Source organism: Haemaphysalis longicornis, unplaced genomic scaffold (assembly GCF_048455015.1).
Source record: "Haemaphysalis longicornis isolate Haplotype H1 unplaced genomic scaffold, Haemaphysalis longicornis Haplotype H1 scaffold_1, whole genome shotgun sequence".
Taxonomy (NCBI): domain Eukaryota; kingdom Metazoa; phylum Arthropoda; class Arachnida; order Ixodida; family Ixodidae; genus Haemaphysalis; species Haemaphysalis longicornis.
In genome coordinates, this window is record NW_027526203.1 from 100,072,403 (window position 1) to 100,144,491 (window position 72,089).

Below are 72,089 nucleotides of genomic sequence, written 5' to 3' on the forward strand. Positions count from 1 at the left end.
TATCTCTATCCGTATCTCTCTCTATCCCTCTCAATCTCTATCTGTCTCTCTCTCTTTAGCTCATTCTATCTCGATATATCTCTCTATATCCCTCTAAATCTCCCACTATGAATCCCTCTCTCTTTCTGTCTCTGTCTTTCTACCTCGCTCTATCTCTATCTTTCTCTATATGTGTGTCTCTCTATCGCTCTCGACCTCTCTTTCGGTCTCTCTATCTCTTTTTATCTATCTCCCGCTATCTGTCCTTCCCTATCTCACTATCCCTGTCGATCTCTCTCTTGCTCTCGCTACTTCTTCTATTTCTCCCTATCTCTCGATGTCTCGGTCCATCTCTATCTCTGTCTAGCTCTCTCTGTCGATCTCTCTAGCGCTCTCTCTATCTCTATCTGCCTATTTATATATCTCTATCTATCACTATGTTTCTTTAATTCTCTCTATCTATCTCGACCTGCATTCACTCTCTCTCTATATCGCTCCATCTCTCTTTCTCTCTTTCCCTATCTATGCACCTCAGTCTACGTCTCTCTCTGTCTCTATCTTTTTATCTCACTCTATCTCTTTCTATCCAACTTTCTCTCCGTTTCTACTTCGCTCAATCTCTCTCTATCTCCATATCTGTCTCCATATAACTACCTCTCTATCTCTCTATCCCTGTATCTCTGTTTCTCTGTCTCTAACTCTGTATCTTTTCCCTATCTTTATCTCTGACCATCTCTCTCGCTATCTATGTCTCTTTATGTCTCTCCCTATCTCTCTATTTCTCTCTCCCTCTCTATTCTCTCTATCTTTTTATCAGCATTCACACTTTCTTACGTACAGCAAACTAAACGAACAAAAGGAGCCAAAGTTCCTGACTCTGGGAGTCAGGAACTTTGGGAGTCAGGGAGTCAGGAACTGGGGGTCAGGAGTCTGGGTTCCTGACTCCATGCATTCTGCATTACGGGGAAACAAAAACAAGCTCAACTACAATAAAAACACAGAAAATGTAGACATGTTACTATAATCCTTGGTACCCTAGTACACAGGTACTAGGGATTATAAAAAAACAAAAAGAAACGGATATAATATTCAATAACGCTGTTACATTGCAAACCAAAAACATAAGCAGACAGCATCACACAGAAAATACAAACGAAGTCAATGATTTCTTGAAACAAATAAGAGATAGGCACTGATCAATTATGTCCATTGAGTCCTTGCTTTTATTCAAGAGGCTAGGAATAAGGTGCTGTAAACATTGAAAGCCGTAATTGGTTCGGATATTCGGCGTTTTGTACTTACTAGTTGTAAATTCGAAAAACTGATTTCTGGTTAGATATGCATGTTCAAAGTCCTCCCGACTTTCCTTTATGTGTGAATACGTGTACATCGCAAGCTTGCGCTTGCGAAGCTGGAACACATCCATCATACCATGTTTGGCGCAAACATCTGCAACACTATCCGTATATCCCAATTTTTTAATGCTCTAATAGATCTTTTTTGTAGTTGAAACAGTGCGCGCAAATTGGTATCTGCTGTAGTGCCCCAGATTAGTAGGCAATACTCCAAATGAGGCTGAATCATGGAAGAATATATGCTGGTTCTGAACCTTGCAGGAATTTAATTCCTTCCCTTCCACAATGCGCCTATTAGGCGTGACAATTTTAGCTTCATATCATCGATATGTTCATTCCAGCAAAAATATTCGTTAAAAAACACGCTTAGAATTATAGTGTTAGTTGATTGTATTATGTTATTGTAGAAGCAAAGTTGAAAATTTTCTGTACGACATGTATTTCGGGCTCTGAACATAACGTACTTTGTTTTGTTTATATTTAACTGCAATTCATTAGCGTACAGAGATATAGAAATAGAGAGAGATAGAGAGACAGAGATAGAGAGATAGAGAGGGATAGCTAGAGAGCTTTTTATCATTATGATAGATAGCGTTTTATCATTCTCTATCTCTCTAATAGGGAATTATAAAAAGAGATAAAGATAAAAAGAGGTAGGGAGAGATAGATAGGCACAGATAAATAGATATAGCTAGACAGATAAAGGGAGATAGGGAGATAGAGAGGGTTAGAGTGATGGAGAGAGATTGAAAGAGAGAGAGAAAGAGAGAGATAGCGACGGAGAAAGATAGAGAGAAAGAGGGATAGAGATCGAGAGATAAAGAAAGAGAGCGGTAGAGAGAAAGACACAGAAAGAGATAAAGAGAGAGATAGAGGTAGAGATATATATATATATATATATATATATATATATAGAGAGAGAGAGAATAATTAAGAGGTATAAATGGAGAGACATGGAGAGGAAAATAGTAACGTTAGAGAAATAGAGAGGGAGAAAGAGATACAGAAAAGATATAGAGTGAGATCGCTAGAGAGATAGAGATAGAGAGAGGAAGATAGAAATAGATTTAGAGATATAGGGATTGCGAGGTAGGGAAAGATAGATTGACAAAATGATAGTGAGTTAGGGAGATAGAAGATGAATAAAGAGAGATGGTGAGAGAGAATGAAGTAGGGAGACAAACGTAGAGATAGAGAGAGAGCAATGGAGAAAGAAAGAGAAATATAGAGAGATTGAGAGATATATATGTAATAGAAAGACCGCATCCTCAACCGACAGGTGAGCAGAAGGAGGAGCTTTAAGAGGAGGGAGCGGAAGTGAAAGGACAATAAACCTACTGTTCTTTGTCTTCTCGTGAACACGCAATCCCGGTCCCGAGCTCGAAAAGATTTCCAAACAACTGACGGAAATCGCTGCAGATATTAAGGATATCAAAGAAAAGCGACTCTCAGATATTGATGACAAGCTTGACGTAATTACAAATCTTGAGGCTGAAGTCGCAGCGTGCCATAAAGAAATGGCTTGTATGAAGGGGGTAATCAGGGGCCTTGAAGCAAGAATAGACGACTTGGAAAACCGTAGCAGGAGGTCAAACCTAATCGTTTGTGGCATACCAGAACCCGAAGGAGAAACAAGTGAAACCCCAGAAGAGGCAGTTAATGATGGAATAATTACAAAAATCCTTGAACTTGAACCTGTGGCCATTGAGCGCATTCATCGTTTAGGAAGAGTTGTACCAAACAAGACAAGGCCAGTCATACTTAAATTACTTGATGCAAGAGAAAAAACTGCGGTACTGAAAAATGGCTTCAAACTGAAGGGCGCAGATTTCTCGGTAGGAGCGGATTTTTGTCGAAAACTCAGACAAACCAGAAAAAAAAACTCTGGGATAGTGCTAAGCAAAACCGCGAAAATAAAGACAAAGTTTCGGTAGCGTATAATAAGCTGTTCATTAACAGCCGTGTGTTCATCTGGGATGATGAAAAGAACGGAAGGGTAGAAATAGAGAAGTGCGACAAAGGGGAACAAAGAAAAAACGAAGGAAACCAGCCCGCAACGCGCCAAAGTCAGCACAAGAAAAAATAACGTTATTGAACATAAACGCCCGCAGTATCTTGAATAAGGTACAGCCATTTGAAATCCTACTACTCGATCGAGAACCCGATATAGTGGCAGTTACCAAAACGCGGTTATCAGCACCCATCTCGAGTCATGAAGTTGCTCCCCCAAATTATGTACTTGTTAGGAAAGACCGCCAGTCACGTGGTGGAGGCGTGGCTTTAGTAATAAAGAAATCCATCTCACTAATCATGCTTCCAGAAGTAGAAGATGGTGAGGCAATTTTTTGTAAAATAATACCAGAAGCACAAGTCTCGTTGTTGGCTGCATCTATGGAAGCCCCGTATGTGGGCACGAATGCATAACTGCCATACAAAAATATTTGCAGCAACATGCTCGAAAGTGCCGGGTTATTCTTACGGGTGATTTCAACCTTGCCGACTTTAACAGGGCTACCATCCAGTACACGACAATGGCTTCACAAGCACTTGTCGATATTATGCGCCGAATTGTGGAATGCCCCACAAGGGTGCAAGGCGAGTGTCGCTGTGTACTCGACTTAATCTTGCTGAGAAATTACTTTCTTATAGAAAAAACGCAGGTTGAAATATTAGAAGGAAAATCAGATCCCAGAATGCCGATGTGTGTATTACCACTAGATTGCTCCATACCGATGCAAACGGTAGCGCAAACCATAATCAATTTCGACAATGCGAATGACGCTTCCATACAAACCTACTTGGCTCATGAATTCCCAGTGGTTTCGGAATTGGCCTCAGATCCCTTGTCTGATGTAAACGATGTCTGGTTGCGTTTCAAAGCCATAGTGTCGCACTGTGTAACAAATTTTATTCCTGTGCGGTAAAAAAAAAACCGTTGAAAAACAACCCATGGATTACACGTGAATTAATACCTAGATGCAAAAACGCAAAACTCAAAAGGACTGGGAAGGCAAATAAGGCAGCAGGCACCAGCCCATCTAACGCTTCTAGGCTAGCGCTTGCAGCAAAAAATTTTAAACAGAAATCCAGAGAAGCGAAAAGCCATTATTTCAACACTGTTCTCCCCAGCTTCTTAAAAAACAACCCACATAGATTTTCCAACCACCTCCGCCAAAAAAAAAAAAAAAAAAAACGCCCTCACAACTAAGCTTTCGTCCAGTGAAAACGTCCAGTGAAAAAAAAAAAGATAAAGCCAACAGATACAACCAATTCTTCCGTTCTGTCTTCACTAAAGATAATGGTGTCATGCCGGACTTACATCCGCGGCCTGGTTCCATTATCCAGCCACTCGTTATCACAGACGCCGGTGTTCTTAATCTTCTGCTTGCCCTAGACAGCAAAAAAGCCTGTGGTCAGGACAATATACCAAATCATTTTTTTTAAAGATACGCACAGCGGTGTAGCAGGTACCTGGGCCTTATTTTTCGGAAATCCCTCTCGACATCCAAATTACCGGAAGATTGGAAAATAGCAAAAATTATTCCGATACACAAATCAGGAGATAAATCTTTTGAATCTACTTTTAGGTGAATATCGCTAACAAGCATGGCTTGTAAACTACTCGAACATATCACTCTAAAAAAGTTAACCGTGTTTCTTCAACAAGAAGGCATTCTGTCCAATAACCAGCACGGTTTTCGCCAGGGTTTATCCACCATAACACAGTTAACCCAAGTAATACATGACCTCGTGCTAGGCATTAACAATCACCGCCAAAACGACATAATCCTACTCGACCTATCCAAGGCATTAATTGCGTTTGTCATATAGAGCTAATAAATAAATAAGAAGCCTTATCGGAGACGGAGAAATTATTGCTGGGGTTCGAGGTTTCTTGTTTAATAGATCCCAGTTTGTTATTTTCGATCATTTTGCATTAGACACAGTACCAGTGACATCAGGTGTGCCCCAGGGCTCCGTGCTTGGACCCTTGTCATTTCTAGTTTATATAAATGACAAAACTAATAATATAGATTTTAAAATAAGGGTATTTGCAGATGACTGTATTATTTATCGAGAAATTACCAATGAACAAGATAACCTCTCCCTTAACAAGTCTCTTAACACCAGTGCAGAATGGTGCTCTCATTGGGAGATGACAATCAACGTAACAAAATCTGCGTGCATGACGATAACACGGAAAAAAGAACCCTCTATCTTTCGCTATAACATAAATAGCGCTGCTCTCACGAATGTACATAGACATAAATATCTAGGAGTAACAATAACATCAGATCTAAGGTGGGACGCTCACATTGATAATGTTACTTCTTCTGCCATGCAAAAATTATTTTTAATCGCAGATCGCTCCATCTGGGACCCACCTCAACAAAACTACTAGCCTAAAAAACATTCATTAGGGCAATCCTTCAATATGGAAATACTGTATGGTTCCCTCATACCTTGACTAACATAAAGAAAATAGAAAATGTACAAAGGAAGGCCATAAGATTTATACATAACAAATTTAAACTGACTGATTCACCCACTACTCTTCTAGCTGTTTCTGGGCTTTCGACGCTCGAAACAAGGGCGAAGCAGGCACGTTTAAAATTTTTGTATCAACCCTTACATAATTATTTCAAAATAGACGTTTCAAAGTACGTTGAATATTCGCAAACACGAGCTACCCGGCACAAGCATACAAATACTCTATTAGAATATGAATGTAACAATGACGCGTTTAAATACTCCTTTTTTCCAGTTGCCATCCACGAATGGAATTTGTTAACCCCTTTCACCACTAATGCCCAGTCATTGTGCAATTTTTTATCAAGAATTGAAAATAACGTCCCTTAGCGTCCTTGATATGTCTTTGCTTTTCTGTGACATAGAAACCAGCATGCACTTCTACTTGGTGTGGATAGTTGTGCATATTGTGCATAATGTTAAAATACCATTGTTATTTTTTTCCTGCAAATTTGCTTGTACTTGTAGCACTTTGTGTATGGTGCGCATACCTGCTGTTTGTAAGCTTCAAAGTTGCTGATTTTTATTTTTTACATATTATTTACCTCATTACAATCCTTAAAGTGTAAGTGCTCGTTGTAACTGTATATTGTAGTGCCCACCAGCTATGGTCTGTTTGGATACTGGCAGCATTGTAAATAAATAAATAAATAAATAAATAAATAAATAAATAAATAAATAAATAAATAAATAAATAAATAAATAAATAAATAAATAAATAAATAAATAAATAAATAAACAAACAAATAAATAAATAAAAATAAATAAATAAATGAACAAACAAACAAACAAACAAACAAGCGTGGCAAGGGCGAACGAGATATGCACTTGAATCATCAAATGAATAAAACGCCTCCCACAGTCGTGGTACAGCCTCGTCATCCGCATAGCTAAGTGTAGTCCTGTTAAATCCTCGTAGCATTGCAAACTAAATAGCTGATCTAGAGTGTGTGATATTATCTCGGGCTCCTCAAATGGTAATCATAACGGAAACAAGTCTCAGCAGCCCCGTATCAAACGGCAGCATTGTTCCAGTGGGCTACACCACGTCCAAGTGGGATCGATATAACCAACAGGGTGGCGCTGTCGTTGTCGTGAAATCTTCAATTCGCGCAGCAGTAGTTGATTGCACGTTACAGGAATTCGTGTGCTGTAATATCACTTTCGAAAACCTGGTATACTTAATTTGCGCTGTTCATATAACCTCCCGCTACACCACCTGTATTTTTAGATGAACTAAATACTTTTCTTTGCGATAATGTAAACGATAGCATATGGTTGATAATGGATGGTGATCTTAACCTTCGCCTATTAACTGAGAAACCTTGTCCCCTGGTAATATCGAAACTTCAACCACAGATCATTATTAAAGATATTCTTTTCTCAGAATCTTACGCAAATCGTGAAGGAAGCCACTAGAATAACTTCTGAAACGCAGAAAAACTCTACCTTGTGTTGTTATCAACCAGTTGGATGAGTACATGGTATCAGTGGAAGAGGGCATATCAGACCACCCGCTTGTTGTCATTATTAAAACAGAGAAAAGTGCTCATACGGTCTGTTTCCTAGGCAAAAGTTAAAAAGTTTGCGGAAGCTGATGACACTTCTATTTTAGATATCTTAGAGGCCGCCGTCAACGTATTTCATCCCGCCTCAGATTACGAGTCGGTTGAGATATTGTGGAATGAATTGAAGTCAATTGTGGACCCCTGTGTACATAGATCCATCAAGTCTCGTCTAAAAAGGTAGAACAACGCAGCCCATGGATAACCTGGAATATAATTCCCTTGAAAAGAAGTATTAAAAGACTAACGAAAAAAGGCAAGAACAGTGCCGCATTACCTCAGGAACGTAAAGCACCAAAAGACGCGTTGTCCAATCTGAGAAAAAGTTTTAAAGACATACCCTAGCGGAATTTAGTAAGAGTGCGCCTCAAAAGTTCTGGCTTTATATAAACGGCCGAAAATAAAAAAAAAAATTGAAGAGGTCATTGCCGGATAAGAACAGTGCCGCAAAAGGTTAAGAGAGTAGACGAGTTTAATAGGTTTTTCTCAATCGATGTTCACAATGCCTCCAGATGTGTGCGGCGACAGCAACTTGCATTATTTCAAGCGCATGTCCTATGGCAAATCTTTTATTTGATCAAGACGGTGTTTTTTCTCAGTTGCTAAATTTGTAGGAGAAGAAGGCTAGCCACCCGGACAAAATACTTATTGTAATTCTAAAAAGATACGCAAAATGTGTATTGTTCTTTGTTGTCATCATCTTTGAAAAATCTTTTAAAAAGTCACTGAATCCCACAAGTCTGGCTCTCTCCAATAGTCATACCTTTGTTTAAAGCAGGCAACCGAACGATTACTAGCAACTATGGGCCGGTGTCACTAACGTCTGGTTGATGCATGGAGCACATAAACATATCATTGTTCATCAGTCGCCGGGTGACAAACCTATGGATGCTCGTACTCTTGAAACTTTCCTTACCATATCATTGAGCTTAACGATTTCGACTTTCATGGTGTCAATTACGTGCAAGTCAGCGGAAGGTCAATGGGAACCAAAATCGGGTCCAACTACGTGGAAAATCTGTATGAGATGTCTAGACTTAACTTCTTCGCAACCCAAAATTTGGAGCCACTGTACTACAAAAGTTATATATAGATGATATATTCACGATATGGCCGCATGTTGAAATGGAACTTCTTACGTTTATTTATCTTACGCATCCTACTATTTCCCTCTCTCATTACTACTCTACGCACAGCATAAATTTTCTGGATGTTACAGTCACAGTTTCTCAGGACAGGCTTCAGACTAATCTCTCAGGGAGACCTACGGACAAGCGCCAGTATTTGCACTTCCACAGCAGCCATGTCAGGCACTGCAAGACCATAATATGTTATAGCCAATCTCAACGTTTTAGGCGAATCTGCACAAGCCGAGCAGATTTCGATTACAACTACAGAGAACTTAAAACCGCGCTCTTGAATAAAAAATACACCGAGCAGGTGATCAATGACGTGATTACACGAGCTAAGCAGTTGAACCGCACCAAAATTCTCCGTAAAAAAACTCGGAAACCCAATCTACAAACAAACCTCGGTTTTGACCCATTCGGCCTCTTCCCCAAAAGTTGCATCTGTACTGCGGAAAGATCGCAATATCCCAAGCCGCCACGCGTTCTTTATAGACGCAGCAAAAGTTTGGGCGACATTCTCATCAAATCCAGCATCAGCCGACCACAAACTACTGGTTGCATGCCCTGTAACAAACAACGGTGTAAGGTATGCCCACAAATGACCACCACACAGCGCGCCGCCTTCACAGCTTTAAACTATTATGTTACTGTGAAATGGAACTTTAACGGTGACTGTGAGGCCGCGTGTTAAGCAGGCGGGCATGTGGCCCGCAGAGGAGGATGAACGACAAGTGATGCAATGGGCTCAGCACAAATAAAAAAACTTATATTCTTTGGCGGACACACAAACACTCGGGAAAAAATAAAAACTACGGGCCTAAGGCAATAAAATGCAGCACGAGCGCAGCGCGGAGGAATGAGTAACACTCAAGTCCGAACCAAAGTTCGAGCGGAAGGGAAAACGAGGCGACACGCTCACGTTCCAGTCTACTCGACGCTAGGTGGGATGACGTCGATGGAACGTGTGCAACGTCGGTGGAACGTCGCCTGTTGAGACGCAGAGGCCCCAAGTCAGAACGCCGATGCCCGCGCTCGTGCTTGGCCACTCTAGGCCTCGCCCCTAACCTTGGCCCGGAACAAGCCTCCGGATCTCGCCAGCGGGAACAGGCACCCCGTGTTGCAGCAGAGGGACCCCGGAACAGATCCCGTGACGATTCTCGGAGCGCGGCGCAAGCACGCTCCTGGCTTCACCTCGAACCGCCTCCCGAGGAGTCCTTGTGCCCGTTCTTCCAGCGCTGTTTCCCGGTAGTCTTCCTCTTTCTCATCTTTGACCACCGGTTCGTTTCCGTCGTCTGCTTGCGCGTTGTCACGGCCAGGGGATGTCAGTCATCACAGTGACTTAGACAACGTCGTATATCTGCTGGAATGCACCCTCTGTGGCAAACAATACTTCGGACAGACTGAAACAGCCCTCCATTTCAGGTTTAAAAATCACCGCTATCGTGCAAAAACCTGCCCTTGATTGCATCTATAAAACCATGTTAACACTCCTGGTCATTCGTTTGAACAGCTGAAGGCCGCAATTCTCGAATCGAGTTTTAAAACGCACCATGATCGCGAGGTTCGTGAGTGCTACCTCATCTATAAGTTTAAGTCAACGTCGTTTAGGAGCCATAAAAGTTATTGGTAATTGACGTGTCTTTCCTCCGATTAAAATTTCGGTTTTCGCCTTCTCCTATCCCACTCTCCTTATTCATATGCTGGAATTCTGCATTCCTCAGCATATTGTTATGTCCGTTCACTTCTTTCCCTCGATAATATTCTCTCATCAGTAGGCGACCCCCAGTAGAGGCTTATAGGTTCGTGCTAGCACCGCGTTTTTTAGCACAGTGGCTTCACTAAACCAAATTTGACCAGCAAGTCTGGACGTTATGTTCTGTGTAGAAGGCTGCGATACCATTGTTAGCTTTGATACTCTCACCTTGTAATCGATTTGTGCACGCGAGCGTGTGTGACTGCTTTCCTCTCCCCTTCCTTTTTTGTGTTGCTGTTTTCAAATATTACTTAATGACCTCCTCGGCGTACCCTGAACTGGTACCATGTGCCGACCAGATGTGCGCTTCCTGGTGTCTGTTATCTTTCTTTAATGCCGTGTTTATTTTTCTTTCTTTTCCCTACTTTTTTTCTGCGCTTTGTACACTGTACACTCATTTCCTGTCAAGACGGCCTGTCTGACTGCTTTTGTGCGCGTTACCCTTACTCCCACCAACACAAGCCAGCTAATGTACTCTCAAGTTGCAATCACCTGATTCTGATTCCTAGAACGGATGCGTACGGCCAGATGTGCGCCATATGCGTCCATGGGCAGATTTTCTTCTCACCCCTCTCTTGCCCCAACTTGCCACCGGACGCGGAAAATTCCGATTACCTTGTTAATTACTTTTTCTTCGTACGTGTTTCTCATGTTCGTACTAGGTGACTGCAATTTTTTGTTATCTTTTTTTTATGCCCACGCCAATTGCATGCATGGGCATATCTTGTTTCGACCCCGTCTTTCACCCCGGTGGCCACGCGGGAAACGGGGAATTACCTTGTTAAATTTTTTTCGTTCTGTTTATTTTCTTCTTCTATTCTTTTTTCTCATGTTCGTACCGCGTGACTGATTTTATGTTATCTTTTTTTCCTCTTCCACTTATCTCATGTTTTTTTCGCTGCCCAACAACCATGATCCCATTGTACAAACTCTCCCTTCCCTTGCCCGGCCATCGCCCTTGCTACATTTTCTATGTATATAAACCCTGAAACCAACTTGCTCTGTACTCTGAACCTTGCTACATTTTCTATGTATATATAAACCCTGGCACCAACTGATTCTGTACTCTGAAGAACGGAAGTCCTCTTCCTAAAACGTCAGCAAACTTTTATTTTTTAACGTTTTTCTCGTGTGTCTCTGTCTCTACTAACCCTATTTTTTCGCGCTCTGTGTGAGTTTTTGATTCCAGACTATATATATATATATATAGGGAGCAGTTGAACTTTTGAAAATGGTAGAGAACACTAGAAAAGAAAACTTTGAACAAGGTAAAAGCACGATTGTTGCCAACGTTTCAGCAAAGAGACTTGCTTTTGTCAGGGCAATCTCTCGCCTGGCTGCCAGTTTATATAGGGGTAGGTCCCCAGGTGAGCGGGGAGAAGGAAAGAAGGAAGTGAAATTGAGAAAGCGGATTGGTTTGGGAGTATGTCGGGGGAGATATTGAGGGGCAAAGCAGGTTGTATGTCTAAGCCGCAAAGTAGGTCACACGGAAGTCAGCCGGTGGTTGGTGTTCGGGGAATTTTTGGAGAGGAAGGATGAGAGGGTGTTTGTTGACCCGCCGCGGGGCATACGGAAAGGTTCTCGGAACCGCCGGAAGCAGACCAGGCGGTGAGGGTGGGGTCCTTATCAGAAAGTATCTGCAAGCCTCAGGTCAAAAGAAAGCAGTGAGACGAGGGGAAATAACTAGGTCAAGGAAAAAAGAGGAAAAAAAAAACAGGGAGGGAAACCACACAAACCCACACACAAAAGAAAAAGTAATGACCAGGCACGGCAACATTCCTGGAACAGGCCTGTCCTGAAACTCAAAAACGAAAAGATAAAGTTAGAGTGACGTACGGGGCACGAGACCACGCGGAGTAAAAACAAGAGATAGAAAAAAATAATAAATAAAATGGAATTCCAAAACCAAAGGTTGGAGGGATGCGGGCGAGTATTAAGCTAGACGCTAAGGAATGAAAAAAAGAGGAATTGGGTGACCAGGTAAGGACCAGAGGGAGCGGTAATAGTATTTGGATAATGTATATGCAAGACATTGCCTATTTCTGTATTGCCGGTGAATATCGCAAGGATTCCAAGTTGCCCCTAGACGCATTAATTCCAGTAGGTTCCATGGAGTTGAATTTGTGAATTAAATAGGATTCTCGGCATTTCCTGTCCGTAGGAGACCTGAAGTTTGGCTGAAGTATATACAACTTAAGGTCATCAAAATTGTGGCCTGGTTGGTTGAAATGCTGCGCTACAGCTATGGAGGATTTGCTAAGAGTATCTGCCCGGTGACCATTAAGACGTAGGCTCATAGGTTGACGCCCGGTGACCATTAAGACGTAGGCTCATAGGTTGACTCGTTTCGCCTATATACTGTTTGTGGCACATTGAGCATTCCAACATATACACAATGTAGGATGAAGTGCACGTAAAACTTGAATTAATCTTGTGGTCATAATTACTGGCTGTGCTTTTTACAATGCAGTCGGTCTGCAGGTCTTGCATCTGGGGCGGGAGCAGCTGGCTATGACTGGTTGCTTTGAAGGCCCTGTTTTAGCATGCACTAAAATATCTTTTAGATTCCTGTTTCTCCGGTAGGTAACCCTTGGGGCTTGCGGGAAAGTCTTCCTAAGTCGGTCGTTACTGGCTAAAATGGGGTAGTACTTGCGCAGTATATTGTTTACGTTTGGGAGGGCGTTTGAAAATTTAGTTATTAGGGCAGGCGGCCTGGCGCTTTCGTTTTGTCGCTCTTTGTTGAGCACGTCATCCCTTTTGAGATTAGATGCACGTTGGTACGCCTGATCGAGCGAGCTTTTGGGGTGGTTCCTGTTAATAAGTGTAGAATTGAGTTCATCTAGGTGCTCTACGTAGTAACTGTCATCACTGCATACTCTTCTAAGCCTGGTGGCTTGTCCTAAAAAGATCCCTTGCTTGCAGTGTCTCGGGTGATGGCGTTTATAGTCTAGGTACTGCTGCCTGTCAGTTGGTTTTCTAAAAAGCGTGGTTTAAAGTTTACAGTTGTCTAAAATGACGGTAGTATTTAGGAAGTTCACTTCTTTTTCAGAATACTGGCAGGAGAATTTAATAGTCGGATACGAAGAATTGAGATGAGATATAAATGTTTCTAGATATAAACCTGCTTTGCCCCTCAATATCTCCACCGAAATACTCCCGAACCAATCCGCTTTCTCAATTTCACTTCCTTCTTTCCTTCTTCCCGCTCACCTGGGGACCTACCCCTATATAAACGTGCCAGCCAGGCGAGAGATTGCCCTTTGCTGAAACGTTGGCAACAATCGTGCTTTTACCTTGTTCAAAGTTTTCTTTTCATATATATATATATATATATATATTCATACATTCATTCTGAGTACCCCTAAAGGCCCTCTAGGCGAGGGTATTACATAGGGGGGAGGGGGGCAAGACAACATTATACGAAAATACTGACAAAAATACAAAACGCATTATAACCGGTAATTAGTTGCAACGAAGGGAAGAAACAATAAATACAACCTAAAGCCCTACCGCGTTGTACAATCGTTAAACAATCAGATAAATTGGGAACATAGCTCGCAAGATCACAAGAATTTGTTTGACACTTTTGCGCCCATAATATTGGCTAAAAAATATAACGCAAAAACAAACAGAGGACATAACAAGTGGCAGCGTATGCCGAAATAGCCTGCAGCAAGAGCAAGAGCAACCTTTGCAAGCTACTGCTACAATTTATACAAGAGGTAAAAACTACAGGAAAAAAAAAGTGTGCAAGAGCTGCAAGAATTTATTGGAATCTTTTTCGGTGGCAACATGTGCTGGCAAGTCATTCCACTCAACAATGGTGCGCGGTATGAATGATTGTGCGAAACGAAGTGAACGGCATTGTGGGAGTTTAACTTTATTGGGGTGATCCCGTCGTGGAAAGAGAGCAGAGGGGCTTTCAAAAAAACTTTCACGTAGTGACGGGTGGTTATAAAGCTTGTGAAAAAGTGATAAGCGCGCATGTTTCCGGCGCAGGGCCAAATCAACTAGTTCAGCACGGTTTTTCAAGTTAGTGAAGCTGGAAAAGGAAGAATAATCAGAGTAAATAAACCGAGCAGCACGGTTTTGCACGGATTCAATATTTGATACGATGTAGGCTTGATGAGGGTCCCAAATTGCGCTAGCATACTCTAATTTAGGGCGAATTAAAGTGGTGAAAGCAATCTTTTTTAACTGTGATGGAGCCTGTTTTAAATTACGTTTTAGCAACCTAAGCGAACGGTTAGTGCTTGCAAGAGTAAGTTCGACGTTTTGCTGCCATGTTAGATCCTGCTGAAAGTGAAGGCCAAGGTACTTGTAAGAAGATGTGAACTCAAGTGGCGCATTATTCAAGAAGTAATAAGTGGGAATACGGTTAGTAGCGTTAGTAAAGGACATAAACTTAGTTTTAGAAACGTTTAGTGACATAAGCCAGGTTGAACACCAGAGGTTATTTTGTCCAGATCAGATTGCAAGGTTGAACGGTCGGAATCAGAGGAAATGGTACGATATATTACGCAGTCATCTGCAAACAGTCTAACTTGAGAAGATACAGAGTTGGGCAGATCATTAACATAGACAAGGAAAAGGAGAGAACCAAGAACGCTACCCTGGGGGACGCCAAAAGTTACCGGAACAGAGGAAGAATTTACATTCATAGCAAAGGTGAATTGGGACCTGGAGGATAGGAAAGCTTCAATCCACATAAGAACGTCCGGGTGAAGGTTAAGTTGTGCTAGTTTCAGTATTAATCTCTGGTGAGGAACGCGATCGAAAGCTTTAGCGAAATCCAAAAAAACCGCGTCGACCTGGCATCCGGCATCCATGGATTTGTGAAGATCGTGAACAAAACCGGCAAGTTGAGTGTCGCATGAATAACCCTTACGAAAACCGTGCTGACAATTAGAAATGATGCTATGTTTTTCCAAATACTTTATGACTTGACTGTGTATGACATGCTCCATGAGTTTACATATGGTATTAGTTAGGGAAATGGGCCTGTAATTCAGCCGGGAAGAGCGGTCACCGGATTTGAAGAAAGGGACAACCTTAGCTGTTAGCCAGTCTTGAGGTACAGTTCCGGTAGATAACGATTGTGAAAACAGAGCGCTTAAAAAGGGACTGATGCTCAATGATATGGCTTTAAGGATTTTATTATTAAAGCCAATATTGTCGGCTGTTGTAGAGATTTTCAGTTTCTGCAGCAGGCACAAAATACCGGATTCACTGATAGTAATCTCCGGCATTGTTGTAGCGTATGAACTATTTAAAATGGGAGCGGATGCAACATCCTCTCTTGTAAAAACACTTGAAAAGGCCTGATTTAGCAGCTCTGCGCATTCAGAATCGGGAACTGAAACGCCGTTGTTATCGTTTAAGATAATGTCTGGATTACTTTTAGGGTTTACAAATCCCCAGAACCTGCGGGGGTTATTTGCAAGGATCCATGATAAATCATAGCTAAAGAAATGACGGCGGGTAGATTTTAGTAATAATTGATATTCTTTATCATTTATTTTGAATTTATTACAAGGGTGTAAATTATCATTTTTGACGGCCTGCTTATATAAACGGTTTTTTTATTGTTGAAACGTCGGAGCTGCTGCGTAAACCAAGGAACCGTGCTTCGAGTTCTCATGGTTAGTACGGGTATAAATTTGTCAATTAGACCAAGAAGTTTACTTTTTAACAGCAGCCAGTTTTCTTCAATAGTGCGGTGGAGATGCCCATCAATGAATTGCTCATAGAAGGAAGATAATACTAAGTTCATACCATCAAAGTTGCCTCGGTTATAGCACCTGATAATTTTGTTAGTTGACATTCTTTCTACCACTGAGCGAATCAAGTTTCCAGCAATAATGACATGGTCGGAAAGACCATCAAAAGATTTCATTTTTGAGCAAGCATCTGGATCGTTCGTTAAAATTAAATCAAGGATATTAGAAGATGTTGCCGAGCAGCGTGTAGGGAAGCTGATAAGTTGTGTTAGAGAAAAGTCTAGACAAGTCTGCAAAAATGTGTGCGCCTCAGTATCATTGTTTAAACGGTTAGATCACTACAGTTTATAGCAGGAAAGTTGAAATCACCAAAAAATAAGAAGTGTGACATTAGGAAAGTGGGTATAAATATCGCTTATAACACGGGAAAATTCGGTCGCAAACAAGGAGCCCATACCAGGAGGACGGTAAAAGACGGCAATAATAACATTATTACCAGGAGACTTGAAGGAACCAAACACGAATTCAAGAAAAGTGCATATTTCGATAGGGGTCACAACAAGATCGCTTTTGACGGCAATGAGTACGCCACCGCCCCTTCGGTGGCATCGATCACAGCGAAAGAAGTTAAATTATGATGCACCAACAAAAATATTTTTATCACTGACAGTGTCATTGAGCCAAGTTTCAGTTAATATTACAAATGCTGCTGATGAAGAATCGATAAGTGAAGAAAGGGGGACGGTTTTGGAAAGAGCACTTCGCGAATGTTTGTGAACAAGAATGGAATATGATTGGCAATGGAACGTTTTACACGTGGTGAAGAATACTTAGTAACTGCAGGGAGGGAACGACGTCATTCCGTTGTGTCCCCTACGGGGAAAACCATCACGGGTGCACTATCACTAGCATTTATTCTAACAGCACATTCATTAACAGTGTCCCACATGTAAATATCATTATTTATGAAGAGCGTAGTAAAAACAGGCGGCAGCGGTCTTCCTCTTTAGCGACAGATTTCTTGTATTGGGCCAGCTTGCGTCGTTTATCGCGAACGGGCAGGGAATAATCACGCGAGATGCTGAATGGCGTGTTTTTTTAGTTTGGGTCCTTTGTTTAGAAGCGTTTCGATTTCCTTATCATTAAAGAATTAAGCTATGATAGGTCTCTATTTGTCTTGTGCGAAACGACCAAGTCTGTGAGCTCGGGCCACTGAATCAACTGTTACGCCTAGCTTTGACGAGCAAAAGTCTTTAACAAGACGTTCGGTTGTATCCCATGCTTCAGATGGATCCTTATCGTCAAGCCAAAACAAAAGAACATTAGAACGCCTAGATCGATTTTCTAGGTCGTCTATTTTACCTTGTAAGGTGGAAAAATGTTCATGGTCTGTTGGGGTTGCGCTAGTAGCATCAGTTTGCATCTTAGTTTCAATAGCCTGCACCCGAGTTTTACCCGCCGAGGTGGCTCAGTGGCTAAGGCGTTGCGCTGCTGAGCCCGGGGTCGCGGGTTCGATTCCCGGCCGCGGCGGCCGCTTTTCTGATGGAGGCGAACAGCAAAAACGCCCGTGTGTACGAGATTTCGGCGCACGATAAAGATCCCCAGGTGGTCAAAATTAATCCGGAGCCCTCCACTACGGCGCGCCTCATCGCCTGCGTTGCGTCGGCGCGTTAAACCCTACAATCAATCAATACCCGAGTTTTAAGCTGTTCCACATCGTTTTGAATGGTAATATATTGGATTAGGATCTTATTCACGGATTCGAGGAGTGTAGCATTGCTGTTTTCTAGGCGTTTGACTGCGTCAAATACGAAGTTTAATTTTTCTTCTTGGGGTTTGGTCATTGGTCCAGGGTTTTCCTCGACGTCACCATCAAGTAATAAAAGGCTACTGAGGTACGACGCTGTGCTCCGAACAACATTCAAGAACTCCAGTAATAAACAAAACACCGCAGGGCACGGCAGGACAACAATACATCTGTAATCGCTACGGAAACAAGGCGTTGCATATCTTGCACGAACCTGTACGAATAAGAGTAGAGGGTTCATGGATCCGTCCGATGTGGTCCAGCCGTGCCCTCTGAGCCTTTCGTCGATGTAGCCGGCTTTATGCTCGAGCGACGGTAGCGCCGCTATCGCACTCCGGGCCGACTGTGTCACCATGCCACGTGGAAAAAAGGTTGATCATGACGTCATGCGCAGATCCCTTCAGGATTGTTGCGTTTGAAGCATTCCAGGGTGGTTCGCGATTAACGACAGTCAGCAGCGTGACCTGTACGAATAAGAGTAGAGGGTTCATGGATCCGTCCGATGTGGTCCAGCCGTGCCCTCTCATGTATGTATGTATGTATGTATGTATGTATGTATGTATGTATGTATGTATGTATGTATGTATGTATGTATGTATGTATGTATGTATGTTTGTATGTAGCGAATCAGAATGGGAAATAAGGGGCTCATTGAATTAAGACTCAAATAAGGGTTGGCAGTCAAGAAAGCCTTGGAAAGCAAAGGGCAGAATGCGTTAGGTCATAGAAAGATATGAAGAATTTTTTGAGTCGGAAAGTGGTGAAAAAATGGCCGCCGGGTGGGATCCGAACTCACCATCTCCAGAATACCGGTCTGGTGCGATAACCACTACGTTGCCGGCGGGGCTGTTTCTCCACCACTTTCTTGGGTATTTATGTTAAGGTATTTTTTTGTTTCGAAAACAATAAATACCTTAGAAAAATTCCAAAACCAAAAGTACCTTAACATAAATACCCTAGAAAATGGTGGGGAAACAGCCCCGCCGGTAGCGTAGTGGTTATCGCACCAGACCGGTATTCTGGAGGTCGTGGGATCGGATCCCACCCGGCCGGCATTTTTTCACCACTTTCTTTCTGACTCAAAAAATTCTTTTTATCTTTCTATGACCTAAGCATTCCCCCTTTGCTTTCCGTAGTTTTCTTGACTTGATTCCGTCTTAATTCACTGAGCCCCTCATTTCCTATTTCTGATTCGCTATACGCACAGCGAGGGCTTCTGTTCTGGTAGTCTTGTTGCCAAAGTTAGCTTAAGAGGGTTCAACGCTGCTCGACCACTCTCGACATGTCGTGGACAGTCGAGTTACGGCCCGGGGGTTAAAAAGAAGGTCCCCTTCACCCCGAGTAATCCGAGTGGCGCTGGCTACCACCCCCAAGTGCAGGAAACAAAAAATATCGTAACATAAATACCTGCGAAAGTGGTGGGGAAACAGCCCCACCGGTAGCGTAGTGGTTATCGCACCAGATCGGTATTCTGGAGGTCCTGGGTTCGGATCCCACCCGGCGGGCATTTTTTCACCACTTTCTTTCTGGCTCAAAAAATTCTTCATATCTTTCTGTGACCTAACGCATGCCCCCTTTGCTTTCCGAGGTTTTCTTGACTGCCAACCCTTATTCTGTCCACACACACAAACACATATATATATATATATAGGGTTTGGAAATGAGGGGCTCGTTAGGAAATACAGAAAGAAAATGAAATTGCCGGCAGTCTACAACGCCAAAGAAGGCATAGGGGCATGGTTAGAGTATTTTTTTTTATTCTTAGGGACGTTACATGATTTTTTTATTATTATTTACGTAGCAAGAATGAAAGAAAAACACGCGCCCAGAGTAGGGACCGAACCCACGCCTTTCGATTAGATCTCGAATGCCTTACCAATTCGGGTATCTGGGCGACTGTGGTCTCCTTGACTTTCTGGGGTATATATATAGACTACAACTGCATCTGACGTATTAGGGTGGTAGCCAGCGCCACTCAGACTATACAGGGGGAAGGGGACTCTCTTTTCGAACCCCGAGGCATGACTCGAACGTCTACACCCTGTCATGGGCGGGTAACTGGCGGGAAGCCCTCTTATGCTACCTTGGCATCAAGGCTGCCAGCCTTGATGCCAAGGTAGCATAAGAGGGCTTCCCGCCAGTTACCCGCTTATGACAGGCTGTAGAGGTTCGCGTCACGCCCCGGGGGTTGAAAAGAAGGTCCCCTTCTCCCCGTGTAGTCTGAGTGGCGCTGGCTACCACCCTCAAGCGTCAGATGCAGTTGTAGTGTTTATAAATACCCCAGAAAGTGAAGGAGAACACAGTCGTCCAGATAGCCGAATTGGTAAGGCATTCGAGATCTAATCGAAAGGCGTGGGTTCGGTCCCTACTCTGGGCGCGTGTTTTTCTTCCTTTCTTTCTCACGTAATTAATAATAAAAAAAATAATGTGACGTCCCTAAGAATAAAAGAAATACTCTAACCATGCCCCTATGCCTTCTTTGGCGTTGTAGACTGCCGGCATTTTCTTTCTGTATATATATATATATATATATATATATTTTTTTTTTTTTATATATACATATATTTATACATGTGTAAACCAGTCTCCCCAACCACTGAATACCTTATTGTATACTTTTCCCTTCCTTTTGAAACCGGGATTATCTAGTGTTCCGCACATGCAGCCCATGCAGGGTACGTTGACCCGTCCTGGAGCACCCTTGACCGTGGCATTTTAAATACGACCCCTTCCTCTCTCTCTCCCTCTCTCCTTTCTCTCTTTTTTTTGTTGTTGTTGTAATACAGGCTTAGCCCGACTGCATGTATCCTCTCCGTTTTCGAAACATCTTCCGATCCTTCTCACAATTTTCTGCAAATCTATATAACAAATGTGTTCCAAATGTCTGTAACAGCAAAATCATGTAACTGTACTCTGATGAAGGCAAGTACCGTTGCCGCTACGTAAGTAAACCTTGTTTGTTATTGTTCTTGCTGTGTATCTGACTCTTTACTTATACTATTTCTGCGCGCTTTGTGAGTTTTATCTTTCTCTACATTTGTTTCTACCATGAGCGCTGACAGGACGTCAGCAAAGAGCGTCATCTGAAATTTCCGCAGACCGAAACCACAAAAGTTGGGATCGGGGACTCCCAGACCAAGTATTTGTATCATCGCTTCGATCCCCTCTGCCTTGGGACCCCCACTTTTGTTTCTCAGCGTGGCGCATGCATTGGTGACGCACGCTCACTGATCGACTTTATCCCTTCCTCGGCCACTACAGTTTTTCTGCATGTTGGTACTAATGATCTCAGCTCTAGTTCCGCTGATCATGCTTTCTTTGACTTCCGCTCACTGACTGACCTTATTCTTGAAGCTCGGCCTAACATTTCCACTATCTACGCCAGTCTCATTATGCCCCGCTCCGCGAACCGCCGCCGCGAATACCGCATCTCTCGCTTCGCTCGCTGCTGCAACAAAAAGGCATGCCGTTTCAACGCACTTCTCCGAGAATCTTGCCGCCACTCACGCTTTGTCCGATTCATCGATCATGGCTTTGAGAACCTCCCAGCCTGCGGAGGTCTCGCTGCTGATGGCTTACACCCAAGCTTCGAGGGTGTGGCCTTGCTGGCCGACCACATCCGTGCACTCTGCTTCATGCAACAGCGCTTCGATCCTCTGGGGTGGCGCGACTTCACATGCACCGCGAACCCAGTTGCAGCGCCGGCTATCTTTTCAAATGACAGAGACTTTCCACCACTGCCTCCAATTCTATCCAGTGTGCAGTCCCCGGAGGAATATCGGGCCAGCAGCTGACCGCCACCGCACCCCAGATCCACCGCACCCACGGTGCCTCGGGTGAACGCCAGCAGCCCGTCGGAGGACGAGCGTCACGTCAGTGGCATGCCGACCCACCCGCCAAACCTGCAGCGGCCACAACGCCCCGAGGGAACGCTCGCGGCGATAGTACGAAGATCCCCGACCAGCGTCGCACCGACAGCACGCCACGGCCAACCTCCGCATCTTCAGCGACCGCCGACGCCACGGAAACCGACAGAAGCCTGTCCGCCCGACCTTTCGGGGTCCAAAATCCAGCCCCCCGTGCCTCATGCCCATACAACCTCCAAAAGAATCAGCATAGCAACAACTGACTACAACAGAAAAAAACAGGGAACGCGGTTTCCTTCCCCGTTTCAAGACAGTTTTTAAAGTTAAGAAAAATCACTGAAAACCGCATACGTTCCGAATTGCACGTTTCCGCGGTTGCACAGTATTTGACCACAGAGGTGGCTCGCACGGGTATCAGGATCAAAATAAAACCTGATACTACCGAACTTTCCCCGTCCAACATGAAAAAAGTGGAAACAGGTACTCGAGAAGGCATTTTTAAAATTAACTGAAATAATCCTCAATCACTGCGAAACTACGGCCCATTCCCTCCGAAAGAAAGAGGAAGTACTCAGTCAGGAACTAAGCAAAAGAAAGTTGAACCTTTTAAGCAACTACGAATCCAAGACGGCCACCGCCATATCCAGAACAAAAGCCCGCAAATTTTTCCGAGATGAGATTTCTAACACTGGACACACGCGTAAGAATCTAAAACGCTCCTGCACTAGTAACTTCCCCCACTCTGACAATACAGCCGATACTGTCCCTACGACTGTAATTAATGCTTCGACAACTGCACCAGCACTAATAATTTTCCCTCGTCTGCTGTCAAAAAAGAAAATCTTAACGGGAATTTAATGAACCTTTTAAGCATCACCCTCTCCCCAGTTCAGATGAACGTATTTTCAAAGGGCCTAAACGTTTGCCCGGACACTGGTGGTTTTGATGAATTTCAAATTTTAAGGACTCAGATAACTTCGCCAGAAACATGAGGCTACGAGAATACTTCTACGATCACCCTGCGAGTGAAGAAGCCCGCAGCCCCCTACCTAGCTATAAGCACTGGACACCTTCCACACAGCGTGATAGTTGCCTCGACATGTACAGGGCCGTCCACTCTAGGTGCGAACACGGCGCAGCGTGGCCTAGCTCCGCGGAGCGCCAGCGCACAAGCCGCGGCCGCGCATCGAAGCTAAGCGGCGCAGGCGCATAGGGGCTTGGAGGCGGGGCTTCGTGTCATCTACTAGCGCGGAAGAGCGCCGTGCTTGCTTGGCTGGGAAGCACGCCTAACTTTAGGCATGCGTGTAGCGTCTAAGCACGCCGCGACGGCGTTGCGGGAAAGCGCACTTTTCTTACTGCGGCGCGTTGTGTAGTTTCTGCGTGCGAGAACTCAGAACTTCCGCTTTTCAGTTCCGCGGTGCCGGTTAAATGCAAGTATTGTTGCAAACACTGCAGTACAGGCTTGGTTTGGTTCAATGAGAGACGCTGTATAGAACGGCATCGTATAATTTCGGCCACTGGGATTTATTTAATGTGCACTGGCAGTACGCAGAATACAATTGTCTGCATTTCGCCTCCATGGAATTTTGTTCACAGCGGCTGGGTTGCCATCTGCCGCATTTCGTCCCGATGTGTATTGGCTTTTTTTCATATATATGAATATTGCGCATCGTCGAGATGGTTCAAGCAGTCGCCCAGGCAGGAAGAACGCCCCCCGCACAATCGTCTACTCTACGGTCGAGTCATGGACTGGTCCCACTCTAGTGTGCTAAATTGTAATGCATACGTCATTGGTTGTGCTCTCTACATGGCTAGTTATTGGGAGACAGCGGCCCTTTCTTTGTTGCCACCTGTAAATATCCTCCTTTCTGGTAAGACCCGTACTTCCTCGCAATGGGCCTACGTGAGCAATGAAGCTGTGGTCACCAGCTCCATGCTACACAACAGTGGAACAGCTTCTAAGTTCTTTAGGTGCACAATTTCTGCATTCTTCTCTTTACTATCCCCATACACATGGCCTAGCCAAACGCCACGAACAGAACAATCACCAATATGTTCAATACGTTTTCAATATGCTTAACAATGCATGCAATGCCTTACATTAAGCAAAGACTTGCATTGTGGACTCGGCATATTCTGATTTCTTTTCACATTTACGATATTTCTTGCCGATTTCCATGAGCTCGTTGATCACATTCGAAGTCGCATCGAGCAATCCGGGAGCGTCTTCGAGCAAGACCGAGCATGTGAATACTTCGATCAAAAAAACTTTCGGGAAGCTAGCACTCACGCCCAAGACTTCAATGGCGAAGCTGTTGTAGGTGAGCTTTGATGGACGCACCTAAGTTTTAATATCATTATTTATTTTCATAGTTCTGGTGCTAGTAATCGTATTCATATGCATCAAACAGGTCGTTGTCTTCCTCGAAGCGAGTGGTGGATGGAAAGTCGTCCTCTGCATTGTAAACTTCAACCTGCTCTTCGTCATCGACTAGAGGCAGCGGTTTCAGGATCTGCAAGTCGTCTCGGGAACGATTGGAATCCTCGTAGCCATGTCTCCAATTATCTATAATCGCTTCCAGAGAATTTGTCGGTCGTGGTGAACTCTACCAAGCAGGATGATTTTTTTCATTTTAGCATTGGATCTTTAGCATTAACGCTGGATCCAGTTTTCTTACATCCGCGGTAGGGATTGACGACAGCGCTGGTGGTTCTTTTTTTTTTGCTAAAGCCACTGCGCCAGCCGGGGACTCGGCGTTTTCTGGAGGCATGCGCTCACGAGTGCTCGGCATGTTCTTACTCCTCCAGGTTTTTGCCAGTTTTTTATTCTCGCTAAATCTACTGTGCGTGCCGGGGACGCTCGGAGGTCGCCGCCAGGCACGCGCCCACGAGCCTTCAGAATTTTCTCGGCTTTTTGTGCTGCAACGGTTATCTTACAGCCAGTAACATCTCCGTTGGTAAAAAAGCCGGCCGGACGGCATATCCGGGCATAAGGCCATCTTCTTTAGAGAGCACACGCAGAAAATACAGCTTTGCTTCCTTACCCTCTTTAATTCTAGGGTGCGGCGAAATCCTGAGAAATCCACCAGGATTTGACCTGGCCCACCGCGGTGATTGGGGTGCTTGGCTATACTGAGCCGGGGGACTCATGTCCGATCCCAGTAGCAGGTGCCGCTTTCAAAAGAGGTGAAATTCAAGAATGCGCGTTTGCTGCGTGGTATCAGTGTACGGTAAAGTGCATTGGGGGGTTATTCAAAGCCCTTCTCTACAGCATTTCCTAGCAACAGTAGTTTTGTGGCGCTAAGCCCTATAACCCGAGCCAAACCAGTTCTGAAATGCCTTTAGCCTTGTGGGCCTGCTCTCTACGCCATGCCAAGGAATGAGGCACACAGCGGTTGCGTGAAAGAACTGTTTACTTACATCCTCCAATGCGCTGTCGCCCGTCCGGACATACACACACACACCATCACCAAAACTCCCCGCGTCCCGAGTCCCAGTCCCCGCGCATGGTTCTTCACCACCACCGCCCGCTCCTTCACCCAACTAGCGCCATCCCTCGGGCGCCGGCGTCTCCAAGTCTTGCGGCCCGGTAGCCGCACGGCAGGCGAGGAGGGCAAGGTAAGGGAGCTCGTGGCGAGGGGCTCCGGGCAACACCCACTGGGCCAGAAGGTGTCATGCCAAGGCGCTTCCCACATCTCTCCCCCCTCAAACACGGGATACGGGTCCATCATTGAAGATTGTCCTCGGGGTCCTAGCGCAGGTAGAACCGCTGGTCGGCGCCTGGGGCCGCCCTGTGCGGCTGTGGGTGGGACGGCACCCGCCAAAGTGCCAGTAGCAGCATGCCGCTCTGTCACCATCGCCACCACGTAGGTGTCCGCCGGAGCAGCTTCTCGGCGGCCCGGCACAGTATTCTCCAGAACAGCCAGGTTTCTCTCGATCTCGCCCCGGTCTCGGATCTCCGCTGCTCGGCGCCGGAACCGGAGACGCCATGATGAGCCCGGGGCAAATCCGGTTGACGGGCGCTCGTAGAGGCTTCAAGCCCCAGAGCGAGCTGCAGGCTTTGCGCCCACCGACGCCTCCACGCCAGGGTTACAGCTCCTCGGGGAGCTCCGCCGGCCTCCAACCCATGGACACGACTCCGCCGTCGACCAGAAGGCGAAGCGCAGCCGCCTCGCATCTCCAAAGGGCGGCAGGACCCCCCGGACCGTGGCAACAGCTCCCGGGTCGCACCGGGGGGGCCCTCTGCTCGGCAGGCCCGGGCCGGACTCGCAACGCCTAGGCCCGAACGCATCGCCCCGCACCACCAGGCCGGTGGCGCGAAGCTCCCGGCTCGTACCGGGAGGGCCCGCTGTCGGCAGGCCCAGGCTGGCATCGTAACGGCCAGGCACAAAACCACGCCTCGCACCACCGCACAGGTGGTGCGATGAAACTTGAAGCGGTTACTGTGCTGCGGGTTGCTCCGTGGTAGAACCACGTGAGAACCGGACCCGTGGGGGGTAGACAATACCGCACCCTGAGGTCGTAACGATGGGTGCGAACCCTATCGCCGGCCGTTCTGTCATTAGAAGCGGGACTCCCACCTTCTGGTTCCGCTACCATATGTTCGTCATCGCCAGTGCGAAAGTGATAGGCCTTGAGATCGCTCACGTGCACATAACCCACCAGCTCGTCGCTTTCAAGCGACTGCATCTCATACGTGAGCAGAGTTGTCTGCGCCGTAATTCGGTATGGCCCTTGCCATTTGTGTGCGAGCGCTGCGGTGAAGCCGCGTGAAGAAATTGCTGAGTGGCTGCCTTCTCCTGAGCACTACGTCACCGATGTTGTACACAAGGTGACGACGGCCTTTGTTATACTGCTCGGCTTGCTCCATGCGCGCCACGTCGAGATTCTCCCGAGCCGTGCGTTGCGCTGCCAAAAGGCGTTCCCGGAGCCTAGAAGGCGTTCCCGGAGCCTAGCCGCGTACTGCGACAGAGAAGGGGAGGTACCCGCCGCCGCGTATAGCAGTGCATTTTCCGTTGGAAAAGCGATCTCTCTACCGAAGTTTAGGTAACCTGGTGTCAAACCCGTTGACCTGTTTACGGTAGTCCTAGTCGCGAAAGCCAGCTCAGGCAAACGCGCGTCCCAGTCCTGATGCTCCTTGGTTCTCGCAACCAGCATGCACTTCAGGTTCCTGTTGACCCTCTCAGTGATGTTGCTCTGAGCATGATAAGGACTCGTTTTCCTGTGCCGAATGTGCAGCGCCCGACAACAGTCTGAAAAGACTTTGCTTGGGAAATACGAAGAATTGTCAGTGATCAGGTCGGAGGGGAAGCCGAAACGAGTGAATGCCTCCACCAGCTTCTCTATGATTCGCTCCGACGCTAGCTTTCTAAGGGGAAGAAGCTCCACCCACTTAGAAAAGTGGTCCGTTATAGCCAGGATGAACTGGTTTTCTCGCGCGGATCTTGGGAGGGGTCCCATTACGTTACACGCTACAATCTGCCACGGGTAGCTGCTTTCTACCGGCTTCATGAAACCCACAGGCTTCCCAGCGCGCGGCTTCGCTACCTGACAAAGAGGGCAAGCGCGGGAATAGCTCATTACGTCTCTCCTCATGCCTGGCCAGGTCGCGACACGGCATAACTTGTCATAACAGTCTTACTGCCGCTGGCATGTCCTGCCAGCGCTGAGTCATGAAAGTACCGCATGAACCGTTTCCGAAACTTCCTTGGGACCACGACTCGAAAGGGGGATGAAACCGCCTCTTCGTCGTCCAGTTGGGGAATGTAGCGAAGTAATAAGCCATCGTCGCCCAGCAGATACGCGTCAAACCCCTCAGCGTTACCGGTGCAAGCTACGCCGCTCGCTAGCCTTTCAGCACCCGCTGGCACAGACCGTCTGCTTTCTGGGCCTCAATGAGCTCTTCCTTACTCACTACCTTCCTCCACGACAGATTCCTTTCTGCCTCTGTTCTCGGGGGGCGAGAAATCGCCGCTGCGAGATGCCGCTTCTGTTTCTCTTTGCGGCCGGCCTCGACTCCTCCGTCCGGCCGCGTATTTCCAAACCATATCCCGTAGGGGCCCAAGCCGACCACACCCCCTGAGCAGGGGCGCAGCCAATGAGGTTAAAAAAAACGCAATTTTTTAACCTCCTTGGACGTAGCACCGTGACGTCTCTACCTATATGTGCGCGACTTCATGCGCGGTGGATTTTTTCTTTTTTCCCCCTCCCCTCGTTTCGGCTGTGGCAGGCAGCCGACGGTTTCTCTCCGTGCGCGGGGCTGGCCTGCGGCGCTGGGGAAGCTGACGCACATGTGGCAGAAGCTAACCTTTTGTACCTGAGCCCATGATATCTCCGCGCTCTTCTTGCGCACATGCAAGTTGACGCTGACCTCGGATCGTGTTCCTAGATAAGCGCTCGACTCGGTGATCGAAGTGCGCGCGCGCGGAAGGACGCTTTCACGCTCATGTGGCAATTATACACGTTCCGGAAAGCAAACACCCTCATTGAAAGCTCATCCTACAACACACAGAAGGGTATACAATTGAGTTGGGTGCTCTTTCACTATATACACACCTCAAAACACGATTCGGTGCTGCAGGTAAGGATTACGGGAAAGGCACCCAATTACCCATGACTACATTGACAAACTGTCCTACTCTTGCGAAATATTACAGCTGCATGAGCTGCTACATTTTGGCACTTTCATAAGCACTATTACACTGAATTTTGTTAACTTTAACTTCATTGCATTATTCTTTATCAGGAACAGTGCCACTAAGGAAAACATTGACATTTTGTTAACAGCAATGGAAGGTGTGAATCGTTCTTGCAAGGGTGATACGTTGATAAGAAAGACACCAGCTCAAACGTACACGTTTTACACTCGGTCATAAATTCTGCATAATTTGCACTGCTGGTCATAAAATTTAGGGAAAGAATATCGAAAATATATACCAACCAAGGGCTAAGTAATAGTTGGATTGTACAGCTACTGAAGTACTCGAGGAGTTTGATATATGTCTTCTGTACAGGGCTATGGACCACAGTCTCTTCACTGAAGCCATCAGGCCGAGTTTGATATCAGTAATCATGCGTGCTACCACTCACACTGTTGCCAATATCGATTAGTTATTTTTAACAATTTGTGCTTCATGCACACAGAGATTTTGCTGCATAAGATACGTTATTTATAAATAGACAGCTCCAGCAGGATCCGAATGGCGCTGATTCCCCCCCTGTAATCGGGAAGGCACACCAAATCGTTACCACTTAATTTGGCTCTGTTCATTATTCGACCGTAATCGCCACCAGCTTTTAACTCTAGGTCCCGCCCCTGCGACTGAACAGGAACATGTTAGTCGGGTCCGTGACAATCACACCGCACTAAAAGCAATTTCCGAGTACGCCGTTGAAAACAGACTCTACGAATTGGTGTAGCAGCCTGGCCGACTTCCCCGTTCGGTCTACAATGTGAACTGTCTGCATCGTGCACTGTTTTCAGTGTGAACCGCATTGTCTACAGTGTGAACTGAACATTAAAGTGTGAACTGTGCGTTTTGCTGCCACTGACTGACTTTAATGTGTTCATTTTGCGATTAGGACCCCAAGACTGCAACTGTGTTCATTGTGCGAGTTGTGACCTTCCCCTTTTCTCCTCATCCTTGCTCCCCCAGGGCCCCATGACCTCTCATTTAATAGTGTTACACTCACTCAGATACGTATATTCTTTCGTTGAGACTAATGAGTAGTTGCCCGTGAGCTTGAAGTCACGGTAGTCGCAGCAGAGATAAATCTAAGTAAAAAAGTTATCTCCTTGGCGCACTATTTTTGCGATAGGGATCTCGGAGTCCAAATAGCGGCAAAATTGTCACTTTTAGAGATCCACTGATGGGTATAGATGAGCAGTTTGTGTCTGTTTCCTGCGACGCATTTTTAGCTACCACATATATAGATTTCTGTAGTGTCTGGCCTTTTAATTCGCCAGCATTGTGTCACAGCTCGCGCCTCAACTGTAAGCCACACACGCGCAAAAAAGTATACGAATGTAAAAACAAGAAATAGCAGGAATAAAAATATAAATGGTGCAACACAAGTTGCAAAACGCCGCCTCGCGTACTACAACGCTTCGTATCGAAAAACATACCTTTCACCCCGTTTCTGGACCTTTTGGACAATCCAGGTTGTGTTGGTGCACCCGCTCTACGTGTCCATGAAGGCGTTGACTGCTACTTCGTCAGACAGGTTCGCGCGGAACACAGACTCATGATTTGACGAGGCGAGGTCATCTCTGACAACCTGGAGTGGCTGCTCGTGTTTATTCATGAAGCAGAAGTTATAAGCTTCGCGACCATCGCGTGAATGCGCGGGGGACGCGCGTGGCGCACACAATTATGAGAACCGACCCTGTGATGGGCAGTTCTGCGCGAGTGCGAGGTACAGACGAGTATGGCGAATAACACGCTGGCTGATGTTCGCAGCAGACGAGCGACCGACGTACGCGTCTGCTTTCGACCGAATGAGAGCAGACGTTCTCCGCTTCGGTAGGGACTCCAAAGGACCACCCAAGAGCAAAAAAAAAACGTTTTTGCCTTCACTTTGTTGGGAGTGCTTGCCTTCCGGAACGTAAATAATAACTACATATGTACGTGCAAAAGCATCCATCCGCGCGCGCACTTTGAGCAAGGCGCCGAGCGCTAGCTTAACTAGGAACAGCATGGGAGACGAGCGACTGACGGCGAACAAGAGAGCGCGGAGAGCGAGCTTCATCTTCTCAGCGCGTACGCCAGGCTTGTGCTAGGAGCGAAACCATCGGCCGCCGCGAAGCAGCGCGATCACAAAAGATCAAAACAAATTTTGTCTTCATTTTTATGAGAGTGTTTCCTTTCCGGGACCTGTATAATCGGGACCTGTATATAACGTGAAAGCGTCCACCACAACCTCCCCTTTGCTTTCCGAGGTTTTCTTGACGGCCAACCCTTATTTTCTGTCTTATTTCACGGAGCCCCTCATTTCCCATTTTCTGATTCGCTACATGCTTAGCGAGGGCCTCTGTTCTGGCAGTCTTGGTGCCAAAGGGAGCTTAAGAGGGTTCAACGCTGGTCGACCACTCTCGACATGTCGTAGACACTCGAGTCACGGCCCCGGGGTTAAAAAGAAGGTCCCCTTCACCCCGAGTAGTCCGAGTGGTGCTGGCTACCACCCCCAAGTGCAGGAAACAGAAATACCTTAACATAAATACCCGAGAAAGTGCTGGGGAAACAGCCCCGCCGGTAGAGTAGTGGTTATCGCACTAGACCAGTTTTCTGGAGGTCGTGGGTTCGGATCCCACCCGGGGGCATTTTTTCACCACTTTCTTTTCGACTAAAAAAATTCTTCATCTCTTTCTATGACCCACCACAACCTCCCCTTTACTTTCCGAGATTTTATTGACTACCAACCCTTATTTTCTGTCTTATTTCACGGAGCCCCTCATTTCCCATTTTCTGATTCGCTACATGCTTAGCGAAGGCCTCTGTTCTGGCAGTCTTGGTGCCAAAGGGAGCTTAAGGGGGTTCAACGCGGGTCGACCACTCTCGACATGTCGTAGAGACTCGAGTCACGGCCCGGGGGTTAAAAAGAAGGTCCCCTTCACCCCGAGTAGTCCGAGTGGCGCTGGCTACCACCCCCAAGTGCAGGAAACAAAAATACCTTAACATAAATACCCGAGAAAGTGCTGGGGAAACAGCCCCGCCGGTAGCGTAGTGGATATCGCACCAGACCAGTATTCTGGAGGTCGTGGGTTCGGATCCCTCCCGGGGGGCATTTTTTCACCACTTTCTTTTCCACTAAAAAAATTCTTCATCTCTTTCTATGAACCAATTGAACCTCCCCTTTGCTTTCCAAGGTTTTCTTGACTGCCAACTCTTATTTTCTGTCTTATTTCACGGAGCCCCTCATTTCCCATTTTCTGATTCGCTACATGCTTAGCGAGGGCCTCTGTTCTGGCAGTCTTGGTGCCAAAGGGAGCTTAAGAGGGTTCAACGCTGGTCGACCACTCTCGACATGTCGCAGACACTCGAGTCACGGCCCGGGGGTTAAAAAGAAGGTCCCCTTCACCCCGAGTAGTCCGAGTGGCGCTGGCTACCACCCCCAAGTGCAGGAAACAAAAATACCTTAACATAAATACCCGAGAAAGTGCTGGGGAAACAGCCCCGCCGGTAGCGTAGTGGTTATCGCACTAGACCGGTATTCTGGAGGTCGTGGGTTCGGATCCCGCCCGGCGGACATTTTTTCACCACTTTCTTTTCGACTCAAAAAATTCTGCATCTCTTTCTATGACCCACCACAACCTCCCCGTTGCTTTCCGAGGTTTTCTTGACTGCCAACCCTTATTTTCTGTTTTATTTCACGGAGCCCCTCATTTCCCATTTTCTGATTCGCTACATGCTTAGCGAGGGCCTCTGTTCTGGCAGTCTTGGTGCCAAAGGGAGCTTAAGAGGGTTCAACGCTGGTCGACCACTCTCGACATGTAGTAGACACTCGAGTCACGGCCAGGGGGTTAAAAAGAAGGTCCCCTTCCCCCCGAGTAGTCCGAGTGGCGCTGGCTACCACCCCCAAGTGCAGGAAACAAAAATACCTTAACATAAATACCCGAGAAAGTGCTGGGGAAACAGCCCCGCCGGTAGCGTAGTGGTTATCGCACCAGAACAGTTTTCTGGAGGTCGTGGGTTCGGATCCCACCCGGGGGGCATTTTTTCACCACTTTCTTTCCGACTCAAAAAATTCTTCATCTCTTTCTATAACCCACCACAACCTCCCCTTTGCTTTCCGAGGTTTTCTTGACTGCCAACCCTTATTTTCTGTCTTATTTCACGGAGCCCCTCATTTCCCATTTTCTGATTCGCTACATGCTTAGCGAAGGCCTCTGTTCTGGCAGTCTTGGTGCCAAAGGGAGCTTAAGGGGGTTCAACGCGGGTCGACCACTCTCGACATGTCGTAGAGACTCGAGTCACGGCCCGGGGGTTAAAAAGAAGGTCCCCTTCACCCCGAGTAGTCCGAGTGGCGCTGGCTACCACCCCCAAGTGCAGGAAACAAAAATACCTTAACATAAATACCCGAGAAAGTGCTGGGGAAACAGCCCCGCCGGTAGCGTAGTGGATATCGCACCAGACCAGTATTCTGGAGGTCGTGGGTTCGGATCCCTCCCGAGGGGCATTTTTTCACCACTTTCTTTTCCACTAAAAAAATTCTTCATCTCTTTCTATGAACCAATTGAACCTCCCCTTTGCTTTCCAAGGTTTTCTTGACTGCCAACTCTTATTTTCTGTCTTATTTCACGGAGCCCCTCATTTCCCATTTTCTGATTCGCTACATGCTTAGCGAGGGCCTCTGTTCTGGCAGTCTTGGTGCCAAAGGGAGCTTAAGAGGGTTCAACGCTGGTCGACCACTCTCGACATGTCGCAGACACTCGAGTCACGGCCCGGGGGTTAAAAAGAAGGTCCCCTTCACCCCGAGTAGTCCGAGTGGCGCTGGCTACCACCCCCAAGTGCAGGAAACAAAAATACCTTAACATAAATACCCGAGAAAGTGCTGGGGAAACAGCCCCGCCGGTAGCGTAGTGGTTATCGCACTAGACCGGTATTCTGGAGGTCGTGGGTTCGGATCCCGCCCGGCGGACATTTTTTCACCACTTTCTTTTCGACTCAAAAAATTCTGCATCTCTTTCTATGACCCACCACAACCTCCCCGTTGCTTTCCGAGGTTTTCTTGACTGCCAACCCTTATTTTCTGTTTTATTTCACGGAGCCCCTCATTTCCCATTTTCTGATTCGCTACATGCTTAGCGAGGGCCTCTGTTCTGGCAGTCTTGGTGCCAAAGGGAGCTTAAGAGGGTTCAACACTGGTCGACCACTCTCGACATGTCGTAGACACTCGAGTCACGGCCCGGGGGTTAAAAAGAAGGTCCCCTTCACCCCGAGTAGTCCGAGTGGTGCTGGCTACCACCCCCAAGTGCAGGAAACAAAAATACCTTAACATAAATACCCGAGAAAGTGCTGGGGAAACAGCCCCGCCGGTAGCGTAGTGGTTATCGCAACAGACCAGTATTCTGGAGGTCGTGGGTTCGGATCCCGCCCGGCGGACATTTTTTCACCACTTTCTTTTCGACTCAAAAAATTCTTCATCTCTTTCTATGACCCACCACAACCTCCCCTTTGCTTTCCGAGGTTTTCTTGACTGCCAACCCTTATTTTCTGTTTTATTTCACGGAGCCCCTCATTTCCCATTTTCTGATTCGCTACATGCTTAGCGAGGGCCTCTGTTCTGGCAGTCTTGGTGCCAAAGGGAGCTTAAGAGGGTTCAACGCTGGTCGACCACTCTCGACATGTCGTAGACACTCGAGTCACGGCCAGGGGGTTAAAAAGAAGGTCCCCTTCCCCCCGAATAGTCCGAGTGGCGCTGGCTACCACCCCCAAGTAAGGAAACAAAAATACCTTAACATAAATACCCGAGAAAGTGCTGGGGAAGCAGCCCCGCCGGTAGCGTAGTGGTTATCGCACCAGACCGGTATTCTAGAGGTCGTGGGTTCGGATCCGCCCAGCGGGCATTTTTTCACCACTTTCTTTTCGACTCAAAAAATTCTTCATCTCTTTCTATGACCCACCACAACCTCCCCTTTGCTTTCCGAGGTTTTCTTGACTGCCAACCCTTATTTTCTGTCCTATTTCACGGAGACCCTCATTTCCCATTTTCTGATTCGCTACATGCTTAGCGAGGGCCTCTGTTCTGGCAATCTTGGTGCCAAAGGCAGCTTAAGAGGGTTCAACGCTGGTCGACCACTCTCGACATGTCATAGACACTCGAGTCACAGCCCGGGGGTTAAAAAGAAGGTCCCCTTCACCCCGAGTAGTCCGAGTTGCGCTGGCTACCACACCCAAGTGCAGGAAACAAAAATACCGTAACATAAATACCTGAGAAAGTGCTGGGGAAACAGAACCCCCGGTAGCGTAGTGATTATCACACCAGACCGGTATTCTGGAGGTCGTGGGTTGGGATCCCACCCGGCCGGCATTTTTTCACCACTTTCTTTTCGACTCAAAAAATTCTTCATCTCTTTCTATGACCCACCACAACCTCCCCTTTGCTTTCCGAGGTTTTCTTACTGCCAACCCCTATTTTCTGTCTTATTTCACGGAGCCCCTCATTTCCCATTTTCTGATTCGCTACATGCTTAGCGAGGGCCTCTGTTCTGGCAGTCTTGGTGCCAAAGGGAGCTTAAGAGGGTTCAACGCTGGTCGACCACTCTCGACATGTCGTAGACACTCGAGTCACGGCCCGGGGGTTAAAAAGAAGGTCCCCTTCACCCCGAGTAGTCCGAGTGGCGCTTGCTACCACCCCCAAGTGCAGGAAACAAGAATACCTTAACATAAATACCCGAGAAAGTGCTGGGGAAACAGCCCCACCGGTAGCGTAGTGGTTATCGCACCAGACCAGTATTCTGGAGGTCGTGGGTTCGGATCCCACCCGGGGGGCATTTGTTCACTACTTTCTTTTCGACTCAAAAAATTCTTCATCTCTTTCTATTACCCACCACAACCTCCCCTTTGCTTTCCGAGGTTTTCTTGACCGCCAACTCTTATTTTCTGTCTTATTTCACGGAGCCCCTCATTTCCCATTTTCTGATTCGCTACATGCTTAGCGAGGGCCTCTGTTCTGGCAGTCTTGGTGCCAAAGGGAGCTTAAGGGGGTTCAACGCTGGTCGACCACTCTCGACATGTCGTAGACACTCGAGTCACGGCCCGGGGGTTAAACAGAAGGTCCCCTTCACCCCGAGTAGTCCGAGTGGCGCTGGCTACCACCCCCAAGTGCAGGAAACAAAAATACCTTAACATAAATACCCGACAAAGTGCTGGGGAAACAGCCCCACCGGTAGCGTAGTGGTTATCGCACCAGACCGGTATTCTGGAGGTCGTGGGTTCGGATCCCGCCCAGCGGGCATTTTTTACCACTTTCTTTTCGACTCAAAAAATTCTTCATCTCTTTCTGTGACCCACCACAACCTCCTCTTTGCTTTCGGAGGTTTTCTTGACTGCCAACCCTTATTTTCTGTCTTATTTCACGGAGCCCCTCATTTCCCATTTTCTGATTCGCTACATGCTTAGCGAGGGCCTCTATTCTGGCAGTCTTGGTGCCAAAGGGAGCTTAAGGGGGTTCAACGCTGGTCGACCACTCTCGACATGTCGTAGACACTCGAGTCACTGCCCGGGGGTTAAAAAGAAGGTCCCCTTCACCCCGAGTAGTCCGAGTGGCGCTGGCTACCACCCCCAAGTGCAGGAAACAAAAATACCTTAACATAAATACCCGAGAAAGTGCTGGGGAAACAGCCCCGCTGGTAGCGTAGTGGTTATCGCAGCAGACCGGTATTCTGGAGGTCGTGGGTTCGGATCCCGACCGGCGGGCATTTTTTCACCACTTTCTTTTTGACTCAAAAAATTCTTCATCTCTTTCTATGACACACCACAACCTCCCCTTTGCTTTCCGAGGTTTTCTCGACTGCCAACCCTTATTTTCTGTCTTATTTCACGGAGCCCCTCATTTCCCATTTTCTGATTCGCTACATGCTTAGCGAGGGCCTCTGTTCTGGCACTCTTGGTGCCAAAGGGAGCTTAAGAGGGTTCAACGCTGGTCGACCACTATCGACATGTCGTAGACACTAGAGTCACGGCCCGGGGGTTAAAAAGAAGGTCCCCTTCACCCCGAGTAGTCCGAGTGGCGCTGGCTACCACCCCCAAGTGCAGGAAACAAAAATACCTTTACATAAATACCCCAGAAAGTGGTGGGGAAACAGCCCCACCGGTAGCGTAGTGATTATCGCACCAGACCGGTATTCTGGAGGTCGTGGGTTCGGATCCCACCCGGCCGGCATTTTTTCATCACTTTGTTTTCGACTCAAAAAATTCTTCATCTCTTTCTATGACCCACCAAAACCTCCCCTTTGCTTTCCGAGGTTTTCTTGACTGGCAACCCTTATTTTCTGTCTTATTTCACGGAGCCCCTCATTTCCCATTTTCTGATTCGCTACATGCTTAGCGAGGGCCTCTGTTCTGGCAGTCTTGGTGCCAAAGGGAGCTTAAGAGGGTTCAACACTGGTCGACCACTCTCGACATGTCGTAGACACTCGAGTCACGCCCCGGGGGTTCAAAGGAAGGTCCCCTTCACCCCGAGAAGTTCTTAGTGGCGCTGGCTACCACCCCCAAGCACACGAAAAATTACATTAACATAAATACCCCAGAAAGTGCAGGGGAAAATAGCCCCGCCGGTAGCGTAGTGGTTATCGCACCAGACCAGTATTCTGGAGGTCGTTGGCTCGGATCCCACCTGGCGGGCGTTTTTTCTGCACTTTCTTTCCAAATTCTTTATCTGTTTCTATGACCTACATTATCATCCCCTTTGCTTTCCGAGGTTTTCTTGACTGCCAAACTTTATTTCTGTGCTATTTTCAACGAGCCCCTCATTTCCTATTCTGATTCGCTACATGCATAGCGAGGGCCTCTGTTCTGGCAGTCTTGGTGCCATAGGAAGCTTAAGAGGGTTCAACGCTGGTCGACCACTCTCGACATGTCGTAGACACTCGAGTCACGCCCCGGGGGTTCAAAAGAAGGTCCCCTTCACCCCGAAAAGTCGGAGTGGCGCTGGCTATCACCCCCAAGCACACGAAAAATTACATTAACATAAATACCCCAGAAAGTGCAGGGGAAAATAGCCCCGCTGGTAGCGTAGTGGTTATCGCACCAGACCGGTATTCTGGAGGTCGTGGGCTCGGATTTCACCTGGCGGGCATTTTTCCTGCAATTTCTTTCCAAAATCTTTATCTGTTTCTATGACCTACATTATCCTCCTCTTTGCTTTCCGAGGTTTTCTTGACTGCCAAACTTTATTGCTGTGTTATTTTCCACGAGCCCCTCATTTCCTATTCTGATTCGCTACATGCATAGCGACGGCCTCTGTTCTGGCAGTCTTGGTGCCATAGGAAGCTTAAGAGGGTTCAACGCTGGTCGACCGTTCTCGACATGTCGTAGACACTCGAGTCACGCCCCGTGGGTTCAAAAGAAGGTCCCCTTCACCCCAAGAAGTTGGAGTGGCGCTGGCTACCACCCCCAAGCACACGAAAAATTCATCATCATCATCCATCATCATCATCACCAGCCTATCTACGCCCACTGCAGGGCAAAGGCCTCTCCCATTATTCTCCAATTACCTCGGTCCTGTGCCAACTGTGACCAATTTATCCCCGCAAACTTCTTGATCTCATCTGCCCATCTAACTTTCTGCCGCCCCCTGCAACGCTTGCCTTCTCTAGGGATCCACTCTATTACCCTTAATGACCAGCGGTTATCTTGCCTTCGCAACACATGCCCTGCCCACGTCCATTTCTTCTTCTTAATTTCTACTAATATGTCTTTAACCCCAGTTTGCGCCCTGACCCACTACGCTCTCTTCTTGTCCCTTAATGTTACGCCTATCATTTTCCGCTCCATTGCCCGCTGAGTCGTTCTCAATTTAAGTTCAACCCTCTTAGTGAGCCTCCAAGTTTCTGCCCCGTAGGTGAGTACCGGTAAGATGCAGCTGTCATACACTTTCTTCTTCAGCGACAATGTTAGGCTGCTATTCATTATCTGAGAATGTCTGCCATATGCACCCCACCCCATTCTGATCCTTCTAATTATCTCTGCCTCATGGTTGGGATCTGGGGTCACAACTTGGCCTAAGTAGATATATTCGCTTACCGCTTCCACTGCCAAGCCACCTATCTCAAACTGCTGTGCTGTCCCGAGGTTATTGATCAATACTCTAGTTTTCTGCATATTAATTTTCAGGCCCACGGTTCTACTCTGTTCGCCCAGTGCGGAAAGCAAGCTTTGCAATTCGTCCCCCGAGTTACTTAGCAAGGCAACGTCATCAGCAAATCTGAGGTTACTGAGGTATTCTCCATTAACCCTTACTCCCACCTGTTCTCAATCCAACGTTCTGAATACTTCTTGTAAGCATGCTGTGAATAACATTGGAGAGATTGTGTCTCCTTGTCTGACACCCTTCCTTATAGGTATTTTACTGCTCTCCCTATGGAGGATGATGGTAGCTGTAGACCCACTGTAGATATCCTCTAGTATTCTTACATAATGCTCATCTACCCCCTGGTTCCGTAATGCCTGAATGACTGCTAGGGTTTCGACCGAGTCAAATGCTTTCTCATAATCTATAAAGGCTAAATATAGGGGTTCAGTATACTCAGCGCACTTCTCTATCACCTGATTGATCGTGTGAATATGATTCATTGTTGAATAACCTTTACGGAACCCTGCTTCTTCTTTAGGTTGACTGAAATCTAAGGTTGCAGAGATTCGGTTAGCGATTACCTTGGTAAATACCTTGTAGACGACTGACAGTAAGCTGATCGGCCTGTAATTTTTCAAGTCCTTCATGTCGCCTTTCTTATGGATTAGGATGATGTTCGCGTTCTTCCAAGATTCCGGTACCATTGCGGTCATTAGGCATTGCGTATACAGGTTTGCCAGTTTTTCAAGTACAATTTCTCCGCCATCCTTCAAGAGGTCTGCTGTTATCTGATCCTCACCAGGTGCTTTGCCCCCTTTCATTTCTTTCAAAGCCTTCCTTACTTCTTTGGTCATTACTGGTGGGATGTCTATCTCCTCTGAACTGCGGTCTCGTTCGGCATTATCCTGTATGTCCCGGCTACTGTACAGATCCCTATAGAACTCCTCGGCCACTGTGACTATTTTATCCCTATTTGTGATGACATTGCCTTGCTTATCCTTAAGTGCATACATCTGATTTTACCCCACGCCAAGACGTCTCTTCACTGCTTTCAGGCTACCTCCGTTCTTTGCAGCGTATTCGATCCTCTCCATATTATACTTCCGTATGTCAGCTGTCTTACGCTTATTGATTAACTTCGAGAGCTCGGCTAGTTCTATTCTGTCAGCTGCGGTAGAGATTCTCATGGTTTGCCGTTTCCTGATTAGATGTTTCGTCTCCTGTGAAGGTTTATCAGTATCCTGTCTAGCTATAGTGCCCCCGACTTCTATTGCACACTCCGTGATGATGCGTGTAAGGTTGTCGCTGGCTTCCTGTGTCGTAAGCTCGGCTTCCTCGTTAAGGGCGGAATATCGGTTCTGCAGCGCGATCCTGAATTCTTCTACTTTACGTCTTACTGTTAGTTCGTTTATCGGCTTCTTTCGTACTAGCTTGTTGCGGTCCCTCCTCAAATCTAGCCTAATTCGAGATCTTACCATACGGTGGTCCCTACACCTTACCCTTCCGAGCACTTCCACATCCCGCACGACGCCAGGGTTATCGCATAATATGAAGTCTATTTCATTTTTGTGCTCCCCATTCGGGCTCCTCCAGGTCCACTTCCGACTCTCCCGTTTACAGAAGAAGGTATTCATTATGCGGAGGTTATTCCGTTCTGCAAACTCAACTAGTAGGTCCCCCCTGCTATTTCTACAGCCCAGACCATAGTTCCCAACTGCCTTGTCTCCAGCCTGATTCTTGCCTACTTTAGCATTGAAGTCCCCCATAACTACGGTATACTGTGTTTTTACTTTAGCCATTGCCGATTCCACATCTTCATAGAAGCGTTCCACTACTTGGTCGTCGTAGCTGGATGTGGGCGCGTAGCCCTGTACCACCTTGAGCTTGTACCTCTTATTGAGCCTAATTACAAGACCTGCTGCCCGTTCGTTAATGCTATAGTGTCACAAACTCGAGCGTACGACGTCTAAAAGTATCGTATAAATTTTTCATTTTATTGTACAGCGCCTAACTCTTTTTCAGTCGTCCGATTCATCCAGTTGGGTTCTATTCGGCCCGAGAAAGGGCTGGAACTTTCTCGAACGAAGCGACAGTAACGCGATCACCCGCCGGCTCGCCGGCGAGAAAACAACAACAATAAAACCTCCGTCGCTCCAGTTTCGTCGAAGCTTCCAGTACTTTCGAGGAGGTGCGCGTGGCCTTGCCAGCTCTAAAGAGCGTCGATCATTCTAGAATGGAGAAGAGGGAAGTTATTCGCTCACGGCGGCGGGCGCGTTGCGTGTTGTGCTCTCCCTCTCCGCGCCGGCGCGCCTATAAAAAGAGAAGCCGCACCTAAACAAACCAGCTACGTTTGGACGTCGTGATTGACAACGGCACCTGCCAGTTTGTACATCACACCATCGGCGACCCGCGCCCTGGAGGACTCCAACGTGCTCCCGGGCCTCGAATGACCGTGATCGTCTCGGACGGCCTGGCCTACAGCGAAGCCACGCTTCCCAGGTAGCCGACTCGCCTCCGACAGCGGTGCATCGTCCGGCCCGGTCGGTGAATATGCTGGGACTCTGTCTCTCATATGCATCGAACTGTTCATTTTCTTTTAGTTAACTGCTCCGATTCGTAATATTCATTTGTTAACGCGCCTGTTTGTATCATTTTTGTCGAATTGGACATTTTCTTGTATTTGAATTCCATCTAAGTTGCCTGTAATTATCGATCTGTTACCTCGTGCTTGTATTTGTAACTTGCCTGTCTGAATATAAGTCTTTGTGCTGTTTTTCGTTCAAGGCTCTTACTCATTCTTGCCGCTCTGGTCGGCGAAAGCCGCACATCAGACGGCCACCCCCTTTGTCACCTGTGCCCTGTGGATTCGGTGGGGTTTGTTAGCTCTCTGGAGTCGACTCCCCATATCTTCCGACAGTGCACCCTAATTTAAGGAAACGGGTGACATATAGTATTCGTCTATGTTGCCAGCTATGCTTTTATTGACTAGAAATCCCACTCCCAGTTCTCTTCTGACCACCGTAACATAGGACGTGTCCATTTTTCAGCACCGTAAAGGCTTCGCCTGCCCTCCTAACCTCGCTAAGCCCTATTACATCCCATTTAATGCCCTCTAGTTCCTCGAACAACACCTCGAGACTTGCTTCGCTAGATAAGGTTCGCGCGTTAAACGTTGCCAGGTTCAGATTCCACGAAAAATTACATTAACATAAATACCCCAGAAAGTGCAGGGGGAAAATAGCCCCGCCGGTAGCGTAGTGGTTATCGCACCAGACCGGTATTCAGGAGGCCGTGGGTTCGGAGCCCACCTGGCGGGCATTTTTTCTGCACTTTCTTTCTTTCCAAATTCTTTATCTGTTTCTATGACCTACATTAGCCTCCCCTTTGCTTTCCGAGGTTTTCTTGGCTGCCAAACTTTATTTCTCTGTTATTTTCAACGAGCCCCTCTATTCTGATTCGATATATATATATATATATATATATATATATATATATATATATATATATATATATATATATATATATATATATATATATATATATATATATAAATATATATATATATATATATATATATATATATATATATATTTATATATATATATATATATATCGAATTACGAATGCTCTAGTTGCTAACGTTGGATGCTGTATCAAGGCTTGAAACGGATCTGGCGCGCTGTCAAAAGGAGGTTACTTCTATGCATAACATAATAGAAAATCTGGAAAAGAGCGCCAATGACCTTTAAAACAGAAGCAGGAGATCAAACCTAATCCTTTACGGCCTACCAGATAGTAAAGATGAAACAAGCGAAACACTTAAGAAATTGCGAAGCAAAGGTTTCTAAAGGACACGGTTGAGTTAGAGCCGGGTTGAGATTGAACAAATACATCGTCTGGGCAGGCCTACCCCCGACAAAACGCCGCCGGCCATTTTCAAACTTTTCGATTCGCGACAAAAATCTGCAATCTAGAGCGCTGTAATTAGCTCAAAGACACGAGGTACTCCATCGGATTAGATTTCTCACGCAGAATTAGAGAAGTACGAAAAAAGCTTTGAAGTAGCGCAAAAGAAAACCGGGACAAAAAAGAAAATGTTTCTTGACCTTCGACAAATTGTACATAAATAACCGCACCTTTGTCTTGAGTGAAGAAAAAGGAGAGAGGCTACCATTAGCCACAAAAATCGACGAAGCACAAACGCGGGCAATAACCCGCTACCCTTCACAGAACAAAAATAACGCCGGAAGTATCGTCAACCAGGTACAGCCTCTCGAAAATGCTTTGCTGCTTTACGAACCAGGCATCGTAGCTACAACCGAAACTTGGCTATCACCAACTTTCCACAATCACGATATAGTGCCACCAAACTACGCGATTATCAGAAAAGATAGGCCATCCCGTTGGGGAGGCGTGGCATTGGTGATTCGACGACGTATTTCGTACACTATTCTTCCGGCAGTTCCTGCTACGGAGGCAATTTTTGGCATATTCTGTAACAGCAAGACATTAGTGGCCGGCTGTGTCTATCGAAGCGCCTCTTCCGACAGCGAGTGCATAACAAATCTACACGATTTCCTTCGAAATCCCGCCCGTGGTGGCGGAATCATCGTTATGGGTGACTTTAACCTTCCAGATATAAATTGGAGTAACATGTGTTACACATCACCTGGGTCAAGTGCACTCGTTGATTTCAGGCTAAATCTTAACCTCCGCCATGTCATACAGCAACCAACATCAAGTATCCTAGACCTAACATTCCTCATCCCTCAATTTGAAATCGAACAATACCAGATTGACGTCGTAGAGGCGATTTTCCGAACACAAAATGTCCCTTTGCCGGCTTACGCTAAAGCATCACTTTCGTAAGCGATCTACTGGAACACCAGTAGGGGACTTTAACCTAGCGGATGACGGTTGCATAATAACACACCTAGCTCATGAATTCCCGGAATTTACAGACTCGGCTGGCCGGTTCGACAGAAATGCTAACACACTCTGGCTTCAATTTCAAAAGATTTTTTCGCACTGCATAAATATCTTTATTCCGTTACGACCGACAAGACCACGCAGACACAATCCATGGATCACACGAGAAATCAAACATGCCAAACAAAAAGTGAAAAAGCACGTAAATCTTGGATACGTGAAATAGAAACCTTCAAATCCAAATTAAAAGAAGCAAAGCAATATCTCTTGAACTTGAAAAAACACTTCCTTCCTTCATAAAAAATAACCCGGGTAGAATCTGGAAACATATCCGCCCTCCAAAACTGACACACCCGATTTTTCGCTTGAAGAAAAAAAGCGAAAGCTAATCTTTACAGCAATTTTTCCAATCAGTCTCCACAAAAGATAACGAAAAAACTCCAGACATCCCATCTGTTGACAGTTGTACAATGGCCCCATTAATTATCACTGATGAGGGAATTCTGAACTTCTTGCTGAAGCTTGACTGATGAGGGAATTCTGAACCTCTTGCTGAAGCTTGACCCAAAAAAGCTTGTGGGCCAGACGACATTCCAAATGAATTTCTCAGGCGACATGCAGAATGGTGTAGCAGGTATTTGGAACTAGTTTACCGTAAATCTATTTCATCATCAAAGCTTCCCGATGACTGGAAAAAGCGAAGATAACACCGATACCTAAAGCAGGCGACAGCACAGACCCTTCTAACTACAGGCCCATCTGCCTCACTAGTACATCATGTAAAATACTCAAACACATCATCTTAAAGCATCTAACATTGTTCCTAGAAGCTAAATGAACCTTATCACCTAGCCAACACGGCTTTAGAAGTGGACTGTGAACAACAACGCAGCTCACAGAAGTTTTACATGACCTTGCTCGTTCTATCAACAACCGCACACAAAAAGACCTCATACCGCTCGACTTTTCTAAAGCGCTTGACTCGGTGTGCCACACCAAACTAATCGCAAAAACTAAAAAGTATAATTGGAACGGGAAATTTAACAAGTTGGATTAAGAATTCCTAGATGACCGTTCTAATTCGTGAACTTTGAATACGTGCCATCAGAGAACCAACCTGTCACGTCAGGGGTCCCTCAGGGCTCAGTGCTAGGTCCGCTTCTTTTCCTTATCTTTATTATTGACATCACGGCAAAAATTGCATGTAACATCAAACTTTTCGCTGATGATTGTATTATCTACCAGAAAATCAATAGTCTTAGGGACCATCTCGTGCTCACTCATTCTCTAAATCAGCTTGCCAATTGGTGCAACAAATAGCAAATGAGTGTTAACCTGAAAGAAACAGTGTGTATGACAATAACAAAGAAAAAAGAACCAATTGATTTCTCTTACCTCATCAATGGCACGCAACCGGTCAAAGTAAATGAACACAAATATTTAGCAGTTGTTCTAACATCTGATTTTAAATGGGACTTGCACATCGCAAACATTACATCATCTGCCTTGCGCAATCTGTTTTATATTCGAAGATGTGAGCGGCGTGCGCCAAAATCAACTAAACTTTAAGCTTACACAACACACATAAGGCCATTACTAGAATACGCCAACACCGTATGGTTCCCGTATACTGCCACCAGTATTACAAAACTGGAAAGGGCTGAGGCAAGGAGTCAGATTTATATGCAATAAGTGTATGCGTACGGACTCACCTACTAATATGTTACCTGATTGTGGGCTTTCTACACTTGAATTTAGAGCACAACAAGGCCAACCAAAGTACCTGTTCCAACTCTTGCACAATCATTGTAAAATCGACTCATATAAGTACATCCGCCTCTCCGGAACCCGGATAACAATGCAAAAGCACCCGCGCACTTTAGTAGAATATTCATGTCGTAACGATACCTTTAGTGTTCCTTTTTTCCACTCGCCATTAGAGAATGGAACCGCTTAAGCCCGTCTATCACTAACACGGATTTATTATCTGACTTTTCATTAAGAATCGCGAATAGTAGCCCCTTATAGGAAAACATCAAATAGTTGGAAATCTTTCATCGAGTTTCCATTCACGTTACGCTGCAGTACACTGCACAATGTACAGCACCTTACACCTTTGTATGCCTGCATCGCGTGTTGCAAAGTATCATTTTGCGGCGACTCTTGACTGTTTTTTCCTACTTTATGTTTGATTTCTGTAACATGTTCTTCCTGCTGTTTTTCTGATTTTATATAACTTGTTCTACACACATGCTCGATATTCGTTGCATGGAAGTAAATAAATTGCTATATTCAGACACGGACACTTCTCAGAGCTGTTCGACCAAATTTTGTTGAAATATGAGTCGCACAGTTTCATTTTCTTTCATGTTTCCTTTTGATCAGCTTGAAGAATGTTTATTCACCGAGCACTCTTACTGTAATTATCCGTGTTTATTCATGTATCCCCACCAGTTCTACTGTTATTGTCTATGTCTGTTTATGTATGCCCACCTGCTCGTTTCAAAAGAGACTGGTATATATATATATATATATATATATATATATATATATATATATATATATATATATATATATATATATATATATATATATATATATATATATATATATATATATATATATATATATATATATATATATATATATATATATATATATATATATATATATATATATATATATATATATATATATATATATATGCATGTATTTATCAGCAGTAGAAGATAATAGTGGAGGAAATGGTTGATTCACGATTAAATAAAAAACACTGGTTTACTGACGTTTCGAGCGGAGGACCAGTCTTTATCGGAGTAACATACAACCTAGAAGCACGCACGCTTATATAGGTGCAGAAAATGCACCCTTTTTAGGAACATTGGTGGGTTGGGGTGGGGGAACAGGGAAAGGCAGAGCACTATACATGTGCGTACAAACTTTCGTGATGTTGTGCTCCTCACAATCTCTCCACAGCAAAGAAAAGAAAGAAAAGAACCAAAAAGCGACGTTACAAAGTAACAGGGGATGCAGTACCGCGGGCGACAAGCTCTTTTATAAAAAGCAAAGCAATAAACAACTTCATTCCATTGATAAAAAAACAGGGTGGGGAGCTGGTGAAAAACAGACCCTTCACGTACGAATTACAGGAAAAAAGAATGGTGCAGCAAACGTCTCAACACACAAAATGGTATGAAACGTCGCTGTTTTGTTCTTTTCTTTCCTGTGCTGTGGAGAGATTGAGAGTAGCACGACGTCACGAAAGTTTGTACGCACATGTATAATTTGAAGTTCGTTTATTTGACCACAAAGCAGTGCGTGCTCATACAAAGGAAAATTACAAACAGAAATGGCAGCAAGGCAATGTGGTGTGGAAAATCAGGAGAACGCTGCGCAGATGCAGCTTGACACAGGCCCACATTTCCCTGTTCCCTCGCCCAAACCCGCCAATTTCCTTAACAAGGGTGCACTGTAGCACACCTTCTGTACCTATTTAAGCATGCGCGCTTCTAGGTTGTATTTTACTCAGATGCAGACTGGTCTTCCAGTCGAAGCGTCAGTACACCACTGTTTCTGGTTTTAAAATCGTGAGTCAAGCATTTTCCCAACTGTATATATATATATATATATATATATATATATATATATATATATATAGTAAAAAATGGGTATAGCTTCTAACAACACTGTTTATTGGTCGACGTTTCGATCGGATGCCGATCTTTCTCAAGATCGTCTTGAGAAAGATCGGCATCCGATCGAAACGTCGACCAATAAACAGTTTTGTTAGAAGCTATACCCATTTTTTACTATTTGCTACGGCAACCAGAGACAGCCCTTCTCGCAATCAAAGTATATATATATTAATATATATATATATATATATATATATATATATATATATATATATATATATATATATATATATATATATGTATATATATATATATATATATATATATATATATATGCACGTACCCGAGGGGTTTTTTTTGTTTGTGTGTGTCAAAGTGGTGGACCTAGGAAAATGTGCTGCGACTTTCCAACCAAAAAGCTAGCTTGATTGCAGGCAGCGCGGCTTGCTATGAACGTTAGTGGCATGATTTGAAGCGAACAATGTATAGAGGTTGCGACTGCTGCAAATAGTGACCACATGTAGCCAGCAGAACCGATTCACAGGCGGCGTTCATAACCGCACATGGCTATAAATAGGTCAACCCATGGAACCTGACCTGAACCATTCTCTCCCCGAGCTCATCTTCTGCGGTAAGGAGTACTTGTACAGGGGACTGTTCAAGTGAAGGTGTACACTGATGGGCTCGCACTCTGCGTAAATACGCAAAGAGAAAACCGCGTGAAAGTGTTGACTCTCACACTGGGCGCCGTTGGACCTTAAGTAGAACGCCTTTAATGGACGTGCAATTGCGATTGTACATCGGTGTGCGGTTTTGTGTTTGTGTGTGTGTGGGTGTGTGTGTGCGTGTGTGTGTGCGTGCGTGTGTGTGCGTGTGTGTGCGTGCGTGCGTGTGTGTGTGTGTGTGTGTGTGTGTGTGCTTGTGTGTGTGTGTGTATGTGTGTGTGTATGTGTGTGTGTGTGTGTGTGAGGGGTATAAGCATGTGTGTGAATGTCTGAGTGGATGCGCGTAAACGCGCAGCGCTCACGGGCGCTAAATTTCTTTGCACTTTCAATAAAATCCTGGTTGTATAGACAGGGGTTCGGTGTTGCAGATGGAACGATGGCCTTTAGAACTCTTCATCCCAGCCCGATGTCTCATCTGGCGGAATCTCGAAGTTTCGGGGATAGACATCAAAGTTTGAGCTGTCAGCAGGTCCACGAATCTGCAAAGAAAAAAAAAACCGAGTTAATCGGCTTTCAAAGTTTGTCGTCTACATTTATTTCCTGGGTTCATTAATGCTGTCTTACGCAAATCAAGCTCCTAAAATTCGGGTTATTGGTTTCCACGTTGCTGAAAATTCTCTGTAACGGTTGCGGGAAACTCCCAAGCAGCCATTTGCCCGTTTTTACAGGAAATCAATCCAGATAGCCTGCTGGTAGAATTGGCATGGTTTGGTTTATTTTGGAATGTGTTTAGGTCAAGCAACGCTCTTAAGGTACGAACGTGGGCGTCGGGTGGGTTTTGACTTGAGGGGGCAAACTTGCCATCTTCAGTTTTTTTTTCTTTTGTTGTAAAAAAACTGGACTAAATAAATCAATTGGATTGAAACTCGAGGCACAGCGGTAGGTGGGGGGGGGGGTAATTTAAGTAATAGAAGCGAAATACCGCAATATTCAACGGTTAAATCTAAAAGAATTCCTTTTCTATTCTTTCTACAGGGCCCTAAGGATTGCAAAACCTACTTCGCTACATAGCAACAACCTTTAATGAAACAGGAAGATCGAAGGTATAATTTTCTAGCACCATTTTCTTTCGCTGACCAAGTGACCATGTCAATTTAAATGTTGTGGCAGGAAAGAGTGCGAATAATTCGCATTCGCTCTGTAGAAACCTATTCTCACAGTCGTGCAAGCGACACGCGTCTCCGACCGCGCGCGCACCGCAAAGTATCTGCAAACGCTCTTAGCTTATCCTTTTCAATTGTTTCACCGCGCATCGAAAGCATACCGAGTCCAGAGAGATAGTTGTCCGACATATTAGAACGAAGCCACGTCCTCACACACCAAACCGCGCTAAATGAACGATCAATTACTTCAGCGTTCGCTTAGCTCATTAGGCGTGTGAACAAGTCGTAGCCGTAGTATGATAGCCTTCTGCAGAACGTAACCGATACTGGGGTAAGTCGCCTCGGAGAATGCTAGATCCATCAATTATCCATTCAAGTCTATTTTATTTCACGAGGTACGTGAAAGCTCAGCTTCAAAGAGAAAGTTATCGAAATGAGGCATTTTTTTACTGGCTCGCCAAGTTTCGTTATCAAATCTTCCTTGTTCGCTCAACACATTTGAGGGATGCAATGAAAGTAAAGCGAATGCCAGGGTCCGTTGCTTGTAACAGAAAGTAAAGAATGAAGATCCATCGAGTACTCTTCCGAAGATGCGGAGAATTGGGTGACTACATTTCTCATTAAATGAACCGTGTCCCACTGACTCCTTTGCCAAGCTGTCCTGCTCGTTCTGTGAAAATAGGCCTGCGAAGACTTCTTGCGTCTGCACGCTACAGTGTGCTCGCTAATTGCAGCACATAAGAAGGCGCATGTGCTGCTGCGCCTTTGAACTGGACATGCCCATTTAAAATGCCTATTCTTTACCACTGTGCGCAAACCATAATAAGCTAAAATGCTGCATCCTGCATTTTTCTGCAAATGCATTGTTTATATGTGAACATCTAGCTTCCGCTGTGCACTCGACGTGCCCAGAGTCACGTGACGAACAACCGAACGAAAACCGCGCAATCAAGATATCAAAGCAACACATAAAATCTTTCTTTGAACGTTAACTTTCATAAGTCGCAAACAATTATAAATGTACAGTTATAATTTAAGCAGTGCCGACATTCGCAATCGGCCAAGCCGCGGTGGCGGTTGCGATGATTTTTGCACCTTCACCGTAGTCGGCGTAGTTCGGCGTGGCGACAAGTAGCAGGTGGCCCTTCCACTAATCCCGTCTTCTGTGTGGACAGTAATTTCCCTATGATAAAAAATTCTCTCTCGTGTAGCTCTGTCGTAGAGCTGAGGTAACAAAAGTTTTACCCAGGCCATCGGCCGAGGCTGTGTGTGAGTTGTAGTCACATTTGCTTCGCGATGAAATGCGACGGAGTCGCTCCTGAGAATGTACTCTGCTTACGATGTTGGAATTTTCACTAGCGACAATTAAACCCGCACCGGTGTGTGCGATATTTTTCTTAGACCATCTGGGCTTGCGGCAGACAGAAGTGACCTGTTCGCCCCCGTAAATCGCAATAAGCGAGTGCTACCCTTATGGCAGACAAGATGCAATCGATCGCCGGTTAATGCCCTTCGGCCTCAAAGCCAATGCCGTGGCGATGTGCTTATTTGAAACCATTTCTTTGATTTATTTATTTATTTATTTATTTATTTATTTATTTATTTATTTATTTATTTATTTATTTATTTATTTATTTATTTATTTATTTATTTATTTATTTATTTGTTTATTCTAGGGTTTAACGCACCGACGTAACGCAGGCGATAAGGCGCGCCATAGTGGACGGCTCCGGATTAATTGTGACAGTCTGGGGATCTTAAACATGCGCCGAAATCTCGTACACACGGGCGTTTTTGCTTTTCTCCTCCACCAGAAAAGCGGCCGCCGTGGCTGGGTATCGAACCCGCGTCCTCGGTCTCAGCGGCCCAACGCCTTAGCCACTGAGCAACCACGGCGGGTTGAAACCATTTGTTGATTTTCTTAAATTTTGAATTAAATGAGTGCGTCAAACCGGATCTTCTGATTCCGGGCATTGTGTGCTGGTATGCTTCCACTACGGTGCGTACTTGAGTAAACTGATATTATATCATGTTATGCACGTTTTTCATTCCATGCTGGCGCCAAAGCCTTTGCTGGTAGTGGTTTGGGCACTTCTACAAGCTGGGGCACTAATGGGCAACTTGCTTCGCAAAACATTCAACAGACGCCGCAATAAGCGTTAACATATCACGACGGAAAACACTAAACGTTCTACTACAACTCCGGTCACGGTGCCGACGTAGGGGGCCGCACAAAGTTAGCGTTGCACGCTGTTACAAGTTAAACTGATAAATGGTGCCACACTGTTATGCCGAGGCCATCGCAGAGACGAAAACCCGACTATCCATAACGAGAACGCAAAATGAAAGAGTGCCCCGGTCGTCGTTCGCGTTGCGGTAGCGCTGTCGCATAGACGTTATGCAGTTAAAGTAAAAGGCAGCCCGGCATATTCCAAATTGTTTAACCACGATCTGACGTCCCTTGCGCCGCCAACATTTACGCACAGAGTGGCAGGTAACAGAAGTGTACGCGGGCGAGATGTTTCGTCGTATGCGCCGAGTGCGCGACCAGTGGCTCCTGCGGCCGTGATGCTCCGCTCGGTACGTTTCGGTATTCCTGATATACCGCAACCCTGTCTTACTCGCTTCCGGTAGCCGTTGACTCCCCGTGAAACATCATGGGGTGGCGCGAAGAATCAAATGCGTTTTTCAATTGCTAATTTCTCGGCAAATAAAGCACCTTTTGACGCCGAATAAACCATGGCAGGGAATCGGGGCAGTTGAACTTTCGTCTGAGCCCAACGGGCTATTCGCCTTCAGTGTCTCTTTAACAATTTCAGAGCCCAGGCATATCTAATCCAGGGTTGACAAGGCTAGCCTAGAATTCGTTCGGAGAAAAAACTTGAGTTTTTTTTAAGGAAAAATGTAAGGCAGAATTTCCACAGCTAAGGCTTCCAAGCGTGCCTGGCACATATTTTTGTTGGCGCTGTTTACCTGAGTACTCGCTGAATAAAAACGAACAGTGATGTCCAGCTACCCCTACCTCCTTTTCCCCCCTTGTTTACTTTGCGGTAGCGCTGAACATTCTGGCAAGTTTCTGAAAACGAAAGTCAGCAGGAAAACCAGCCAGCACAGGTGGGCTGAGGAACAACGAGGAGGAGGCAAGTGCGCTTTTTTGCAGCCCCTGCTGACGACCATGGAGGGAGAATTGGCCACTTGAAGGTGCTACGGCATTCACTGTGTAAAAGCAATTTGGGGAGTAAAACACTGGGCCTAATTCTTATCAGTTTACTATGCAGCAAACAACGCGGTAGCGTACAACAACTAGGTTAACGTCGTAAGATGTACGACGCGATAGCGTTACCTCGGCGTCCATGGAGAGCTTTGGAATGGAGTTGTTCCATTTGACATTGATGCTTCCAAAGCACTGAAGGACAGCGAAGCGAGCAAGACTGCCCGCAATGATTTTTGATTCCCGCGAAATATAAAAGACAGAGGCTATCAACGAATGTGTGGCTTAAGCTTTGGTCTTGAAATGTTTCGGCGGCGGGGTTTTGGTCAGCTTGAATCAGAAGGCGGCAAGTTGCGTGTCTCGGAGTGTTTATTCTCTAACCTTGTGGCCGGACGCATACCTGTATTGACTGAGAGATTCATCATCATCATCATAAACGTCGTCGTCATCTTCATCATCACCATCACCATCCTATCTACGCCCACTGCAGAGGAAAGGCCTCTTCCATATATCGCCAATTATCCCGGTCCTGTGCTAACGGTGACCAATTTTCCCTGCAAATGCCTTGATCTTATCTTCCCATCTAACTTTCTGCCACCTCTGCCACGCTTGCCTTCACTAGGGATCCACTCTGCTAGCCTTCCTTGGCGGGCAACAGCGCAAACTGGACGAAAACACGAAAAGGGGGAGACAGAAACAAGCGCTGTTGTCCGCCATTGAACAGTACCAACTAGCCCAGCTTACAACACCTCTGTTACCCTCAATGACCAACGGGTGTCTTGCCTTCGTATTACACGTCCTGCCTACGTCTATTTCTTCTTAGTTTATACTAATATGTCCTTAAAACGCGTTTGTTCTGTGACCCACTCCTCTCTCTTCTTGTCCCTTTATGTTACACCTATCATCTTCCGTTCCATCGCTCGCTGAGTCGTCCTCAATTTAAGTTGAACCCTCTTGGTGAGCCTCCGAGTTTCTCCCCCGTATGTGAGTAACGGTAAGGTGCAGCCCTCGTACACTTTCTTCTTCAGCGACAATGGTAGGCTGCTATTCATTATCTGAGAATGCGTGCGGAATGCAGTCCAACCCATTCTTATCCTTCTGATTATCTCTACGTCGTGGTTGGGATCTGAGGTCCCAACTTGGACTAAGTAGTAATATTCGCTTACCACTTCCACTGCCTCGCCACTTATATCAAACCGCTGTGCTGTCCCGAGGTTACTGATTATTACTTTAGTTTTCTGGATATTAATTTTCAGGCCCACGGTTCTACTCTGTTTCTTCAGTACGGTAAGCATGCTGTGCAATTCGTCCCCCGAGTTACATATCAGTGCAACGTCATCAGCAAATTTGAGGTGACTGAGGTATTCTCCATTAACCCTTACTACACCTGTTGCCAATCCGATGTTATGAATCCTTCTTGTAAAAATGCTGTGAATAACATTGGAGAGATTGTGTCTCCTTGTCTGACACCCTTCCTTATAGGCATTTTATTCTTCTCTTAAGGAGGATGATGGTAGCTGTGGGCCCATTGTAAATATCCTCCAGTATTCGTACATAATGCTCGTCTACACCCTGATTCGTAATGCCTGAATGATTGCTGAGGTTTCGACCGGTCCAAATGCTTTCTCTTAATCTATGATGGGGCTCAGTATACTACACACACTTCTCTATCACCTGACTGATCACGTGAATATGGTCCATTGTTAAATACCCTTTCCGAAACCCTGCTTGTTCTTTTGGTTGACTGAAATCGAAGGCGGCAGAAATTCTGCTACCGATTACCTTCGCAAGTACCTTGTTGATGACTGACAGTAAGCTGATCGGCCTGTAAATTTTAAAGTCCTTCATGTCACCTTGATGTTTGCGTTCTTCCAAGATTCCGGTACACTCGCGGTCATTAGGCATTGCGCGTACAGGTTTGCCAGTTTTACTAGTACAGCTTCCCCGCCATCCTTCAAGAGCTCTGCTGTTATCTGATATTTACCTGGGGGTTTTCCCCCTTTCATTTCTTTTGAGATATTGGGTAGATTTATAAAGATGATAGACACACTGTAGGGGCTCAAGGGTAGAAGCCAAAGTCAAAGGCCGCAGATGCAGCAGATACTTTCCGTGCCAAATCAATCAGCTCACGCTGATACTGAAGGGACGAGCTTGTCAGGGCTGCATTCCACGTCACGATAGAAGTGGCGTATCCAATGTGTGAGCTGTTTTGTCTTGAGAAAATTCTTGGACATGACCAGGGTGTGTGGGAGATGTTGGATCTTTCTCTCATTTGCTAGGGCTCTAAGGTAATGCGGGATATTTACAACCAAACATCTTCCTCCATCCAGCTTTGTGGATATACGTGTTGGTTCTTTATCCTGCGCCCACCTTGCGATTCTTAGCCGTTGACATGTACGTGTGGTTCGGGGAAGCATCGTGCTCCTAGGGGTTAAATGAGGAGAACATTCAAAGTATTTCTCTGGGAGGGGAGTGCGGTAGCCGTCGTCGCAATAGGTACGGTTTATTAGTTCACCTGCTCCTTGGAAGACGCCCTCGTTACTTTCTTGGCCTCTCGTAAGGACGTCCGTGTTATGTGGTGAACTTTACTTTATTGTGGATGAAAGAATCTTTGCGAAGAGCTTAAGTTTTCTGGCTGCCGCGAAGTCTAATGGCGCTTTAAGAGTCTGTAAGGATGTTTAAGCTCCTGTACAACAGATACGTTAGGTGGAGTGCCAAGAAGATGGCACCTCCTTCAATTTGTTCCGTTCCGGCCGTGGGTCAGATGGTTTGCCAAGGTAGTTCCACTACGACAACTTTTTCATTTGTACCTTCTTACACACCGTGTTGGTGTCTGCTGTATTTTCATGGGTTTGGAACTTTCTTTGAGGGAAGTTGATCCTGGCCTCTCGCCTGTCCTTGCGAAATTTTAGAGCCTTGTTTTTCTGTAGTGGGAAATTTTTCTATGCAGAGTCGCTGAATTTGTGGTATATCGATTATCTCGTCCTCTCGTTTCTACGCCAGATGGGTGCCTTTCTTTTTCAAAATGGCGTGTCCCAATTTTGTTTTTCCCAGCCGCTCCCGTTGTGCTACGTGAGAGGCTTCTCTAATTTATTCAAAGGTATTTTCAAGACCCAATTGGGGGAATTTTAGGTGACCCTGCAAACTTGGAGGCTCAGCGCACTGTTATATGATGTCGTTATGATGGCGTATGTTTGGCTGAAATGCGTTATATCCAGTTCTCATGATGGTCGTTCCGTGTGGGTGTCTGTGGAACCGCAGCCTGTCGACTATCTGGCACATGATCAGCGCCTGAATGAGCGCTGTATCCTGCTGTTCCACCGGTTAGGCTTTTGTAACCATTGGCGCAATCATGGGAGGTTGTGGCCATTACTACGCTAGGGTGGCCAATCCTGCTCTGCGGGAGGAGTGCGTTACCGGCAATAGTCGCCGTGATCAGGCCGCAACCCAAGCCTCCGTATGCAATTCCATCAACACACGGATTTACCTTAATCTGGACGGAATAGCGGCGCACCGGGATAGGCCGATGCTCTACATTAAAGTGCACTAAATTACAGTGCTTCACTTAATTAGAGGGCATTGAATTGGATATAATAGGGTGTACTGAGGTTAGTTCAACGCTTCTATGGAGATGAGGGATCGGCATTGGCTAAACTGAAGACAACCCTAGTTATGGGAGACGTCAATGCTAAAGTAGGCAAGACGCAGAATGGAAACCAGGCAGTTAGGAACTATGTTGCGTTGTAGGAACAACACAGGGGACTCATTAACACAGTTCGCAGAACGTAATATTCTGCGCATCATGAATACCTTCTTCCGTAAGCAGGAGAGCCGGAAGTGGACGTGGAGGAGCCCCAATGGCAAGCATAAAAAATGAAATAGACTTCACACTATGCGATGACTCTTAAGTTGTGCGGAATGTGGAAGCGCTTGGAAGGGGGAGGGTGAGGTGTACGGACCACAGCGGGGTAAGATCTCGAATTAGGCTAGATTTCAGGAGTGACCGTGACGAGCTAGTACGAAAGAAGCCGATCAATGAGCTAACATTAAGACGGTGAGTTGAAGAATTCAGGATCGCGCTGCAGAAACGATACTCAGCTCTAACTGAGGAAGCAGAGTTTACGACACAGGAAGCCAGAGAAAATTTTATACGCATTATCAAGGAGTGTGCAACACAAGTCCGAGGCAAGATCGCTAAACAGGATACAGGCAAAATTTCCCAGGAGACGAAAAATTTATTTAACAAATAGCAAACCTTGACGGTATCCATCTCAGCTAAGAGACAAACAACTAGCGGAGCTTTCGATGTTATCATTAAGCATAATACAGCTGACATAAAAAAGTATAGTATGGAGAAGATTAATCGTGCTGTAAAGAATGGAGTCAGCCTGAAAGCAGTGAAGAAGCGTCCAGGCATGGGCAAAAAAAAATTCACCATCTTCCCGTACGGAAATCCTCAGTAGTATGCGAAGCAGCCATGGGGTCGACCCAAGTCGACTGCGTTTATCTTGTCCGCAGACATCATGGTCACCTCGTCTATGATAACGCATTTCACGTTGCGGAAGGCCACGCGGAAGGTGTTCAACTCGCTGGCGCTGAGGCCTCCGTCCTTGTTGGGGCCGGTGGTCTTCTGAGAGAGCTTGAAAGCCGCGTGCACCTTGGTTCCTCCCACTTCGACAGCCGCCTTTCCGGTGCTTGCGCAGATGACGAACGCGTTGTAGGCGGTGTTGTTGCCGGTGTTGCTGTACCGGTTGTACAGGTCCATGGCAAGCTGGAGGACGAACGTCTTGCCGCAACCGGCCGGTCCGGTGAAGAAGACCCGTAACGGAGGTGCTGACGGTGACCGTCTGCCGGTGGATGATCTCGCGCAGTAGCTCATGTTGTTCCGCTTTTGTCATCCTCTCAAGGTGTAGTATTCGTCCCGGTCCATAATGTCCTCGCGCTTGCACACGGCCGCACACGGACTCGCGTGTTTGATCAGGCGCACCAAGTCTTGGCTCGGGATGAGGTCGGCGTATTCGTGTTCCGGGTGGACGATCATGGCAGGAGGAGGTGCTGCTCCTTCTTCTTCTTGTTCTTCTTGTTGTGCCCTCTTCTCCGCAGCGCTGTCCACGGCGCTGACACTGGCGTTGACGCTGGCGTTGCAGGTGGCGTTACCGGTGGCGTTGGCCGTGGCACTCATCGCGGCTTCGAGGGAGGAGGTTCCCCTACGGGAAGATGACGACGGTGGTTGAACGCGAAGCTATCTGGTGACGGATTCTTTGGTTGGCCAATCAATAGGGGCATCCTGCCACCATCATCATCGGCGGTGCGGCCAAGCATGCGCAGTGGGGGTGTGGGCGCCGCACAACGGCGGAGGGAACAGGCGCCACCATAAGCTGCTTCGCATCTAAAAATTAGCAGTGGCGTAGCTCGGCTATGCCAGGATATACGTAGCCTGAGCTAAGGATCAGCTGGTTATTCTTAGCTTTCCTGGTTGTCTAGGATAGCGTGATTACCATGCTTACTGCTGCATGAATGACACACACGGTATACGCATTATGTGACACATGTATATTTATCAAGAGGCTCCGGCGCAGTGTCACCAGTCGCCCCAGAGCGAAGCAGGTTCCACAGGTGCATGCCGGTGTTGCTGCGACGCACGAGCCATCAGTTCCACACCCGGCCACTCCTGGCATGATCATCAAGTGGACCGGCCAGCCACATGCGAAACGAAGGTAGGCGAAGACGCTGGGCGCGTGGGGTGTGTGAGAGAAGCCGGGCAGCGAGCAACGTGCTGTGCGCCGTCTGACGTCACTGCTCCTCGCGCTTGCGCAGCACGGCTCTCCAGGAGCTACGCAAAACTTCTCAACCTCGGCCAGTGTAGCTCACGCTACAAAATCAGATGCATGAACCTAATGACAAGAAAGGCAACGTCATCACTAACAGAAATAAAATAGTTTTAGCAGCCGAGGAGTTCTAGAGAGATGCGTACAGTACCCGCGACATCCAGGATAATACCAAACGAAGAAGTTGTTCAGAGGAGGTAGGCATCCGACCAGTAACGACAGAAGAAGTAAAGAAGGCTTTGAAAGAAATACAACGAGGCCACGCACCTGGTGAGAATCAGATAACGGCAGACCTTTTGAAGGATGGCGAGAAAATTGTACTATAAAAACTGGCAAACCAGTATACGCAATGTCTGTATACCGCGAGTGTACCGAGAACCTTGAACGAACGGTAACATCTTCCTTATCCATAACAAAGGGAACATGAAGGACTCGAAAAATTACAGGCCAGTCAGTCGTCTGTAAGGTACTTATCTGCTTACCTAGTTAGTTACCTACTTACCAATCGCGAACAGAATTTCTTTCACCTTAGATATCCGTCCACCTGACGAAGAAGCAGGGTTTCGTTAAGGATATTCAAGAATGCACCATATTCACGTGATCAATCAGGGGATAGAGAAGTGCGCAGATTAAGCTCAACCCCTATATATACCCTGCATATTTTATGAGAAAACATTCGACTCGGTAGAAACTTCAGCAGTCATGCAGGCATTGCGGAATAAGGGAATAGACGGGCATTACTTATATATACTAGAGGACATCTACAATAGGTCCACAGCTACCATAGTCCTTCATACGGAGACCAGTAAAATATCGATAAGGAAGGGCGTATACAAGGAGACTATCTCTGCAGTGGTATTCATGGCATGGTTACAAGAGATATTCAGAACATCGGATTGGGAACAGGTGGCTATAGCAGTTAATGGAGAATAACTCGGTAGCCTCATATTTGCTGCTGACGTTGCCTTGCTAAGTAACTTCTGGGACACAAATTGCGAAGTATGATTACCACGCTGGACAAGCAGAGTAGAATCGTGGTCCTGAAAATTATTATGCGGAAAATAAACTAATGCTCAATAGTCTCGGAAGCGTCCAGCGTTTTGAGATAGGTTACGAGGCAGTGGAAGTAGTAACCCGGATAACGACCCGGGGTCACTACTTAGGCCACGTAGTGACCACCCCGGGTCCCAACAATCAGACAGAGATAATTAGAGGGACAAGGATGGGGCGGGGTGTATTCGGCAGGCATTCTCAGATAATGAATGGTAGCCTAACATTGTCCCTGAAGAGGAAAGTGTATAACAGCTGTATGTTAGCGGTAATCACCTACGGGGAAGAAACGTGGAGGCGCGCTGAAAGGGTCCAACTTAAATTGAGGACCACTTACCGAGCAATGGAACGTAGGATGATAGACATAACGTTAAGGGACAGGTAGATAGCGGAGTCGGTCAGTAGAGATCTGTAGGAGAAGCTTTTTCCCTGCAGCCGGCGCAGACCTCCTGATGATGATGAACCTGGCCCAAGTAATAATGATTATCTCTATTGTTGAGATTCTGAGATTGGCTCTGCTACTTGTCTGCGCAGTCGTGTTGAGGATTCCTGGAAGACTAGTCGCTGGGTGAACATTCCGAGATATTTCGTACTGATTTTTTATGTGCCGCTTGCACCTGTATCTTTCGCCTGACAAAGCTTGCGGTGGTGACAGGGCCACGCAAAATTCCAGAAATACTTTGAAAATGTTTGATATTGCATCCTGTATAGAGGGTTTTATTTGTTATTATGACACATTTCAGCTTATTTCTGCGAATACTTCTGGCCTTCCTTGGTGTTTTTAGCCTCGCGTTAATCTTTTGCCCCCAATTTATTTAGGTGACGGAATGCTAGCGCCGCCATGAGATCTCATAGGACTCGTGCATTGGTGCGAGGGCGTCACTTGTAGGCAAAGCTAACGAACTCATTTGCCTGCTACGCGACCACTGACGGTACATAGAACAATGCTCAGAGGGCAGGTGCGAAGCTTACTGAAATCACCAACTTGTGTCGTCTCCGCTGTAGTGTGCTTTCAAGCTGTTCACTAAGTTCGTTAGAATGGTGCGTTTGGAGTAGAGTTTGCTGTATAACGCGCAATATATCACAACTGAGAAACTCAGTAATATGGCCCCGGTTTGGCTCAAACAGGTATAATTCCACCGTATTTACGCACGGAGTAATGAGAAATGGATATTAACATGAGGAGTTGCAAAGGCGTTGATTAAAGCTTTACGGCATTTATCTCGAGTATCCCGCATTTGTATCCAGGATCTGCGTAGATGTTTCATCATTACTTTGCACAAAACTCTTTTCTTGCAAGAAAGTCACTGAAGAGTTCAGCTCGCGATATCTTTCTGGAACATAATAATTCAGTGAACGTCGTTTCACTGCGGAAAAATATTTGGAGACAGCCAGGAAGCAGCTTTGAATCCTAATGAGCAGATGTAAAATAACAACCTTGTGGATATCGAGCTTCAACAAGAAAAAAAGACTAAAATAACTAAAAAGAAAACACAACGTGAGTGCCGGATTTTTAATAGAAACTAGTACGAATAAAAGAAAAGCAAGGTGGGCACGTTGGATCATTGTTTGAATACGGAAGTGTCCCACATTGCCTCCTTAGATTCCTTTAAACAATATGGCAATCAGAAAGCAATGTAACCTACTTACGCGACTTGGTATAAAATATCACTAGTGTAATGATATTTGCTCATAACAGCAACGAAGGTATCAAGATAAAGAAATTATTCAAATGATAATAACATACGAAAACAGTCGCATTATATAAATGTTTATATAAGGGGAAGGTTCGTACCTGTGGTTCGAAAGGTGGTTGCAGAGTCCGCGCTTGCAGCCCGTCCCAGTCGAAGCCCTGGAACCACCTGCGAAGAAAACATGGTTGCAGCACTTCACAAGAGATACATTCGAACTAAGGAAACCAAGTTTATTTACGCCGGTAAAAATCCTCATGCTGCAGTACTTAACGTTATTTATCAAACACACTTTCGTTTTTTCTTGTCTACATTACATCTTTGGGCCACAATTCTATGTCAATGTGGTGCTTCCGTATGGCAGGAACTTTTTGCCGGTAATAGTATTCGTAACAGCGACAAGTCATTCTGCAGCCTGATAAAACGAAGCTGCCTTTTCAATATAACGATTTCTCTCGGAAGTTGTGGTGACGATCCAGGCACCGGCTTTGCAAATTAAGCACAATAACTGCGGCGTCAGTTGTAGAGCGAACGTGTTGGCAGCTTTACGTTGGTTTCCTTCTCGCCAAAGGCGTTTGCACTAAAGCCTCTCTTCGGCGTGCTGATGCGACTGCAGCGAAGCGTCGACAACCATTTTGTCAATAATCGGTGGTCAGCGCTGTGGATGGTAGCAGCTAAGACTTCAAGGCTGGCTGCGTCTCGAGCTCAACAATACTGACATACGGATCCCTTCAAGCGTAGGTTATAAGCAAACATGAAACAACGTTCAGGAGCGCGGTATAGACGGGACAACAAAGAAGAGACCACACAGAAAAGCGCTGGACATCAACTGAAATTTTTACTGCCGACAAAAGAAGATATACTGGAACGGTGCATGCACGAACATGGCCAAAGCAACAAGAAAAAAAATCGCGACGAAACAGTTGAAAGTACCCCTCCGTGGTGTCTATTCTCTTTCCTTGTTATCGTGTCCGCATGTGCTATGAATTTTTCTGAAATGCAACACCAACTCGCCCAGCAATCCGTACTCGTGAAATGAAGCCGTTCAGTTTTTACGCACGTAATTTATGTCGTTACCCAAGTGCAAGTGCGCATTTAAATGATCTATTTATTTTTTTGACAAACTCATAGTTGTCGTGCTTATACAGTTATCACCGTCTTTCATGATGAACCACGCTTCAAACTATTCACAGCAGGCCTGGTCCTTAAAACAGCGCAATACCAGTGTCTTCGCGTAACGGGAAGACACTGACATTGCGCTAATATTGCACCGATTATTACACTGAAATTGCAATAAATGTCGAGAGATTGAACAAGCTTGGCGACATCACGTCCAGAGAGAGATATATATAAAAAGAAATCTTGTGGTGTGAGAATACCGAACCACCACTGCTTTTTCAGTTAGGTCACCGAGTTGCATCGGTAACCTTCTTCTCACAAAGTTTTGTGGTGCTGAGTTTACCGTTGCTAAGTGTATGATATAGCAAAACATGGACGACACTCAACGCGCACTATGTCGACCTTTTCATAATCACCATTTTTCTGTTGCGTTTTTTACTTCTATCCGTTGTTATGACCAAGAGCCTTCGCCGATAGTCCTTGTTCCAACTACGTTCAGGATTAACGTCAGGAAGCTCTATCCTTGAGCGTAACGACATGTCACGCAACGCCAAACTTGTTGCGCATCAAGCTGTACCGGTTAAAGTAGTCAAGCCTCAAAGCCTGCACTTTAGTATTATCGAGGGGCCATGGCATACCTGCGTCCCCTCCTCCAACGCCAGCCATTCGGATGGTTATCTTTGGACATTTTCACATCTTTCTTTGGACAGCAGCCACCCCTTCCACACCAAAATGTTTAATACATCATCAGCCTTTTCTGTTCAGCTACATCTCGTGTAATAACCAATGGGGACGTCAGACAGACGCATAGTCGCGTTGGCAGCCACTAGAGAGGACGGTCCAACGCATGCCCGCAAATCTGTGCATATACCCGCGTTCCCTGCTATTTAGAATTTTGCGCTCACGTTTCTCGCGTCATGCAGATACGGGGAGGGTGTGTTTTTTGCGACTTGAGCCAAGCGATGCGTGAAAGAGGCCCACCCCTGCAAAGGCCCATGAACGCCACCCTCTCCACTACACCACCAGCCACACCTGATATCGCGCGTTCTGTTGTCGAAGAAAAATTGTAAGCGATTATACGCTATCTCGTAAACTGCAATGTTGGGCCGTAAAGGGGCGACAGATACCATCACAGCAGAATTGTGCCAACGTTGTGAAACAATGTGATACTACCAAAATAGCAAAGTGCGCCGCGTAATAATGGCGCGCAGTTTCCGTTGAAATATTTGTATTTTATTTCGACACATCAAGTTTTTTTTTATCTTAGGCTGGCAACTGGAAATAAATAAATCTAACGCCCCTTTTTGGGAATACATGGGAGAAACGTGATGTTTTCTCAGATATAAATGTGAAATCCGCAATCTAATCAGCCAATTTCCCAATTCACGACCACGGTGAGTCATATATGTATAGATATATATAGACATATAGAAATAAGGGTTGGCAGTTAAGAAAACTTCAGAAAGCAAAGGGTAGGATGCCGTGGGTCATTGAACCAGATAAAAAATTTGGAAAGAAAGAAAGAAAGGGGAGAAAAAAAAAAAAAATATATATATATATATATATATATATATAGAGAGAGAGAGAGAGACAGAATAAGAGTTGGCAGCCAAGACAACCTCGGACAGCAAAGGGGGGAATGCGGTAGGTCATAGGAACAGATGAAGAATTTTTTGAGTCACAAAGTGGTGAAAAAATGCCCGCAGTGTGGGATCGGAACCCACAACCTCCAGAATACCGGTCTGGTACGATGACCACTACGCTACCGCCGGGGCTGTTTCCCCACCACTTTCTGAGGTACTTGTGCGAAGGTTTTTTTTTTTATTATTGTTTTTGTTTCCTACACTTGGGGGTGGTAGCCAGCGCCACTCGGACTACTCGGGGTGAAGGGGACCTTCTTTTTTTAACCCCCAGGCGGTGACTAGAGTGTCTACATGTCGAGAGTGGTTGACCAGCGTTGAACCCTCTTAAGCTACCTTTGGCACCAAGACTGCCAGAACCGAGGCCCTCGCTATGCATGTAGCGAATCAGAAATTGGAAATGAGGGCTCGGTGAATTAAGACAGAATAAGAGTTGGCAGTCAAGAAAACCTCGGAAAGCAAAGGGACGAATGCGGTTAGTCATAGAAAGAGATGAAGAATTTTTTGAGCCAGAAAGATAGTGGTTAAAAAATGCCCGCCGGGTGGGATCCGAGCCCACAACCTCCAGAATACCGGTCTGGTGCGATGACCACTACGCTACCGGGGGGGGCTGTTTCCCCAGCACTTTCTCGGGCTAAGGTATTTTTTTTTGTTTCCTGCACTTGGGGGTGGAAGCCAGCGCCACTCGGACTACTCGGGGTCAAGGGGACCTTCTTTTTTTTAACCTCCCGGCCGTGACTGGAGTGTCTACGACATGTCGAGGGTGGTTGACCAGCGTTGAACCCTCTTAAGCTACCTTCGGCACCAAGACTTCTTTATTAAACGGGCTCATGAACTGAAACCCTTCCCGCTCCACCGAGGTATAACGGGTAAATTAAATACATTGAAAATGGATGTTTGGATTTAAAATAAGAATGTAAAAAGGTAGATAAACGAAGAAATTACGCAGAAAATGACTCACTACAGAACAATGATAAATACAAAAGATCTATAAGCTATTACCGCGTTATTTGCCGCTGACTTTGTTTCTGCGTGTGTGTGAAATTGTGACAAAATATTTGAGGGGTTAGTATTGTTGAATATTAGCGTTAATTATATTGTCATTTCTTCTAAAATTTTAATGTTTTTGTATGTTTTATTAGCTCTGGTTTCCTTCTTACGAGATAATTTCTATGGATATCAAGAAGTTGTTCTCTGTGTTTGTTTGGTATTGGTGCCAGCACAGAGGCCCTCGCTATGCATGTAGCGAATCAGAAATGGGAAATGAGGGGCTCGGTCAATTAAGACAGAATAAGAGTTGGCAGTGCACAAAACCTCGGAAAGCAAAGGGGGGAATGCAGTAGGTCATAGAAACAGATGAAGAATTTTTTTGAGTCAGAAAGAAAGTGGTGAACAAATGCCCGACGGGGGGGGGATCCGAACCTACGACCTCTAGATTACCGGTCTGGTGCGATGACCACTACGCTACCGGCGGGGTTGTTTCCCCACCACTTTCTCGGGTATTTATGTTAAGGCATTTTTTTGTTTCCTGCACTTGCGGGTGGCAGCCAGCGCCACTCAGACTACTCGTAACTCGAGTGTCTACGACATGACACTTCTGTTAGAAATCAACCAAGTGTGGACGGGGAAAAACCGCTGAATCCAGCCTGGAAAGAAGGACGAATTATCTTCATACCTAAACCAGGCAGAAGCATCGCGGCAAGCAATCTACACCCAATAGCGCTCACCTCAAACGTCGGCAAACTTATAGAACGTATGGTGCTATAGCATTTGCACGATAACCTTGAAGAAGGGGATGTCATGCCGTACAACATGCTAGGATTTGACAACATCTGTCAACACAAGATGCCCTCCTAGCACTCCAAGAAGAAGTTATGGCTGAACGAAGCTTAGCGCAACTAAAGACCATACTCGCAGTTGACCTCAAGAAGGCATTTGATTGCGTGGACCACGATGTCATATTAGAGTTGTTAGCCGCCAGCAACTGTGGACCAAGGCTGTACAACTATGTCGGGGATTTCTTACGAGGATGCTCTCTCGTGATTTCCATAGGTGAACATGAGACACCACCGTTCCCCCACCCGCAAAGAGGCATACCACAGGGTGTAGTACTATCTCTCACCCTGTTCATACTTGCAGCCCTTAAAATTCACAGGGCGCTAAAACAGGTGGAAGACGTCTCTCACGTCATATACGCATATGACATCTCCACATGAATCAAGACAGGCTCCCCTGGACATATTCAAACACAACTACAAAAGCCCCTCAATAAAACCTAAGAAGCAGCCGAAACAATTGGCCTGACATGCTCCACGGAAAAAACGGAACTACTAAGGGTCACCAACAGAAGATGGAAGCCACCCCCCCTTTAGCTTACGCTATAGGGCACAGCCATCCCTACCGCGCCTACTATAAAGATTCTTGGATAACACTTCCAGAAGGATGGTGGGGGCCACACCACATTAAACAGGATTGTAAAACAAGTAGAACAATTACTCTAACTAATGAAACGTGTCTCCAATAGGCAGAGAGGACTGAAAGAAGAAAACCTACTCCGAGTTAAGGAAGCACTAAAGACATCTCGCATAAGATACTCCATTCCTTACACAAACGTCAACAAGACCCAATTGCAGAAATTGGACACTCTACTACGAAAAGCCTCACAGATATCTTTAGGACTACCGATAACCACCTGTGTAATAGGGCCATCGAGGACATGGGCACCACAGCCACCATTGAGGAAATTGTCTCAGTCAACAAACACAACCAATTTAGGAGACTGCGCCAAAGAAAGGCCGGAATTCAACTCCTGCAATCGATCGGCAATGATTCGCAAGCAACGGTGCACCACTAATGCAAGATAGAGCCTAAACACAGGCAGCAGTTAAAAATAGCACCCATTCCCTATAATATAGACGACACTAGACACGCAGAACGAAGAGCTATCAGGGCTAAATATTTAAATAAGAAACCGGAAAGAGAACACCAGCAATGCATGTATACACGGACGCGGCGAGTTAAGGCACCACGTGGGCTGCCGCGTACTGGACGGTGCTTAACAGATCTTATACAGAAGGCAACAGCAGAAAAAGCGGAAAAGCAGCAGAAAAAGCGGAACTATACGCCATTGGGAAAGCTGTTATCCACCTCTCCCAACCAGCCCGTCCCCTTAATATCTATACCGACAACCAGAGGGCATGTCGACTTTTAGACTCCGGTCATACATCCCGCTCGGCGGCAGACCTATTTAAACATATTCAAGGAACTGTGAAGCTGTACTGGATTCCTGGCCACGCCGTAGTACTGGGAAACGAGAAGGCTAATCAGCTTTCCCGAGACGCGTACATCCGGGTTCCCAGCAACGGCTGCCAAAGTCCGACATCTAAGGAACCAACTCACCCGCAACTTCACCTTCAAGAATACAAGAGAGCGAAGCGACTACTCCCAGCTCCCCACCCTAACCTAACAAGAGAGCAGCAAACCCTATTCCGATAGGCACAAGCCGGAACACTCGAAACGCCTGCGAGGCTACATCTCATCAGATATGGCAAAAGAACACCCTTATATCATGTTCCCAGTGCAAAATTACAAATACCCAAGGCCACATTCATTGGTAGTTCCATCAATACATCCAAACTAGGAAACAATACACTAGAGAGTGGCTGACCTCACCAAGAAGAGAAGAGGAGCAAGGCGGCCTGATTGACTTCATTCAAGAAGCCGTCAGCAGAAGCCTGGACCGAGGCCTCTGAATCTCGCAGCGCTCCCTACAACTCCTCCTCACTTTCTACCTGTGAATAAAGTATTATCTCTTTCTCTCTCTCTCGGGAAAGGGGCGAAGGTGGTGGAGAGTAGTACAAAGTGGGCTGTAACCGTACTCCCTCCGTGGGGGGCCATTCTTCACTGTGCAAAACAGAATGCGGGGAAGTCAGCTTGCAAAAAACACCGAACCTCTTAAAGTCGGCTTCACTTCTAACTAGGAATGCATTGCTGGTAAGACATTCCCAAGGAAATTATGAGATATCAAGATATAGAAGGCGTACGGCCTTTCTAGCGTGAGCAACACTGGCCGAGGTTGAGCAGTTTCGCGTGGCTGCTAGAGCGCCGTGCGGCACATGCACGAGGAGCAGTGATGTCTCACGGCGCACAGCTGGCGCGCCGTAGCCGCCCGCCCCCCACGGTAGGATTGGATTCGATTGGATTAAATGGAATTGGACTGTATTGGATTGGAAATCGTTTTAGCAGCAGTAATCATGATAATGAGGTAATCCAAGGCGACCAGGAAACCTAAGAATATCCAGTGGAACCTTATCACGCAACGCATAACCTGGCATAGCCGAGCTCAGCCGCTACTAATTTTTTTTATTTATTTTATGAATTTTTCTATACTCTATACACACGCCGCCGAGAAAAAGTTATTCAGCGAAAGTGGAATTACTCTTGGTTCGGTGGCAAAAGTTATTCAACTAAAGATGCTTACTTGTGCTTTTTGATGTCCATGATGCCTCCCTTCTGGTAGCCGAGACGCTCGGACGGGTTTTCGCGGCAGAGCCGCTTGATGAGCGACACGGCGTTACGTGACATGTTGCGAGGGAAGTCGAGCATGTCTATGCCGCGAAGAATGATATTGTACGTCTTCATCGGGTCGTCGGCTGCGAAGGGTGGGGCCCCAGCAAGCAGCTCGAACATGAGCACGCCCACGGACCAGAAGTCAACCGCGCGGTCGTGGCCCTTGTTGAGCACGACCTCTGGAGCCACGTACTCGGGGGTGCCGCAGAAGGTCCATGTCTTCTGACCAGCCGGCACTCGCTTAGAGAATCCAAAGTCAACCTGAAATCGGCAAAAAAGGAAGGGTTAAACGGTCCCTCAATAGGTCTCGATTTGAAGTCCGCTATCGCTAGATAACCGTTCATTTCTTTCCTTGTTTAAATGTGAAGTCTGGCCACCATTAACCGGAGCTCTGACGTCGCTTTTTTGCCTTAACGTAGCCAGCTGGCTACGTTAAGGCAAAAAAGGCTCTATGACGCAGCTGGTGCTGAAGACTACGGCACCGCTATTGGTGGGTTCCGTCAAATGCTGCAGCCAATCAGCGTTTCCGGCTCTGGGGGAAAGCCACAGGTGGTTTCGGAGGCTCGGGGGGCGTCTACGAGAGTGACACTCCGGCATGGCGTAACTTTTTAGGGACGAATGTCGATCATCGCCATCCCTCACACGAGGTTAGCTAATTTTGTTGATATCGCGCATCGTTTACAAGATAGGAATAATGCTGAAAAGCACGGAGCTCCTTCTATAGGCGAAAACGCGGCGACCGCGGAAATCATCTGCCGTCATGCTGGACATTAACCGCGCACGAATCGGCCCACACCCCAGCAGCTAGAACTAATCGCCGCATGCCAGATCCGGACTGTAGCTAAAAATCAGTTTAAGAATATGTCAAAGGGGATGATAGCGTGGTGAATGATTGCGCTGAAGAGAATCGTCGGCGCGACTTTATAAAGCCGTGACCGAATAACTGCGGCTATACTGTCTTTTTACCTTACCCGGCTCCGAGACCTATTCGCCTCAAAAGCGCCGTATGCAAGAAACGCAAGCGCGCCGCCGGTCGTAGGTGGAAATCCTCAATTATTGTCGTGAGCGAGCATGTGGTTTTTGGAGCCCTCCTATCTGGTCTCCAAAGGCTAGCTTCCCTTATGCTATAAGTGACGAGCCATCGCCAGCACGGCCGACACGAGAAGCAGTGCCACGCAGCCGAAGGCGGAGCATGGGCATAGGCACATAGGCGGACCAGGTGCTCCGGCTGCTAAAAATAAAAATCAGGACGAACCGCTGACCGCAGCCAATAGCTGCGCGTACGTGGGGACGCAAGCGTGTCTCTAAGTTGTTTTGCTCGGCCTTCTCACCTCGTAGCATCCACAGCGCTTTGACGTGCGAGGAAATGGTGAAACTCCGGCCTTAAAGTCTTCGCAACCCATTTAGGGCCCCTTTAAAGAGATTTTAAGTGACATGTTGTAGACCAGGCAGGATTTAAGTGCAATGAGTTGTCAATGAGTGCTTCACTGATATATTTTATTTATCTTTTTATTCACCCTCAGGACCAGTAGGCATGGCAGAGGAGGGTGGTTACAATTTTTTTTCAATACAAGAAAATAACACCATCAGTCGGTTATACAAAGGCAAATTCCCCTCATTATACGATGTTAGCTAGGGCATCATGAAAAAAATGGTTATCAGTAATCGACACAATTTCTGCAGGAAGGTTGTTCCAGTCTCGCGATGTACGGTGTATAAATGTTTGAGCAAATGTTTTTGTATAACTTATGTTGAAACCTACTTTATGAGCGTGATCAGTGCGGTGGGGAAGGTATGACAAAGAAGGAATTATTTACTCCCGTAGTGCATTTTGATGGTACAGCCTCTACGATTTGCAAGGCTATAAAGGGGGCTATTTTGTTATACATGTTCTTGGACCACGCTGTATTAAAACTTAAACAGACAAGGGAAGAGCCCACAAATACAGAAAGATATGCGCGGCACGATGCATTGTTCCGCCTTTGTGGGCTCTTGCCTTGTCTAGGTTTTAATAGAGCGGTCCAAGAACATCTATGACTTTGACCGGCCAAGATCCCACAGAAGTCTTTGTATAAGAAGCCCGTTAATTGGAACCCGAGTAGGATAATTAAAACTACGCGCCACCGAGCAGGGGCCTTGGCGCCTGGCACACGTCCGGAGAAAACGCTCCCTGTGCCTGCTCCCCGCGCTCATAAGAGCGCAGAAGGCAAAATTGCGTGAAACCAATATAAACCCCACGTAGCGGACGTTTTGGAAAACGTTTTGTTTGCGAGATGAGAACGCGAGTAGAGAGGTGTGTCGGGTGCGCTGAATAATGAGGGCACCGTATCTCATGGTGGGGGCCACACGCCAGCGCTTCGTGTCATTGCCTCTTTTGACGCAGTCGTCCTGCTGGGGCCTGAGCTTCCCTGTCTCTCGGCGACGCTCGCCTAGATGGTCACGGCTGCCAGGAGACAACCCTTGATATTCTGGACACAACTGTGTATCCCCCTTGCAACCTGTTCGCTCTTCCGGCTCCCGCTAGAAACTGCGGACCCTGGTTACCCAAGCCCATTTAAGAAGCCCCCGAAACGGACCCAGCTGGAGCACGCCACCGCCAGGAAAGCCTCTTTTGACGCAGGTCAGCCACCTTCAGGAACTCTGCACGTTGCGTTCGATACATTTTTCCTCGAGGTGTCGTTTCCCTCCGACACGCTCGAGTCCTGTTGCAAATCTTTGCTCAAATTGCTGCTCTCTTCCATGGTAACTGCTTTCCATTTCTCGTTTGTTCTCTCAGGAGACATTGAATTGAACCCCGGCCCCAAAACTGTTACTCTGGAATCTCTCGCGGTTGGAATTTCCTGTTTAAGGCCGGAGTAGCGTTGCATTCGGTGTTTGAGTGGTGTGACAATGTTACACTGTCCAAGGTCAAATCAGAGGCTCGGAAGTTATGCAATGCAATTGAACTTGAAAACCTTGCCCATTCCTTAGAGAAACGTAACAAACTTAACCTTCATGTCTTTTTTAGCATAAAAACTCAAAAAGTGGACCAGCCGTTTAAAACGATCGTGCCAGAAATCGGCTCAAGGAAAAACCTTATTGCCAGATACCTACAAGATGAACTGGCAATTTTAACTGTAGACGACCTGTTTCTGGTTCAAACCTCTAACCCCATTAGTTGCTATCCTAAACAAAAGTGGGACCAGAATTTTGCTGATTGCTCAATAGACATAAAGGAACTTTTCTACTCCCTACCCCTTGAAGAACTGCTTATTGGCGTGCAAGAATGTATCGCTAAACATGGTGTTGCGTTCTTAAACAACGCGGGCACGTACACCAGTAGGTTTTTGGAGCTCCTCTCCGTGTACCTTAGGTCCACTTAAGTGTGTTTTGACGAATACTTTCATTCAGAGGAACGGCATATGCATTGGATCATGTATAGCGCCAGTACGTAGCGACTTTTACCTTGCAAAACTGGACAGGAAAATTAACGAATACCTGGATGATTCGGAAGTGTTGAAGGTATTCCAATACGTCGACGATTACCTTGTTGTTGTAGACTATGTGGCCCGGAGCCTAGAAGCCCCTGCAAGCGTGTCATTTCGCTTTTTAGCGAGCACCCGAAGCCTTAGCTTATTACTAGCGAGTTACACCACGAAGCCCGCATTCAGTTTTTAGACGTGAACATACATTTCACCAGCAACCACGTCTGCTGGTCTTACGCTCCTAGGGCGAACAAAGCACTCCTTCCGTCTAGGTCGTCCTACTCCAAGGTCGAGAGAGCCATCGCTTCCCTGTGGGTCAGGAATGCCTCGTCAAAATCAAGCCCGCACATGATTACGGCTTGTCTGGCTCAGCAAGCTGAGCTATAATCGAATTCCGGCTGCCCCACACACCTGGTTGTGTCCGTAGCCGAAATGGTGCTCAAAAAGGGTAATCTGGAAGATCAGTTCTAGTTAAGTAGATCAGATAAGATCAGATCTGATCAGTTGTCGTTCAGCGCCTTGTCCTGTCGTTTCTTCCTTCCGCGTCCCCGTCTGCGTGCGCTGGTAACCTTGTTGATATGCATCACCCACCAAGCCATCCTCGGAGGCCAAGGCTCAAAAAAACA

At 46.2% G+C, this 72,089-nt stretch overlaps 1 protein-coding gene and 3 non-coding genes across 4 annotated transcripts in view; 3 read left to right on the top strand and 1 right to left on the bottom strand.

Moving 5' to 3' along the window:
- Positions 1-31,412: 31,412 nt before the first annotated feature.
- Trnat-agu (transfer RNA threonine (anticodon AGU)) lies at positions 31,413-31,486 on the top strand. The gene has a single exon. It is a non-coding gene; the product is annotated as a tRNA-Thr (tRNA).
- A 2,247-nt stretch (positions 31,487-33,733) lies between these two features.
- Positions 33,734-33,806, top strand: Trnat-agu (transfer RNA threonine (anticodon AGU)). Its single transcript has one exon. It is a non-coding gene; the product is annotated as a tRNA-Thr (tRNA).
- Positions 33,807-35,121: 1,315 nt separating this feature from the next.
- Trnat-agu (transfer RNA threonine (anticodon AGU)) lies at positions 35,122-35,195 on the top strand. Its single transcript has one exon. It is a non-coding gene; the product is annotated as a tRNA-Thr (tRNA).
- Positions 35,196-47,409: 12,214 nt separating this feature from the next.
- The window catches only part of LOC144178451 (cGMP-dependent protein kinase, isozyme 1-like), a 513,788-nt gene continuing 489,108 nt past the window's right edge, over positions 47,410-72,089 (bottom strand). Inside the window, exons 13-15 of the mRNA XM_077706319.1 lie at positions 67,911-68,260; positions 60,776-60,842; positions 47,410-48,267 (exon numbers count right to left, since the gene is read on the bottom strand). Coding sequence (XP_077562445.1) covers positions 48,172-48,267; positions 60,776-60,842; positions 67,911-68,260 — 513 coding nt within the window. The 3' untranslated portion in view covers positions 47,410-48,171. The remainder of the gene's footprint in view (positions 48,268-60,775; positions 60,843-67,910; positions 68,261-72,089) is intronic.